The sequence below is a fragment of the Euphorbia lathyris genome, chromosome 2, assembly GCF_963576675.1.
Source record: "Euphorbia lathyris chromosome 2, ddEupLath1.1, whole genome shotgun sequence".
Classification (NCBI taxonomy): Eukaryota; Viridiplantae; Streptophyta; class Magnoliopsida; order Malpighiales; family Euphorbiaceae; genus Euphorbia; species Euphorbia lathyris.
Genome location: NC_088911.1, coordinates 139,339,792 through 139,410,848, shown reverse-complemented (window position 1 = coordinate 139,410,848; position 71,057 = coordinate 139,339,792). Strand labels below are relative to the sequence as shown.

Genomic DNA, 71,057 nt, shown 5'->3' with positions numbered 1-71,057 from the left:
TATAATCGTAACTTGGAATCGAGTATTATATTTGAATGTGTATATATCCTATTCATACTGTATCTAATCTGAAATCCAAAGATATATGGAGCATGGATGATTTGAGTTTAAATTTTGTCTGGAACATAAATTCTAGAACTTGATTGCGCAGTTTTGCAAGGTTTTGACTGATAAAGTGTCTGCAGAAATGCTTCAGAGGGAGAAAGGTAGTGGAAATTGAGCATCATAAAGTGCGGGATCAGTTCTACATAACCTACGGGAAGCATTGCCGAAATGTAGACAGGTAGCGACACATTGTCTTTATAACAATCTCACGAATTTGAATGAATAATATTATAGTTTTAATGTTTGAAGCATTTTTTTTTTAATATTTTAAATTGTCTTTGTATTCAGGTGTTCTTTTGGTCCAGATTCAGAGTTTCTACGCCTGCTATTCTTTTTTTTCAAGGCACAAAATTCTGGTGATTTTATGATGTTGGTGGAGACCTGCAGATTGCTTCTACGATTTGTTCGAGATGGTGGTATAATTTCGTCAGACCACTTAGAAGCTTATGAGTAGATAGATTTGCATTTTCATCTGGCTGTGCTTTACTTTGCTGCTGAGGATATTATTTGACATAAAATAGCTGTTATCGTGCAACAGGGGATATCGTTGGTCTGTTTGGTGGTGGGGATTATCTGAAAAATCGTGCTTTGGTGGACTATAGGGTGAAACAACTTGCACTCTGCTGTATTCAGGCTGTATATCATAATAGGTTAGTTTCAAGGAGGCTTTGTTCAAGTATCTCTCAAAATTGCTGAACATTCAGTTCACTGTCTTAAATCTGATTGCCAGTATGCTCAAGTTTAACTTATTATACGGTCAGCCCTTATTATATGCAAGGAACCTGATTAATTGATGCTTTTGCATGTAAAGTTGCTGGCGAGTAACCTTTTTTTCCTAATAATATAGCCATTTAGTTTTGGAATCCCAGTGATATGTACTTGCCGTTAGTATTCTTGATTAATGAGCATATGCTTGGAATGTTTTCTTGTGCTGCTAGCTTTTATTTTGGATAACAAGATGTTGCATGTGTGTAAATCATATTGTTTTTTTGGTGGGCTTAGTACATAATTTGAAATTTATAAATGACTTTTAGACACATACAGTTAATAATTTTCAACACCTTCAAGTACTATAAGGTTGTAACATGGAATATTATTTTAGGTGTTTGATTAGGCTTTAAGGGACAAGTTTGTGGGTTGGTGAGGAATATATGTATTTGTCCTATTCTATAGATTTGAACATTATGGTAGCTTATTCTGTAAACTGTGAACTTTCAAAAGGCGGATTAATGTTTTGATGGTGAAGGAGTTTCCTTGCGAAGTAAACAATTTGGCATTTTGATGCAGTTTACAATTATGCATGATCTTTGCTTTTCATTCGCAGCAGTTGTTTTCTGTTCAATTTTTATTTGCTAGAGTGCATTTGTTTTTTTTTTTTTCCCTGTCTTTAGCTTATGGTCCACACTTCTCTTGTTGCATGTGGTTCTAGGATTTTTTATGTTGATGTGCTCAGCTATTAAAAATCTTTCCAAGTCATGTATAATTCTTATTTTTTGCTTAAGTAGCCGTGTGATGCAAGTGTTGCTCATATGGTGTTTCATTTTGGAGCAGAGGACAATTGAAAGATCAGCTTTTGATGACACCACGGGAATCTAGTGAACCAGCTGTCGTTTTGCTGGAAGTTGTAGGCCTGTTGATAGATCAAAAACTTCCTTGGGCATGTAAGATTGTAGGCCATCTTTTGCAAAGAAATGTCTTTGCGCAGTTTAGGGAAATTGTTCTTACGGGAAAGGTATCCATCTTATTCGTATAAAGTTTTCTTGTTCTTAGTTCTTGATTTCATCCTGGTCATACTATGTATGATCTGAACGATGTATTCATGTTCCTTTTCTACAACATATCTTACAAAATTCAATTATTTAGTGTGAGATACAACCCTGGACTTCTGAGCTGTCCAGCGTAGCTGGAATAGATGCTATACCTACTTGGTCATTATTTTTTTTTCATGTGATTTGTAATACTGAAGAATTTTGACAAAGAAATGCCTTACTGATTTCCATATCATTCCTTGCTTCAAGGAGACCAACCTTTATGATAAAGGTGAAGAAAAATGATTTTGGCATATGCCCGTTTCTGAGGTCTCCTTGCTTCAAGGAGACCAACCTAGGTTATTTTTATGGTCATGCTTTCTCCAAATCATTCTTTGCTTCAAGAAGACCAGCCTTTATGATAAAGGTGGAAGTAATTGGGAGAAAAATTATTTTGGCATATGCCCATGGTTGTTTGCCTTTTGGATAGAGGACCACTTCATATTTCTCTTGTAGCACTTAGACTCTGAGGGAATTTCATTTCCAAATGTTCTTTAGTGAGGAAGATAATTAGTAATAACTAAAGGTTATGTTCCGTTATGTTATTGGGGTAATAATTGGAGAACAAAGGAGAAAAAGAAAATATTAATGGGAGTCAAATTCAGTAATGAAGCTAAAAAGAAATTGATGCACTAAAAAATTGTATAAAATTGGTGAACTATTATAAACAGACCATGTTATGTGATTTTCCATTTTTCTTTCTTTCTATAATCCCTGTTTGTGATGATCATACTGTTTTAAGGGTTTCAATATAACTTGTAAGATGATCAACTTTTGTAGCCATTGAAGTTGTTATGAGGTTTACCTCACTCTGCTTGTTCTATGTCAATCTGGTAACCTTCATTGCCCTTTTGAGGACAGATTGTTCCTTTCAATTATGTACAGGAAAATATGAAGGCAAGTGGTTCCATTGAAGAAGTATCTGCACTGGAGCGCATGCTCTCTCTTGTAATATTACACATTGGTCAGGACCCATGTATTTGCCCACATATTGATCCGCAATGGAGTTTCTCCTCTCAAATACTGACAATTCCTTTCTTGTGGCGGTTGTTTCCGAATTTAAAAGAGGTTTATAAATTTTTTTAATTTTTCTGCTGTGTTTTGCGTGGTTGTTTCTTTAATGTTCACTATTAATATTATATTCTTTTTTGTACTTCAAATTGCAGTGCATTATAATGACTTTATTTTTGCCCAGGTTTTTGCAAAACGGGAATTGAGCCAATATTACATTCATCAGATGGCACTTTGTGTGCAGGACAATGCTAGTGTTTTGCCCAATGATGTTTCAGCAGAGTGTCCTTCTCATGCTTGTCTCCTAGGAAATATGTTAGAAACTGCAGGAGAATATTTATCTCAGCGTGATTGTTTATTTGAGATGGTAAGATCTAATGAAAATCCAAGTATGTTCTTGTGCACAAGTGTATCACATGCATTTGTACTTCAGATTATATGTGTATCTCATATTGGAACTAGGAGCTTTATTTGATGACATAACCGTATCCATTTCGTCCTGTCATTTCTATGTTCTCCATGTCTTTTCTAGTTTGCTTGACATTGTTTGTTGTTTCATTCCTTTTCCAAGTTGCTTTGTTTGTAAGGGAAGAGCATATTTGGATTTTGTATCTAATTTTCCCTCTCTTAATTGTTTTCTCATAGGCCATAGACCTCGCATCTGTTACAACATTTCTGTTGGAGACACTTCCTCCTATAATATCAAGTCGGGAAACTAAAGACAGTATGAATTCTTAAAACAAGTTTTTTCTTTTAGACATTTTATTTGGTAACTAGGCTACCTTTTATTATTATCTTTTGATCTGCTTGATTGGTGCCGATAAATGCATGTTATTGTTGTTCTTCAGGTTCCACTGGCGAGGAGGATGTCACTTTACCTGATGAAATGGAAATAGTTTTGAATAGAGATTTAGAACAACAGATAACCAATGCCATAGATTCACGTTTTCTTTTACAATTGGTAACCTGAATTGATAGCCATCTACCAGTTACATGTTGGTTTAGTCCTAATAGTTAGGGCATATTACCGTTTCATGTCAAATTGCTAATCGTTAATTTGGATTTTTTATTTTTGAACAGACAAATGTTTTGTTTGGAGGCATTTCACACCTTACTGGTTCCCACTTTGAACAAGATGCGAAAGAGGCTACTGCTATTGGTGCTGCATGTGCTTTTCTGCATGTTGCTTTCAATACTTTACCTCTCGAGCTAATCATGACTGTACTTGCTTATAGAACTGATCTAGTACGAGTTCTTTGGAATTTTATGAAGCGGTGTCATGAAAAGCAGAAATGGTTATCATTACCTGAGCAGTTCTCACATCTACCTGCTGATGTGCCTGGTTGGTTGTTGCCTCTTGCTGTTTTTTGTCCCATATACAAGTAAGTGTCTTGTCTAGTTTTTTTTTTTTTTTTTGATTGCTACTTATATTGGTATTGAATTTTTATTCTGTCATGGAACCAATTGAACTAAAAGCTTAAGCTGATAGTGAAGACCCAATAATAGTTTTTATATTAATCTCTGATGCACCCCACATGCGAATGCCCCATGGGCTTGAAGCTTGTACAACAGAGGCCCATCTCACCATGTGTTTTTAGTCATGGAACCAATTGAACTAAAAGCTCAAGCTGATACTTAAGGCCCAACCGTAGTTTACTAGTTTTTGTGTTAATCTCTGACATCTTCCTTGTATCCTTTATCTATACATATCTTTATGGTACGGGCATGGGATTTCTATTTGTAGTCTTTTGTTATTCAACCTGGATTCTCTCTCTATACTTGGAGGAAGTGATACTGTTTTCCTCAATCTTTTCATTGTTCAATAGGCACATGCTTACAATAGTTGATAACGAGGAGTTCTATGAACAGGAGAAGCCACTATCGTTAAAAGATATGCGATGCTTAATTATCATTCTGAGACAGGTACGTTAAGTTGATGACTTGTACGTCAATTCCATTGGAAGGGGGAAGGTGGACTGTGGACTGTTTACTTTTAACAATTTTTTATTTTTGGAACTGTGTTTAATATTTCACTTTGCAACATCACAGATGTGATATATGCAATTTATATTAATTTCAATGACTGTTCTGTGCAGGCCTTATGGCAACTCTTATGGGTGAATCCTATGTCATCTAACAATGTGGTAAAACCTGTCATGCATGCCTCTGCATATAAGCGGAATCCAGTTGAATCGATCAAACACAGAGTTAATGTTGTGGCTTCTGAATTACTATCTCAGGTACTTCTTCTGAATTCCAAAATTCTGAAGAGCTAATCCTGATGGTTGGTTGTTGTACAAAGTTAGTTGTTAATATTTTTATTTTATTTCATTTATATGTAAATCTAATTAGGATGGGGTCCATGAATACTTATTGGTCCAGATGGGATATCTCATATCTGGTTGAAGTAGATTGTGTTAATTTTTCAGGAGATGATATGCTCTACGTTGTCTGACATCTTAAATAAATGTTGTTTTAGTTGCAAGATTGGAACAACAGACGGCAATTTGTACCACCCAGTGACTTCCATGCTGATGGTGTTGATGACTTCTTTATTTCTCAGGTAAGCATCCCTGATTTCCAGGAATCAAAGTGTTCTGTTACTGTTTCCTTACATTTTTCTGTCCAGGCTGTAATAGATGGCACCAAGGCAAATGACATAATGAAGCGAGCTCCTTTTTTAGTGCCTTTTACAAGCAGGGTTAAAATATTCAATGTGAGTGTTCACCGCCTTTTTCTTCTGTAATAGCAGAAATTATAAGAAATGCAGTTGAAGTGGTTATCATATCTTTCTTTCCATGCATCCTTTGATCTATTATTGTTATTATTATTAATCTACATTTTCCATGGTAACAACAAGTCATTCGGATGTCCATAATTTTTCTACCTATACGATCCATTTTCTGTCTGATATTGTGTCCGTTATATATATTTTTCTTTCCAGTCACAATTGTTGGCAGCCAGGCAAAGACAGGGACCCCAAGGTGTATTTACACGGAACAGGTTTAGAATACGTCGGGATCATATTTTGGAAGATGCATATAATCAGATGAGTGCATTGTCTGAAGAAGATCTTCGGGGATTGGTAATTTATTTGGTTATGTATTCATTTGAAAAGTTCATGATGTATGGTTCAATCATTGTTCTGCCTACTTGCAGATTCGTGTAACATTTGTCAACGAGTTTGGAGTTGAGGAGGCTGGCATTGATGGTGGTGGAATTTTTAAAGATTTCATGGAGAATATCACTCGAGCAGCATTTGATGTGCAATATGGGTTATTTAAGGTTGAAATACATGTTATGCTACATTAGTCAAATCCACCACAATTGAGTTAAAAGTCAGTTGTACTTAGTGAGTTAAGTCTATTGTTAATCAATCAAATAGAGATGACTGTTTGTCTTTTTTGAAAATAGGTAAACTAATCTTATTATGCATGGAAAATAACACTTGTCATGCACATACATGAGCATTTTGAGTGCTATAGTGCATTGGTTGCTTGACATTTTCTTGGCATTTTATTCATAATTTACAAACTTTTGGTGGCTGGTTTTATGTTGCAATCGTTACTATTTATTTTATTGACTTTTTACTTGCTGTATGCTTCCAGGAGACAGCAGATCACCTTCTCTACCCTAATCCTGGTTCGGGAATGATACATGAGCAACATCTTCAGTTTTTCCATTTTCTTGGAACCCTTCTCGCAAAGGTTTTAACTCTTCTTTTCTCGCCTTCATTCTGTTCACAAAGTCTGAGGGTGGTTGGTAGATTAACCTGGTTGTTAGATTCAATGCTTACTTAGGATACTTGTTGGTCATGAAAGCATTGATTCGAGGATTCCTCAGATCAATAATTGGATTCTCTTCTTTTTTGTAAGGTTCACATGCCCACAAGCTAGAAAATGGCTAACTGAGGGGAAAGAATTCTTCGTTGATTGTACTTTCTAGCTAGACAATGAGACTTGCATCTAGAGTTAAATGTCTGCGTGAAAGTGTCATTCTCAATTGTGGTGAGAAAGGGCTGTGGTTGGTAATGTTAGTGAATTAGGTGAAGTACAGAGCATAGTTATCAAAGGCGTGCCTTAGGCGCAAAAGGCGTTAGACTCCAGGGTTTCAAGTTAAAAAGTGGTTGGTTCAATCTCAATCCTTCCCTATCTAAATTATCTACAGTTGCGTTTTAACATACTAGAGTAGGAAAAAAGATCATGAAGACCTCTAGTGCAAGTGCTAGGCCTAGGCCAAAGGAGAAGGCTAAAGCACCACCTTCTAGTGTTCGAGAAAGAACTCCTACAGTTATTTGAGATGATGAGGAAGAAGAACCTAGCTTATAGACGAGTACCTTGAATATGAATTTGATGTTAGAGATGATGATAGTGGTGGTGATGACTTTGATGAGTGTTGAATATAGACTATGGCGACTTTAGTCACCATGAAAAGTAGTTATTAGACTATTATTTAATTAACTTAAGATTTTGCTGAACTTCAATGTTTTGATTTAGAATCTATTATTGTGAATTATGATTATTGGAGAGTTCATAGTTAATTTAGATGATGGATAATTGGATATGATTTATTATCTGACTGTGTTGCATTGTAAAAATGTTAATTGTTGTTATTCATGATTTTATGTATAATTTTTCTTCAGTGGGCCTTGTGTCTCTTAGGTATGTGCCTGAGCTTTGCGCCTTAGTGCGCCTTGTACCTTCAATAACTATGGTGCGGAGAGAGTCGAACCAAATCATCATACTCGTTCACTTTTCAAAAACGCTCCGTGGTTTTGCTTGCGCTAGTAAAATAACTGTCCTTTTGGTATCATACAGCTGTACTTTTGTGTTTGTGTAGACATTAAAATGGTATCAAATATCAATATATACTAACTTTGGAAGCTTATGCTATGTGCAAATAGTTTAGAGCATACTTGATGGACTTTGTCTCAAATATGACAAACAAAGAACTAGCAACAATAGTAAGAAACAGTAATAGAAGAGAGAGAGAGAGAGAGACACCGGTTAGTCCTGCTCAATGAAATACTCAACAAAACAGAAGAGAAAAATGACTAAAAGAGAAAGATATAAGCAAAAGATAAATCAGTATAGACACCTTACTGCTGGCACAACAGAAAACTCATACCCCCTCATTCTCTCTGTTGACAACGACAGTGCTATATAACCATTATTCTCTCATCCCTATTGAGTAACTAACATCTGCCGGCTTGTTCCTCCTTGTGTCCTTTTCCTTGTAGAGTAAACGTTCCATATTTAGGCCCTTAACTTGATGGGCCCAACAATTGATCAATGGTTTCATTTGTATCACTCTGTCACCCTGCCAACTCTTACGAAGGAATGACATTTTGCTTTAGAAGTCTGATTGTCGTGTAATATCATTTCTTTGGTTGCCACAAGTCAGAAGAGTTTTCTTTAGTTGTATGTATCAGGCTGGTGAAATTTTAAGGGTTTTGTATTATACTCCAGGATTCATGTGTTTGACACAATGAAGATATGATGGTTTCTCAAAGTCGATCTTGGCCAGCCTCCTAATTACCTTTCAGATTTTAAATTATCAAACCCCTTGGGAATCAGTGTCTTTTTGTCTCATTGTTTTTGTGGATCTGCTATTTTTTAATGTAATACGTAGTTGATGTAATTGGATTCTGAATTGATTCCCTCAGATCATGAACATTTGAAGTTCATCTGATTGTTTCATTCCCTGCATTCACTCTTATCTTAATGCCGCTGTCTTCCTTCTTTCAACAGGCTATGTTTGAAGGTATTCTTGTTGATATACCATTTGCAACATTCTTCTTGAGCAAATTGAAGCAAAAGTATGATCTCCAATTTCATTTATACTCCAGATTTGATCAAGTTCTTTGTATGCATTCTGTGGTAACATCCACCTGTGTACCTGTGCATGTCTGTCTTTTACATGGAGTAGATGTATTGCTTTAACTTCGTGAATTTTGTGTCATTAAACTCGATAATACTGTAATCACTTGGGTGCATAATGCTATTAACTTTGTAATGCATTACAAGCTATCATTGTTAAAAAAAAATCCATTTGGTGATATCAAGAGCTCTCTTACTACTCGTTGTTCACTTAATTGTGTTATACATAAAGGCATGAAATCCTAGATCAAATTTATGTTGATGCTGGTTCAGTTATATTTAGAATCTTCTATAATAAGAACCTGATTTCTTGTACACAATTCACTTGACCAAATCAGAGCAGGTTATGCTTCTCTAACTGATCATCTTTTTCCTGTAACCCTATTATCTAGAGGGCTTTTATCACATTCCACAAAAATGAGAGAGGAAAATTACATATAAGGGAGGACCTTTGATGGTGTAAATTACAGGATAAGAGAGCTTTGTGTCATTCACATTTGTGATATCAGATGGTTACATCTGATCTATGTGTTTTTGCATTGTTTATTAACTTGGTCCATCTCAAATACTATATGTGAAATGTCTATTTCTGATTTTTATTTGTACATCTCTGTTGGTATTTAAGAACTTCCTTTGCTCTCTATTCCCATTTAGTTCAGCTTTTAGCACGTTGCTCTCTTTGGCGAGTTGAAAATTAGTCAGCAGGATAATTCCAGTGACTTATGCTGATTATTGTTATACTTTGATCTTCATAGCATTATTACTAAGCGTTATTTGGGAATATTGCTGTATCATTTGTTTATGTTGTACATGGTGATGCTGGGGTGGATAAATCGGTTTATTTGGATTATCAGATTCTCTTACTATGGATATCAGTATGAGTACATGATAGCATAATTTTTGGTTTCTTTATTTTTGATGGTTTATCAGGCTTAACTAAGCATGTTTTTCATTTGTTTAATTTTATGGTTTATCAGGTTCAACTATCTTAATGACTTGCCTTCCTTGGATCCAGAACTATATCGCCATCTCATTTTCTTGAAGGTTCATTTAGCTTACAATGGATGCTTTTGCTTTCCGATTGGTTCTTTTTCAAAATGTTTTTTATATATATAATTTCTGTCTGTATTTTGTGATCTTCAGCATTACCAAGGTGATATCGGTGACTTGGAACTCTACTTTGTCATTGTAAATAATGAATATGGAGAGCAAACAGAAGAGGAACTGCTTCCAGGAGGAAGAAACTTGCGTGTTGGCAATAAAAATGTTATTACATTTATTCATCTTGTATCCAATCATCGTTTGAATTTCCAGGTATATGAACCACCTTTCAATTCGGTTCTTTCAGTTCTATGTTGGACTGTCTTCTGTAAATTGATGGTTATAATCTGAATTTTTTTTCCAGATACGCCAACAAAGTTCTCATTTCTTGAGAGGCTTTCAACAACTTATACAAAAAGATTGGATTGACATGTTCAATGAACATGAGCTTCAGGTATTCTGTTGCTTTACGAAGAGATTGTGAATCGCCATAGTGATGATTGTCAGATTTATTTATTTTCTAATTTCATTTCTTTCCATGTAAACCATATGAAATTGGTTTTTGTTTACAGCTCCTAATATCAGGTTCACTTGAAAGCTTGGATGTTGATGATCTTCGTCGTAATACCAATTATGCCGGAGGTTATCACAGTGTACGTTTTTTCATTCCTGGTCATTTGAATAAATTAAGTTTCGGTGGATGATTAAAAGATAGCTGTAATTTCTGTTAATTAACCACTCTATTTATTGTCTTCTAACAGGATCATTATGTCATTGAGATGTTCTGGGAAGTTGTTAAAGGCTTTACATTGGAAAATCAAAAGAAGTTTTTGAAGTGAGTTGTCTTTTTCTCGATCATTTATTTAAGGATTACTTGTGTTGTGCTATACGTTCAAGTATTCCAAATTGATCTAACCAGAAAGATGCTTTCTAGGTTTGTGACAGGTTGCTCGCGAGGACCGCTACTTGGATTTAAGTTCCTTGAGCCAACATTTTGCATACAGAGGTAAGATTTCTCTACTCTTTAGTCTTTATAGTCCCTATTCATGATCAATGGAGGGGAAGCTGCTAAGAGCATCTCCAAGAGACTCTTAGTCCACTCTCGAATAAATAATATAAACAATTGACTCTTGGTAATTTGAGGAGTCATTATCATCTCCATCAATACTCCTCATATTCACTCCTTATTTATTATTTTATCGTTAAAATTTGTAAGTATTGTTATATTTACCAATAGTACTCAATAATAAATTATTAATAAAAAATGAAATATAGGCACTAGGAGCTCCTCAATAAGAGAGAGGATGGAGAGGCTCTTAGTGATTTGAGGAGTCACTAAGTGACTATTGAAGTTGGTTTTTAACTCTCTCTTCTCAAATTTTAATTTAAAAGCCCAACTAATTGGCTGTTTGAGATGCTCTAAGTGTTTTGTGCCCTTTAGAATCGCAGCTCGACAGGAGGTGTGGATAATGAGGCCACCTTCACAACCTTTTTTTTTTTTTTTTTTGGATCTAACTTTATCTGAGCCCTTCAGCATAAAGACTTTCTATGGCTTGTGATTAGAAGCTTAAAACCCCCTAAAATTGCACCTGGGCACGCCCCCACTCTGTGTGACAAGGGTGTACGTGTGGCTGACATCGCCCGTCTCACACAGAGAGAGGCGCTGACCCCTGAGCCTTACCTCCGACGCGCCTTTAACAACACAGTCTCTACCAAATCTAGTTGAGAAGTGCAGATCTATGTTGCACGGAAACGGAAACTGGAAAATGTTACTTCAAAGAAAATTTAGCTAGGAAAAGAAACGGAAACGGAAATGGACACAGAAACACAGAAACGCCAATGGAGAAGAGTTTCCGTGCAACATAGGTGCAGATGATAAGGCAAATTGGCTTGTTACGAGAGCGTTGTTAATTATTTTCTCTGCATTTTTGCTTAGACTTATTTTTTTCTCTGTTTTTCTTTCTTAGAGCTGCAGGAAGTGCTTCAGAAGAGGCTCTTGACCGGTTACCAACATCAGCTACTTGTATGAATCTTCTAAAGCTTCCACCTTACAGAAGGTTCTTATCCTTTGGTTACTCAGGACTTTCAATTTAAATTTCTTGCCACTTTAGGGTAGTAATGAGGGTCTTAGCCAATGAGGGTTGGTCCGAGTGGTAAGGCGTTGAACCTCTGGTTGACTGGTTTGAGGTTCGATTCCCCACTCCGTTAAAATTTAGCCCTCATTGATAGGTAATCTGTAAATTCCATTGTAAATCCTCATCGAGGTCTGATTTGCCCTAACCTTGGGAGTGGGTAGACCTACCCTTACCTAAACTTTTTGTAACAAAAAAAATGAGGAAGGTCTAATGCACACACAACCACTCCAATTTGGCCAAAAAGCTGATTGCCCCTCCTGAACTTTGAAAACGACAACTTATGAAAATTTCCACTTACATCCCCATGTAGTAGAATTAGAGGCCTAATTATGTCACTTTAAGCAACTTCAAGGGGCCAATCAATGGTTTTCAAAATTGGAGGGGTTGTTAGACTTTTCTAGACAAGTTTAGGAGGCTAGGGATGTATTAGGCTAATAAATATGGATAGGCAGGGGAAAAGATCACGGTAGGGAATGTCTCTGTGTAGCACTGTTGGTTTTGTTCGAACACAATTTCACACTTCTTTTCGTGTTTGGATAAGGGCCAAATTTAACCCTAATGTTTTAGGAGAAGTGCAGATTTAGCTAACATATAAATGGTGCAAATTTAACCCTAACGTTTCAAAGAAATATCAATTTTAGCCTTACGTTACCGAAAATATAACCAACAAATTTTTTTGCTAAACTGCTTTAATTTATCGACAAACCTGTTTTGGAAAGTCTGAAGTGAGAGTTAAATAACATTCAAACCAGTCTTTTTGAATTCTTGGTAAAGTAGGGCTAAAATTGATCTTTCTTTGAAAAGTTAGGGCTTAATTTGCACCATTTTGTACGTTAGGGCTAAATTTGCATTTCCCCACGTTTTAGGGTTAAATTTGGCCCTTATCCCTTTGGAAAACCATTTTGGACAGTACTTTCATCTGGGCTTTTAGTGACAATTCTCTATTTTCAATTTTTCATGGGATAAGAGTTAAGTTTGCCCGTAAGGTTATTGGGGAAGATCAATTTTAATCTTACCGTACAAAATAGCGGAATTTTGTGTCAATGGTAGAAAGTTTAGTTTAGCTCAATTTCACCCGTGATTAAAAATCCAGTTCAATTTTATCCTTGTCGACGAAAAGTAAACGATATTTTATAGAAAAGGGTAAAATTGAGCTAGTATGTGTACTGCAGTGGTAAAATTGAGCCATTTTGCACGCAAACTTTAACTTCCCCGAAAACCTTAGTGACAATCCTATGCATTTTGTCTTCCATCATATCTGTATTACTCGATTTAGGCCTTTCTTGCTTCAATTTCGGTTGTGTATTTATTACGAGATATTATTGTACATTGACCAATTAGTCAATGTACAATAATATCCCGTAATAATCTACTTTCCTAAACATACAAGAATTCTATAAGGAAACAATATTAACAAATTGACCGTACAATAATATCTCGTAATAGTATCCCTCGAGCTTGATTTGCTGACACGGAGTAAAAACTTTTTGCACTATTGATGGTGATGCAGCAAACAGCAAATGGAAACAAAATTGCTATATGCTATAAACGCAGAAGCCGGTTTTGATCTAAGTTGATTGATTAAAACATCTCGTGGCAACATCAAGTAATCACAATCCTCACGTGCAGACCATGCAGAGCTACACTAGAGTTGCGGAGGTTGTGAGACTCCAACCCAAGTGTCGACTCGTAAGGGTACATTAGGATGGCATTTAGTTATGGTATCAAATGTACATATATATATCTGGGCAACATATATATATATGCAGTAGTATATAGATATAATATATGTAAATTATGTAGATGATGAAGTTTTTTTGTACTACTTTAAATTAAAGTGATTAATTGGTGAACTGTCTTCTTATTATATTAATATCTGTAAATGAGAAAGGTTAGTCTCTTCTTCAGTGTTTTGATTGAGTAAAAAGTTTACAGTATTTTGTATTTTTGTTGTTATGGTTTTATAATTTCCGATGAAGTGCAGATCTAGTTTTAACATACGGAATGGTTCAAATTTAATCAATTTTAGCTGAAAATACTTGTGAGATTCTTTCTGCTTGGGGAATAGGAATTTGTCTTATCTAGGGAAGATTTTTTGCTTTATTGGGAAAGATGAAAGTGCTACATTATCGAAAATATGAAAAGATTGGATTGATTGTTATTTAATTTTTACATCAAACATTTTGAACATTAATTATGTCTTAAGATTTCACATTTAAATCTGCCATGTTAATCACAATTAATTTTAGTAAAGTGTAAAATATTTGTGTTACTGATAATAACTAGCAAAAAGTACAAAATTGTTGAGTTTATGGATAACATTGTTTGGAAGGTTTGATGTGACTAATAAATAATAGTTTGATAACTTGCCGGATCTGATTTGATATTCCCTGCCGGAGTTACCTGCAAAACAGAACCGGAGACAAGATCTCCGGGAAAACTCTCCGACGATCAAGTCAGTTTTTGTAAGAGGGTTGGTAATTTGACAATAATATTGTAGGGCAAAAAATGTGAACGTACATTTTTCCCTTGTTCTTAAGGCCTTTTATAGGTGTTTTTTAGGTAACCGCCGAGGGCGGTTACTCCTTAATGGGCCACGTTCTGAGGGCGGTTCCCCCTTTTTAGGCCATGTCCCTTTCGTGGCTTTCATGGCAACGAACGTGGTTCTGAGTGGGAGTCTTAATGCTCCGTTTAGGAATTCGGGGCGGTTACTCGCTTCACCCGTTTCTGCTTATTCGGGTCCCATTCGGGGCGGTTACTCGCTGCGCCCGCTTCCTTTATTCGGGTCCCATCCGATCTTAGACCATGGGTCTAAGTATGGACTGAGCCTGCGAAATGAATATGACCCGGTTTAGCATCGCGGGTCATCACATGCCTCCCCTTTAGTTTGATACAAGAGCCCTTTAGGGTCTGTTCATAGGGGACGCTTCGTTTTTGCTTGTCTATTCAAAATTCAAAAACTTGTGAATTTTTCCTCTTTCGTTATTTCTTTTCCGGCGTCATCTTTTCCGGCGTTGACCTCTTATTTTCGTCACTTTTCTGTGTTGTCTTTCCCATGTAAGTTTTCCTCTTCATAACTTGTACCTTGTTCGGCTTTTTGCTTCTGTTTATTTCTTTTCCTCAACATGTCGAACCCCGACCTCGACTTCGCACCGTTCGATGAGAACTACGTCCGCGAGGTTTCTCATGAAGTTGATGAGATGGTTGATGAAGTTTCAACCAGTTCTCATGGGTCTGATTCCCACCCCGCTGACTTCCTCCATCTGGCGAATACAACCGACGAGGTCTAGATTTTGACCCTAAGAAGTTGATTCTGCCACCTGTCCCAACCCCTCGTTTGTTACCAAAGAGGGACAGGTCGGGAAGCCTAGTTTGTCGCGAGACCATTGAGGATTTGCGGGTGCAATATCCTTGGCTCCAAGGTCTCGAGACCATCATTCCCGGGGAGGATAGAGGACCGGGCGATTACCCAAAGGGGTATTTCATCATTTTCGTCGCCCAAATTATCTGCGGCTTCACTTATCCGCTGGCGGATGAGATTGCTTCCGTCCTCGGCGGTTACGGAATCGCACCCGGGCAGTTACATCCAAATGGATGGGCCGACTTGACCCTGGATAAATTTCTGGCGGATTGTTTGGAGGTTCCTTTCTCGCTCAAAATTTTCTCCAAGCTTCATCATTTCAAGAGTTCGGCGGGATATTTCACTTTCATCCGCCAGAGCGGATACTATGGTTTTGACGAGAAGCTGAACAAGATCCGCGAGTGGGATCGCTCTTACTTTTTTATCAAGTTTAATGAGGGAAATCTGAACTTCCTTCGCCGTTGGGGCCGGCCCAATGTGAAGAGTTTGAACTTCGGTTACCCCAGCAAGGAAGAATCCGCTGTCATCGAGTTCCTGAAGAGTACCCCTCCTTTTGTATGGACATATGATCAGGCCTTCCATATGCTAAGGAGCCGAGTAGCGATTGCCTACCGCGAGGGGGATCGCGTGGTCTATATCCCTTATCGCGTTTTTGTACAAGGTACTTTTTATTTCCAAGTTGATGATTTCTTTTAACCCTTTGCAGGGGTGATCCTTTATCTCAAATCGCTGCAGATCGGGAGGCTAAAGCCCTAGCGAGAAGGAAGAAGCGGATGGCGGGAACCGCTTCCGTTGTAGGGGCGGATTCTTCTGGAGGAACGATTCCTTCCATTGAGGCGGCTTCTCCTGTAAAGGCCTCCATTTCACAAGGTCCCGCTTCTGCCTCCGAGGATCTTCCTTTGATGAGGAAGCGGAAGATAAGTGCGGATACAGAGTCTTCTCGTCCCAAGAAGAAGAACACCTCCGTGTCCCTTACTGTTGGCGGTACACCCGTATCCGCCTCATCCAAAGGAAAGAGCAGTACCCCAATTCATGAGGTATCTTGATCTATTCCCTCTTTCTATATTGCTACTTTTTTCCTCATGAGCTATCTGCTATTCTCTTGATATTTTTCTTTACGCCTTTGCAGCCAATTCCCGACATCAGCGGATGGTGGACTAGGACCTTTGGCATGGCCGTGAGTTTTTCTTGCAAGGACATTGTCTCTTCCATATGCAATGTCCTCGGGCGGCTTCCCTCTGCTTCCCGTGTGCGCGAACAAGTACCGCTCCCTACCGCTGTGGAGGGGATCGAGAAGCGTTCTGTAGAGGTATATTGTTGCTTGTCATTCTCTTTCAAGGATCTTGCGTCCATTGTAACCGCCTATTTCTATTCGCCCTTTTTTATTCGTGAGCCGTCTTATATGCAGATTATCAATTTCGCTGAGGGCATTCTCCGAAGGGATGCCGAGCGAGCCAAGGAGTTGGAAGGTCTTAGTACTGAATTGGCGACTCAGAAGTCGCTTTATGATGATGTCCAAAGGAAGGTGAAGGTCCTAGAAGGCGCCCTTCAGAAGGCTGTGAGCGAGAAGGAGGAGGCTCTTAAATCTCTTCAGGCTAAGTCCGATGAGCTGCGAAAGGCCCTCGATGATCTAGCTGATTCCAAGGAGACACAAAAGAAGAGGGCTGAGGAAATTCTGGCTGAAGACGGTGCCCGCATCTACTGGTATGGGGAGCGGATTCATGCCGCTTATGAGCATGGACATCAGGGTCTCGTACTTAACCGCCCCAAGGTTCCCATCCCTGAAAAGGATTTAACTGAGAAGTGGGACAAGCTGGAAGCCGAGGATGCTGATATGGATGAGGTGCTCCTCTTAGATTGGAAGAGTTTTCAGGAATCTCCAATTATCGGCGAGATCCCTACCCGGAATGCGGAAGAAGGGGCACCGCAGGACATCTCTCAGCCTGAGCAAGAGGTACCGCCCTCTGAAGCAGTTATTGATTCGAGGGTTGAGGATTCGCTTGAAGTAGATCCGCCCACTGGAGGAGATGAGGGAGTCGCTGGAGGCGAGGAAAGCAATAGGGGTGAAGGAGAGGAAGCTGTAGCATAGTTTAATTTATATTTGGACTTTTTGTATGTAACAAACTGCCCGTATATATTAATTTTCTTTCACTTGCCGCTTTGCCTATACGTGCGATTATTGTCACTTTATTTTCATGTATGATCCTTGCCTTTTGCCGACTTCATACTTGTAATTCTTCATAGTAATTTTTGCTTTCGCTAGGGTGGCCAAACCCTTTTTGCAATTTTTGAGTACTCGTTTATTCGCTTAATTTTATGTCTTACTCTATTATTTTTCTTTCGAAAATAATATAATCATAAGGTTAATCATAAGGTTTTGCGAGTGATGCGTAATCATGCATCCGCCTTTCTTTAATAGGCAACACATTTATGTGTTTTTTGAGTTTAACCCTAAGGGTTTTGCGAGTGATGCGTAATCATGCATCCGCCTTTCTTTAATAGGCAACACATTTATGTGTTTTTTGAGTTTAACCCTAAGGGTTTTGCGAGTGATGCGTAATCATGCATCCGCCTTTCTTTAATAGGCAACACATTTATGTGTTTTTAAGAACAATCCGCATTCGGACGTAACATATTGAATAAATGTAATAATTGAATACCTTTATTGATAAAGAGAAAATGTTTATTACATAGGTACACCAACTGTGTGGGATCAAAGCCTCATTAAAACCTTTTATCAGAAAACCCAATGGGAAAAACTCATAAAAGGAAAAAGAGTACTCGTCATTTCCTCGAACTACTCGGCCTTTTTATATAGGCGTAGATTCTCTAGATTCCAGGTGCGCGGGAGCTTTTTTCCGCTCATTTCTTCTATTTCAAAAGTGGCTGGTCCCAGCTTCTTGGATACTTTGTATGGCCCGATCCAGTTGACGCCCAGCTTGCCTTTGCCATCTCTAGATTGTATTTTATCCGCTTTTTTCAAGACCAAGTCGTTCTCGTTGATTATTACTTTTCGCACTCTTCTGTCATGATATTTCTTGATTCTATTGCGGTACACTGCTATTCGCATGTAAGCTTTTTCTCTTCGTTCCTCCACAGAATCCAAAGCATCTCTAATGTTGATAGGATTTTGTGTGTCGTAATAATAAATTATCCGATCTGTGGGCGACTTGATTTCAACAGGTAGGACTGCTTCGGCTCCATAAACTAGCGAGAAAGGTGTTACGCCTGTTGCTGCCTTTACAGAGGTTCTGTATGCCCACAACATATGGGGTATCTCATCCGCCCAACCTGTTTTTTTGTCTCCTAGCCGCTTCTTGATGCCTTGAATCATGGCCCTGTTGGTAACCTCCGTCATACCATTCGATTGGGGATGGTTTACGGAAGAAACATGATTTTTGATCCCCATGCTTTCGCAGTATGCTTTGAACTTGGCACAGTTGAACTGGGTGCCATTGTCGGTTATGAGCTTTTGCGGGATTCCAAATCGCATGATAATGTTCTCTCGTAAGAACTCGATCATTCGCTCAGGTGTTTGTGCGGTTACTGCCTCCGCTTCTACCCATTTGCTGAAGTGGTCAACTGCGACTATCAAGTACTTCCTTTTCTTTGTCGTTTCTGGGAATGGGCCCACTATATCGATTCCCCATGTTGCGAATGGCCACGCCGTCATTATAGCGATTTGTTCGGCTCCGGGAATATGCTTTTCATTCGCATGTATTTGACAATTGTGACATTCCGCAACCATCTTCTGAGAATCTTCCACCACCTTGGGCCAGTAGTATCCCATCAGTTTGACCTTTCTTGCCAACGCCGCCGAAGCTTCGTGCGCGCCACAAATTCCTTCATGTAGTTCTCGCAGCACGTAGTCTCCTTCGTTGCGACTAATGCATTTCAACCATGGACATGTGTACGATTTCCGATACAAAGTTCCATCCCGAACTGAGTATCGAGCTGACTGCCCAATTAGCTTTCTGGCTAAGCTCTTATCAACCGGTAAATCTCCCTGCTCCAGATATTGGCGGATGGGCATCCGCCAATCTTCATCGTCTTCCAGTTCTTCGATGACCATAATCTGATCAACCTCGAATGCTGGTGCCGATTTTATTTCCAAATTGCATGCCTTTTGACTCCATGGTTCTCTACTTGCCGCTGCTTTTGCCAATTCGTTAGCCTTTGCATTTTGGCCTCGCGGAACATGCACCATCTCCCAAACGACTCCCTTGTGCGTTAACTCTTGTGTCAATCTGCCGACCACCTGATGGTATTTTACTAGCTCCTCCTGTTTCACCAGATAATTTTTTGTGATCTGGTTTATCAAGAGTTTGGAATCGCTGTAGATTACCACCCTTTCTGGGGTGAGTTCATTGAGCAATTTCAATCCGCATATCATTGCTTCGTACTCTGCGGCGTTATTTGTAGTTTTGAAAGTTAATTTTGCTGCATAGCATAGGCGAATAACCTCCGGGCCCTTGATGACGACTCCCAGCCCAACTCCATCTGTAGATAATGCCCCATCTGTGTACATGCTCCACTCTTCTTTTTGTGTTTTCGGCCATTCCTCATCATCCCAGGTGAATTCATTCACGAAATCGGCGAGTACTTGACTCTTTAGCGCCGGTCTTCCTTCATAGCGAATATCGAATTCACCCAGGCGAATTGACCATTCCATCAACCGGCCGGATGCGTCAGGTTTCTGTAGTACCTTTCGCATTGGGATGCCAGTTCTCACAATGATAGTATGCGCCTGAAAGTATGGTTTCAATCTAGCCGCCGTGGTTATCACTGCGAGGGCCATTTTGTCCAACTTCGAATACCGGAGTTCTGCATCCTTCAAGACTTTGCTCACGTAGTACACTGGATATTGTTGCCCTTCTTCTTCTCGCACCATCACAGTGCATATCGCCATATTGGTGACGGATACGTAGAGAAATAAATCTTCTCCCTCCTCCGGCCTGCTCATTAAGGGCGGATAACACAGTAATCGCTTTATCCCCTCGAATGCTTCTTGACAATCCGGCGTCCATTCAAAGGACTTGGATTTTTTGATGGGATTGTAGAAAGGTTGACATCTCCTAGCTGAGCATGATATGAATCGCCCTAATGCCACCAACCGCCCATTCAGTCTCTGTACTTCTCTTATGCTCCTCGGCGTTTTCATCTCCATTACTGCTTTAACCTTCTCGGGATTCGCCTCAACTCCCTTGCCGCTAACAATGAAACCCAGGAACTTTCCCGCCCTTGCTCTGAATGTGCATTTCTCTGGGTTCAATTTGAGGCCATATTTGATTAGCACTTCCAGGATTTCTTTGATATCCTGCGGGTGGTCTTGCATTTTCTTGCTTTTGATGATCATGTCATCAACGTAGATCGAGAAGTTCTCGCCGGATTTGTCTGAAAATATCTTGTTCATCATCCTCTGGTATGTTGCTCCCGCATTTTTCAATCCAAAGGGCATCACCTTGAAGCAATAAGTCGCCTGGTGAGTTATGAACGATGTTTTGATTTCATCCGCCTTCTCCATGGGTATCTGATGGTAACTGGATTTCACGTCGGTGATTGATAAAGCTTCATATCCAGCAGTCCCATCTACCAATATATCAATGTTAGGAAGCGGATACATATCCTTCGGACATGCCTTGTTCAGATCTTTGAAGTCGACGCACATTCTGTACGTTCCATTTGGCTTTTTGACTAGCACCACATTGGCTAGCCACTCCGGATAGGTGACTTCTCGAATCGCATCTGACTTTAGCAAATCCACCACAGCTTTTTCAATCGCCTTCTGCCGCTCTGGAGCGTGCCCTCTCTTTTTCTGTCGCACTAGGGTTGCACCTTTGTCCACATTCAAACGATGGGTTGCTATATCTGGACTTATTCCTTTCAGCACTTCATTCGGAGCGGCGAATGCCGACTCGCATTGGATCAATACCTCGGTAATGGCTTTCTTTGTTTCTTCTGAGAGTCCAGCCGCTATTCGCACGTTCTTGTTATTTGAGATGGCGAATAGTTCCGTTTCTCCCAATGCTTCCGCTGGCAGCTTCTCTTCGACTTTATCCTCTTCGTCTGGCTTTGGTTCGAGTGACAATGTATAGGCCTGTTGAGATACAAGTTGATCACCTTCAACTATGACTCGCCCTTGGTGTGTTGGCAAATGTAATGTTAAATGTTTCATTGAGATGAGCGACTCCGTTTCCGACAAGAATGGGCGTCCCAGAATTATGTTGTAGGCCAATGGGAGATCAACAATTGCGAATTCTAAATCACCTCGCCATTTTAGGTTTTTATCGCCCATTTCTGCCTCCAACACCACCTGTCCACTTGTTTGAGAGGATTGACCCCCAAAACCAGTTACATCCATGAAGGTGTGTTCCACTCGCTCGTCATTAATTCCCAACTTGTTGAATGCAGTCCGAGTAATAACATTACAAGAACTGCCAGTATCAATAAGGACCCGCTTGACGTCCCAGCCTTCCACAGCCATTGTGATCACCAAAGCATCCGCATGCGGCTCCGTGATTCGCGCAAATGAGTAGTTGAGGGCATCCCCCCTATGAGTGTTGCTTTTTCGCTGTTCACGGTGAGCTTTTCGGGCCTTGCCTCTGCTTCATGCGGTAACGTTGCTTTCTCATTATTAGCCTCTTTTCGTACAAATTGACTCAGGTTGCCCCTTTCGATCAGCCTTTCAATCTCCTTCTTTAATTCATAGCAATCATTCGTGTCATGACCGTTCAATCTGTGGAACCTGCAATATTTGTTAGGATGTCGCCCCAAACTGGTTCGACCTTTTACCTCGGGGAACCGCACATCCTTCTTTAGGGGGCTCTTTTCGATCCAAAGTAACACCTCCTGGCGAGTCGTGTTTAATGGTGTCTGATATCCTCCACTTTGAAAGGGGCGATCGCCTCTTCGAACAAAATTGCTTTTGGACTGGATCTGGCGCCGATTGTCCGAAGTGGATCTAGCGGCATCTCTTTCTCGCCGGGTTTGAGCCCTATGTTTCCTGTTGACATCATCCACTTCCATGAATTCCTTTGCTATCTTCATAAGTTCGGCTACGGTGCGTGGCTTGTTGCGGATGATTTCTTCCCGCATGCTCCAATCTGTAGTTCCATCCGCCATGATGTTGCGAATGCTCACGATATCCAGGTTCTGTAATCGCACCAAAATATTGTTAAATGTGACAACAAATTCCCTTAGGGAATTATAGTTTCTCTGTTTGATCTCCTTCAGCTGCCTATCCGTCACATCTGCCGCCTTACAGCCCACGAACTTCGCACAGAAATCCCGACTATATTGTTGCCAATTGTGAATAGATTCTGCAGGTAAAGATCGAAACCAATCAGATGCAGCCCCGCCCAAAGTCGTCGAGAATAACCGGCAAATGATGCTTTCACTTGCTCCTGCGACATCCATTAGTTCTCTATAGTTCCTGACATGTGCTTCAGGGTCGGAATTTGGATCCCCATAGTATTTAGGTATCGCGGGCGCTTTGATTCTGTGATCTGGAATGAATTCCCGCAACGAAGGGGCGAAAGGTGAATTGCTCTGGACCTCGGCCCTCGGCCTAGGCGAGTACCCCATTCGCTCCATCATGCTCCGTAATTGATCTTCTAAGTCAATATCGGGTACTCGTCGGACTTCTTCCATCCGCTGCTGGTGAATTCTGGGTGGCATCCACCCACCAATCGGTGTTGAGATCCGTTGGGGGACTAACCGCTGTCCCGTTATAGGATCAAAGTTCCAAGTGTGCTCTCGCCCAGACATAGTTGCGTCAGGCGTCATCAACTTCGAATGTCTGTGAACAAAAGGTTGCACTTGTTGTAGCGGAAGAGTTCCTGGCACTCCTGGCAACGGTTGGGATGGCTGCCCGGTCGGATGTATCGTCGTAATGAGATCTGGGTGCGAGTAGTTGCTTGGGTGGCTGTGTGGGTTTGTGCGACTACTCTGGCCCACTTGATTTGGCGTCTGAGATGGCTGCGGGAGGGCAGATATGACAGGGATAGTCAGTGATTGTGTTGAGATGACCACAGGTTCTTGAGGAGCAGCTGCTACGGCGGTATTGTGTTCGGCGAGAGCCGTTAATAAATTAATCATTCGATCTCCAGCCGCCTGGCTCATATTCGAAGCCAAGACTTGTCCCGCCATCTGCACGAAGTCACTATTGGACATCTCCATTTCAGTTTGCACATGAACTTCCAATAAGGGACTCAATTATCCCGAAGGGCCCGACGAGCTAGGCACCACAGGCCGTGTACTTGCAGGTTGCGAATTCACAATCCGTGGTCCCCTGGAGTTCATACTGGTTGATCTGGTTGTAACGCCGGCCGTTCGTGATGGTTCTGACATGTTCCTTGTGTACCTTTAACCAGACGTTGGTAAAAAAAGGTCCACGCTCACCGCACCAATGATAACTTGCCGGATCCGATTTGATATTCCCTGCCGGAGTTACCTGCAAAACAGAACCGGAGACAGGATCTCCGGGAAAACTCTCCGACGATCAAGTCAGTTTTTGTAAGAGGGTTGGTAATTTGACAATAATATTGTAGGGCAAAAAATGTGAACGTACCTTTTTCCCTTGTTCTTAAGGCCTTTTATAGGTGTTTTTTAGGTAACCGCCGAGGGCGGTTACTCCTTAGTGGGCCACGTTCTGAGGGCGGTTTCCCCTTTTTAGGCCATGTCCCTTTCGTGGCTTTCATGGCAACGAACGTGGTTCTGAGTGGGAGTCTTGATGCTCCGTTTAGGAATTCGGGGCGGTTACTCGCTTCACCCGTTTCCGCTTATTCGGGTCCCATTCGGGGCGGTTACTCGCTGCGCCCGCTTCCTCGCCCGCTTCCTTTATTCGGGTCCCATCCGATCTTAGACCATGGGTCTAAGTATGGGCTGGGCTTGCGAAATGAATATGACCCGGTTTAGCCTCGCGGGTCATCATAGTTAAATCAGTATTTTAAATTTTTGGTATTTTATGGTTAAAATTGATCATGTTGAAAAACGTTAGAGTTGAATTTACACTATTTTATACGTTAGGATTAAATCTACATTTCTTTAAAAATGTTAACATCAAATTTGATACTTATGTCATATTATTCACTATTTAATCAAAGTCATTTTTGTCAATGGCTTCATTGAGACATTTTCGGTTAAATACATCTCTATACTCAGGACGGTTTTGATTTTAAATAAAAAAAAAACAAAAACAAAAAACGGTTTCAGTTAAATTAACTGTTGGTATATAGGAGTAAGGTTCAAATTTGTTTCTATAATTTTTGAAGAAGTGCAAATTTTATCACCAATGTTTATAATTAAGATTGAATTACAAACAAAATTCATACACATATTCCAGGGATTACATCTCTATGCAACTTGATTAAAATGTAATGACTGATAAAGTTGGGTTAGATAACAATGTCGAGGATCCGATAGCAAATCAAACTGGCTATGACGTGATGGCCGTGTCAAGTCAATAAGGACATGATCTTACTTAGTTAGTACTAGTGCAAGTGGGACATTATTGGAGTACGCCTTATTACCGAGACATTATATCTGATAGAAATATTAACTATAAGGCAATAATATTTAAGTCAGCTTACTTATGCAAACTGATTACTAGAGTATCCAAGATTAGTGATTTGTACAAATTTGGCGGGTTGAGGACCTAGCCAAGTAAAACCGTAAGACAACAAGATACTAATATGAATATCCCTAGTTTATTACTACCATGGGAACAATAACTAATAAAGACTAGTATGTATCTTGATTGTAATGATGTTTAATTGGTTACGGACATTAGATGTCAAATAAAGGGCACTAGGGTTTATGAAACAGTGAACTCTAGATGATCCGTTCTGAGAATACCATATAGTTAGAATAGTCATGTGTGGTTCTCATGTAACAATAAATAACTAAATACAACCATTAGTAGTGTTCACATGAACTCTAACTAACTAAATGATTTGATATGTCAATTTTATATCTAGAATATTAGATTTAAACTTCAAGATGATTTTAATTTCTATTATAAGATTCTAATAAAGCCTAAGTCTAAAGCTGGTTGATTAGTCAGGGTACATATGAACGCTACTGATACTAGAATTGAGAGTGGATCTTGAAGATTCTTGAATCAGCCCGAATACCCAAATAAAAAATGCAGAATTGGATTAAACTATTGACTTTTTCTTTAAGACAGAACTACATCGTACCGTTGATTTAATTAGGTACAATTCTGGAGATTTTCAAATCCCTAATATTACTGAGTAAATATGTTGGAGATTCTGGAACCGGATCGAATATCCGAAAAACTAATGTAGAACCAGATTGAACCGTTGACATTTTCTTTAGAACTGAACCGAATTGTACCACTGGCTTTAGTAGATACAATTCTAAAGATTTTCGCATCTTCAAATTGTGTCGAAATGTACTCATCCCTAACTGATATAACCATAACGGTAACAATAACAACTATCAGTCAAAAGCTTACAACTTAATCAAGTAGACCGTAAATTGCATCAAATGAACGTGGGTATTTGTTTACTCCATTTTCTCATAGTGTTTGCCTTTTCATAGTAAAAAATGAGAGTTTTACGTGTTTTTTTTTGAAAAAAACAATTTTTTCAAACAGCAAACAATAAACAGGTAGAACAAATAAGTAGAGGTGGCAATTTCTGACACGAAAACACGATTACAGAGCCAACCCGACTGACACGACACGATTGACACGAAAATCATTTTTCTAGCATTTATAACATATAAAACCATATGGAACATAAATATGAGATAACACGATTTTGACACGAAACACGGTAATTGACAGGTCTACAAATAAGTCTGAAAGTATCAATTTGATCCTTAAATGAAGAGACGGTTCAATTTAGCCCAAATCATTTTTTTTTTTTTGGAAAGAGCCCAAATCAAAGTTAAATTAGCAAAATTGACACTTAATTCAATGAAATTGATAGGTTTGAGGCTTCAAGGCAATTGCTACCAAGTCGGAACAACATTTCCCGGCTAACAGAAGTAAACTCCAATTAGTGCAGAAAGCTTCCATATTTCTGAATTTCCAAGCAAATCAAGGGAAGACGACGAAGGAGAAGAAGAAAAGAAGAAGAAAAGATTGTTGTACAAAAAAAAGTAGAAACTATGGTGAAGGTACGGATGAACACGGCCGATGTCGCCGCAGAAGTTAAGTGTTTGCGGAGGTTAATCGGCATGCGTTGCTCCAATGTCTATGATCTCTCTCCCAAGGTCCCTTTCTTTTCCCTTCTCACTTCCTATTTTCTGTAATTCCATAACCTACTAGTTTTAATTCGATTCATTTTGATTGAATTTTCCGATTCATTTCGCAGACATATGTATTCAAGCTAATGAATAGCAGCGGCATGACAGAATCAGGAGAGAGTGAGAAGGTTTTGCTGTTGATGGAAAGTGGTGTCCGCTTGCATACCACTGCTTACATTAGGTAATTCTTCATTAATTGTGTAGTTTTAGTTCGGGAACCGTAGAAATTTGTTTGCTGAATCCTTTGCTTTGTGGTCTGTAGGGATAAAAGTAATACTCCTTCTGGTTTTACTCTAAAATTAAGGAAACATATACGTACAAGAAGACTTGAGGATGTGCGGCAGCTTGGATATGATAGGGTATAGTAACCTTGCTTGATTCTGTAGTGCCTTAAACTCTATTTTTTGTGTTGTTTTTGAGTGGTTAGGCTAATTTTGGGTCAATGTTTTGCCTATGTTTTCCCTCAGATCGTTGTGTTTCAATTTGGACTTGGTGCTAATGCACATTATGTCATATTGGAGTTGTATGCTCAAGGAAATATTCTGCTCACTGATTCTGAGTTTACAGTTCTAACTCTTCTTCGATCTCACAGGTTGGTTTTTCTTCTTCCATTTCAGACTTTCTGTGTCTTGTTTCATATCTTGTACATTTGCTCTGTTTAATTTAGTATCTTGATCATTAGTTGAAATCTCCACCTTATTGATGGCAGAGATGATGATAAAGGGTTTGCAATCATGTCGAGGCATCGGTATCCTACTGAAATTTGCCGTGCTTTCAATCGAACCGATGCTACCAAGTTGCAGGAAGCTCTTACATCCATCAAGGAACCTGAAGTTACTGAATCTATGAATGAAGTTGAAAATAATGTTTCTGAGAAACCTAAAAAAGAAAAGCAGGGTAAAAATAAGGGTGGTAAATCTTCCGAGCCAAGTAAAAGTTCTGTTGATGGAAATCGTACTAAACAAAGCACGTTGAAGGTCATTCTTGGAGAGGCATTGGGTTATGGTCCTGCACTCTCTGAGCATATGATATTGGATGCTGGTTTGGTCCCAAGTACAAAAGTTTCTAAGAGTAATAGATTGGATGATGCTGCGATGCAGGTTTTAGTCCATGCTGTTACGAAATTTGAAGACTGGATTCAAGATGTTATTTCAGGAGAAACAGTTCCTGAAGGATATATATTAATGCAGAAAAAAATTATGAATAAGGACAACACACCTAAATCAGGAATATCTAACCAGGTTGATTATAGCTTTATTTATTCGTATGTATTAAATGCAAAATACTTCTTCTCTCTCTCCCTTTCATGATTAATTTGTAGGTTGATAATGTTTTTAATTATGATACTGTGGTCATATGTTGCAGATGTATGATGAATTCTGCCCTATATTATTGAACCAATTCAGAACTAGGGATTATGTGAAGTTTGATACATTTGATGCGGCATTGGATGAGTTCTACAGCAAAATTGAGAGTCAGAGGGTGGAACTGCAACAAAAGTCTAAAGAGGACTCTGCTGTTCAGAAACTGAGTAAAATAAAACTTGATCAGGTTTTTATATTTCTTATTCTTATCCTTATAATTATTATGTTATATTATATACAATCAGAGAACTTATGGTGTTTGTACTGAGTACCATGCTCATTATATGTGCTTAGGTATCCTTTTATCAGTTCAGTGGTTCCTGGAACATCTCTGCGTCTTTCTGCCTGATTATATTATGTTGATTTTTATTTACTACTTGTGTCAATGCCAAGTCAATATTCATATTCATTTGATTAAAAGTCACCTATATGAGACTTGAATTGCTTCTTCAGTTGGAGTATATTTTTGGATGAATTGTGCAGGAAACCTTATGCTATTTTTAGTTGGGGGGACAGAAAGTAGAGAGTAGATGTACCTAGTCTATATTTGCTAGATATACTTCCTTCACACTTTTGATCTTCGAAACTAAATATCCTTAGAGTAAATAATCGATTTTTGTTTTATGAAATGGAAGACGATGGTCAACGAGCATATATTTCCTTGTCACTTATTGTAGTCAATAATTTTGTGAACGTTTTTATAAGAAGCAATAAGATACAGATTATTTTGTTGAACTGGCTTTCGCTAATGTCTGGAACTTGCACATGAGCAAGCAACTAGCCATCTTATGGTTGTTCTGGCTTTATTATTTTATCATTGTTTTGCACAAAGTTTTTTATATTTGGGCATGTATTTAATTTTAAATATGTTATAAATGCCTATTTTTCGATTTTATAGGAAAATCGTGTCTTAACATTGAGGAAAGAAGTGGACCATAGCATTACAATGGCGGAATTGATAGAATACAACCTGGAAGATGTAGATAATGCAATATTAGCTGTTCGTGTAGCTCTTGCAAAGGGAATGAGTTGGGAGGATCTTACTCGTATGGTGAAGGAAGAAAAGAAGTTAGGGAACCCTGTGGCAGGCCTAATTGACAAGCTCCACCTTGAAAAGAACAGCATGACTTTGCTGCTGAGCAACAATCTTGACGACATGGATGATGATGAAAAGACACTTCCAGCTGACAAGGTGTTACTTGGTTGCAAAATAGCTTTTCACACTGAGTGCTCATTCTAAGAGTAGTGATCCTTTCTTGCATTGTCTACTCTCCACTGTTATTTCAGTTCATAACTGTTGATTCACTTTCGTGGTTAATCTTCTTCATAACATTGGAGCCATATGCTTTTTCATTCTCCAGTGATTAATGTGCTTTTTTCATAAGAAGTATTTGACCTAAGAGCTTGTATAATGCATTCATCTATATGAAAATTTCCACATTACTGTCTGTTATTGGGATTTGTTCTTTGATCATGTTTTCTTTTATTGGTGCATTAAGATGTATACATGATTAGTTGAATGTCTACACTTTCAGGTTGAAGTTGATTTAGCACTTTCAGCCCATGCTAATGCTCGGAGGTGGTATGAGATGAAGAAAAAGCAAGAAAGTAAGCAGGAAAAAACTGTCACAGCACATGACAAGGCTTTCAAAGCAGCTGAGAGGAAGACACGTCTCCAGCTTTCACAGGTAGCTTTATATTTGAATTGTGTCGTCTTTTAAATATGGTTTCTTGCATCAAATATATTAAGCAGGTGTGTAGCTTAATATTTTTTACGGCACATATTTTGGTAATAGTATTGTAGTGTACTTGAGGGCGAGCCTTGGCGCAACGGTAAACGTTGTTGTCGTGTGACCTAGAGCTCATGGGTTCGAGTCTTAGGAGCGGCCTCTTGCCAAAAAAATTGGCAGGGGAAGGCTTGCCCCCAATACACCCTTGTGGTGGGACCCCTCTCCGGACCCTCGCTTAGTGGGGACGCATAGTGCACCGTGCCGCCCTTTAGTATTATAGTGTACTTGCACTATTGACATGCGATTAAAGGAATAATCACTTAATAACTGCAGCATAAAACAACTCATAGTCGTCAATATATATATATATATACATACATAATAAAAACGTGTCTTTGTGTGTACAGCCAATGTTTTCTAAACGTTCTTAACTTCTTAATAGTGCCTTTTTATGTAAAGGGTTGGTGTTTTACTTTTTTTTTTTTGGTCACCTGATGTATGTGCAGGAAAAAACTGTAGCCACTATATCACACATGAGAAAAGTTCACTGGTTTGAGAAATTTAACTGGTTTATCAGCAGTGAAAATTATTTGATTATTAGTGGACGTGATGCTCAACAAAATGAGATGATTGTCAAGCGTTATATGTCAAAAGGAGATCTGTAAGTCTCTTTACCATAATATTGATATTGTTATTAGCAGCCATAGAGACTTGCTTATAGATTTAGATAGTAATTCAACTTTTAACATGGGAGCTGAAATTCATGATTGAGGGATATCATTTAAAAACTGGTTCAGGTACATCCACGCGGACCTTCATGGAGCATCTAGTACTGTGATAAAGAATCACAAGCCAGAACAACCAGTGCCTCCTCTTACTTTAAACCAAGCTGGATGTTTTACAGTAAGTTATTCCTCCAGTTTGGACTTTTTACCTATTTGATCGGTTGCTACTGGGTAGATTGAACTAGAAGATTTGAATCATGATTCAGTCTCTAAATTTAGTTTTATGATGTAGGTTTGCCACAGCCAGGCATGGGATTCAAAGATTGTTACTAGTGCTTGGTGGGTATACCCTCACCAGGTCAGTAAAACTGCTCCCACAGGGGAGTACCTTACAGTGGGAAGTTTCATGATTCGTGGGAAGAAAAACTTTCTTCCTCCACACCCTCTTATAATGGGCTTTGGCTTGTTATTTCGCTTGGACGAAAGCTCTTTGGGATCACATTTAAATGAAAGGAGGGTAAGGGGTGAGGAGGAAGGGATGAATGATTTTGAAGATAGTGGACCTTTTCAAGAAATTTCTGATTCCGAATCAGAGAAGGAAGTAACAGGAAAAGAACTAACAAAAGAATCATCAAGTGTTCCTGATGCTGAAGTTGGTTCTCCTAAGTTTCCTGAGCAAGGTACTTCCATTAGTGAGGTCAGCAATAATGATATATCTGATGATGCTGGAACTGGTGGTGCTGCAACTGGTGTTGCTTCTGTTACCCCGCAATTGGAGGATCTAATTGATAGAGCTCTCGGACTAGGACCTGCGACTGTATCTCAAAATAGTTTTATTGTTGAAAAATCTCAGACTGAATCAGAGCAACACGATGATAAGGAAAGTACAGCAACAGGGAAAAATAAACCTCATGTTTCAAAAGCTGAAAGGCGAAAGCTCAAGAAAGGTCAGAAAAGTGGTTCTGAAAGCACAAATGTGGAGCCAGAAAAAGAACCGAAAGAAGCTGATGCTTTTGTCAGGCAAACTGAAAGTAGTGTTCAAAAAAATAATGTGGATGGTGGTAAAATCAGCCGTGGGCAAAGGAGTAAACTTAAGAAGATGAAGGAGAAATACGCAAACCAAGACGAGGAAGAAAGGGCTATTCGGATGGCTTTATTGGCTGTGAGTACATCATCTTTGCTTACAACCTTTTTCCATTATGTGCACAGTCAGATACTTTCTTTATGGTGTTGACGTGGTGTTCAAAAGTTCAATGTTTTTAACATACATAGTTTTGGTTTCTTCCAAAGCAAGACGTTTCTATTTAAATATCTTTTAGCTTCTATCAGAATAAAGTAACCTAGGCCATGTAGTATTTGAACATTTTTTCCTGCATGAAACTAGTGGATAAATTAAATTCATGGCCACTGATGTCAAACCCGATCCAAAATAGAATCGGATATGACAGTGAGACATTACCACAGACGAGAACGAGTCGGAAGTAACATCTCACAATCAAATGTTAAGAATTACAATACATTATGGATCCTAAACTTCACTTTTTGACATAAAAATCCTTGAACTTCACATTCTGTATCGTTAAATTCCAAATCAACAAAAGTCAGTTAAAAAATTAACAAAATGACAAAGGTAAAATAGATATTTGGCCATAATTTTTGGTACCATGAATAAAAAAAACTCAATGATCTAGTCAAATTGTCCAGGTCATCATTTCGTTCTTTTTTATGAATTTTGGACTTTAACGTTCTAGAATGTAAAGTTCAAGAATTTTTACTTCAAGAAATGAAGTTCAGGAACCATGAGTCAAAATTTTAGCCTCTTGCCATTTCATGAATCAAAATTTATATTGGCCTTATATTATTGCAAGGAATAGAAATAATGGATCAAGTGAATGATTTGTTGGTCTGTTTTTGTTTTCACACTGAAACTGACAATGAATGTGAAATTTAGTCTGCAGGGAATACACGCAAGAAAGATGCAGATACAGAGCATGCAAATCAAGTAACAGAGAAAGAGAAGATGCCTGTTACAAGTATGTGCTCCAAATTTTCAATTGTTTAAATCGTGGCCCCTGAACTATTGCACTACTAACATTATGGCTCCCAACTTTCAATTGTTTAATTCGTGGCCCCTGACCTATTGCACTACTAACATTATGGCCCCTGAACTATTGCGGCCTTTAAATGCTAAATCTGAATTTTTTGAACTTTTTCTGCTTCGTCACGAGCCTCACTTGTTTGAATGGAAATCAACATGTTTTTGTTGGAAAATTAGCAAGTTGTATATCACTATTTTTTCAATTCAGCAGGTCCAGTGGATGCTCCAAAAATATGTTACAAGTGTAAAAAGGCAGGTCATCTGGCTCGAGATTGCTCTGAACATCCTGATGATAGTTCGAACAGTCGTGCAAATGGTGCAACTCCCGACAACTCCTCCCGCATTGCTTCGGGTCATACAGCTGTGGAGGTAGACAAGGTGGCTATGGAGGAGGATGACATTCATGAGATTGGTGAAGAAGATAAAGAAAAGCTAAATGATTTGGATTACCTGACTGGGAATCCCTTGCCGACCGACATTCTCTTATATGCTGTGCCTGTCTGTGGTCCTTATGGGGCTGTGCAGTCATACAAGTACCGTGTCAAAATTGTTCCTGGCACTGCAAAGAAAGGAAAAGGTACTCTCTTTTTACAAAACAAGTAAATTAGGTTAGAAAACCTGACAATATGACACTAGTTCGACACGAATTTAGTGGGTTAGTGTTTAATTAAATAGGTAGTGGGTCATTTTCCGGTTGACGGATGCAAATTTAGTGGGTTAGTGTTTTATAATAGGTCAAAATGGCCTCATGGTTTTTCTGGAATTGTCAATTTAGCCACAAAGTATAAAATAGCATCATTTTAGCTTCAATGTTTGTGAAATGGTACTAATTTAGCCTTGAATAACAGAACTTGACACCTAAAGGTTTGTGAAATTGTACCAATTTAACTCCAAGTTCCATTAAACAGGGCTAAATTGGTACCATTTCACAAAAGTTGAGGCTAAAATGGTGTTATTTTGTATGTTGAGGAGGCTAAATTGACACTTTCTCAAAAACCTTGGAGCTTTGGTACCATATCCCTTTATTATATCATCTCATGTTTTTATGCCTTCTTAATTGAGGTAATAAAATTACAATTGTTACCAGCGAACATAACTCGAACATCTCATATTCTTACATGTCATCCTTAGTGGAGATAATTAGTGGAGATAATCAAATTACATGTGATCTGTAGACACATTAAAACGAACAAGTTAGAGAGACCTCTTAAATAAATTTTGAATCGAACTTTAGGAAGTGTCAAGTTGCTAATCCGAAAATGACATAAAAATTTAGAAATATTACTATATAGCCCTATATTTTAAAATGCCACCCATTAATAGAGGTAGTAAAATTACATACCACCCATGAAAACACTACACAAAAACAGACACGAACTCAATTGGGTTGATATGATTATGGCACGAAATTTGTTTGGTTTGTGTTAGGGTTAGACTCATTTACACTAACTCAACACTTGACAAGACACTTACATGATCACTCACTTATACGAACTCGATAGTTGATTGATCTGTTTGTAGTGACAAAAACTGCGATGAACTTGTTTAGCCACATGCTAGAAGCAAGTAGAAGAGAGAAGTATTTGAAGCAAGTAGAAGAGTGAAGTAATTGAAATAGTAAAATTATATGTGATTTGTAAACACGCTACAATAAGTAAGGGACCTCTTAAATAAATTTTGAACCAAACGTTTGGAAGTGTGAACTTGCGAATCCAAAAATGACATAAATATAATATTACTATATACTCCTATATTTTAGTAAAATTACATGCAACCCATGAACACGACACAAAAACGACGCAAACCCCAATGGGATACGGTTACGGCATCAATTTGTTTAGGTTATGTTAGGATTAGACACATTTACACTAACTCATCACATGACAAGACACTAATACAGTCACTTACACAACACGATCTCTTACACGAACTCAATAATTGATTGGTCTGTTTGTAGCAGCAAAAACTGCGATGAACTTGTTTAGCCACATGCAAAAGCAAGTAGCAGAGAAAAGGAATTGAGATAGTAAAAATTACATGTGATTTGTAAACACATTATTGATCCAAAAATGACATAAATATTTAGATATATTACTATATACTTATCTTAAAATATCATCCATTGTTAGAGGTAGTAAAATTACATACAACCCATGAACACGATACAAACGACATGAACCCAATTGGGTTGATACGATTATGTCACGAAATTTGTTTGGTTTGTATTAGGGTTAGACTCATTTACACTAACTCTGACACTTGACAAGACACGGAAATAATCACTTACACGAACTCGATAATTGATTGATCTGTTTGTAGCGGCAAAAACTGCGATGAACTTGTTTAGCCACATGCTAGAAGAAAGTAGCAAAGAGAAGGAATTGAGATAGTAAAATTACATGTGATTTAATCACATTACGCAAACAACTAACAAGTAAGAGACCTCTTAAATAAATTTTGAATCAAACTTTTGGAAGTGGTAACTTGCTAATCCAAAAATGGCATAAATATTTAGAAATATTACTATGTGATTCTGGAGCCTAGGCGCGGTAAGGCGCTAAGGGGTCCTGGAGCCTAGGCTCAAGGTGCAAGGCGAGGCGCGTTCCTTGGGAACACAAGGCGCATAAATAATAAAGAATATATATACTCTTTTACTAGTTAAGCATAAACCAAAAACACATACTTATGACCACACAAACAAAAACAATCACATAAAAACATAATACCAAATCATAAATGTCAAAAACACCAAGTTAAGTTTACATTAACATATACTTAGTGTCTTAACCTAAATACCTAACTATAACTAATGCTGCTAAACTAATAACCATTCATTGACAATAAAAAAGAACACACAATTCCAGGCTGCACGTTCTCTGTTCTTCACGGTGTCTGTCGCAGTTTATTTTTACATGGAGTGGAGGAGACTTTTCTTTCTTTACGTGTCTGCTCTTAATCCTGCTCAATTCTTTCTATATTTACTTATGGCTCTTAATATTCTTGTTTAGATCAAGGGTTAAGAATAATCTTGTTTAAATTAGATTAGTGGTTGAGATTAATCAAACATTTATTTTACAGAAAACAGTAAAAAATAAAAAAACCCTGTAAAAAATAAAAAAACCCTAGTAAAAACTTTCAGGCGCGCCTTGATCCGGGCTCCGAGGCGCAAACGAGGTGTACAAGGCAAGGGACTTTTGTACAACGCCTCACTTTCTTCATTCAAGGCTCAAGACCTTGAGCCTTGTGTGAGGCGTGCCTTTAACAACTATGCCTATATTCTAGTAAAATTACATACAACCCATGAACACGACACAAAAACGACATGGATCCAATTAGGTTGATATGATTATGGCACAAAGTTTGTTTGGTTTGTGTTAGGGTTAGACTCATTTACACTAACACTTGACAAGACACGAACACGATCAAGATCAAGATCACTTACACTAACGCGATCACTTACACGAACTCGATAATTGATTGATTGATCTGTTTGTAGCGGCAAAAACTGCGATGAACTTGTTTAGCCACATGGTAGAAGCAAGTATCAGAGAGAAGGAATTGATGAAAGCATGTACAGATCCAGAGCTAGTAGCTGCCATTATTGGGAATGTGAAGATCACTTCAGCAGGTCTTACCCAATTGAAGCAGAAGCAAAAGAAAGGTAAAAAGACTAAGAAAGTGCAAAGCTAGTCACTTTAGTTAAACTCAGATTCATGAGTTTTTGTAAAAACATCTCTTCAATTAGTTTTGACATTAATTTTTGCAATTCTAAAAAGGAATTTTGTTTTATTTCTTTTTGCTATAGTTGTTACAAATACAAATTTGTATAAAGAAAAGGCTATTTTGGGGAAATGACTTTTAGTGATGCACTATTAGAGATTATTGTCAGTTGATTAGCACATCGGAATTGGAGTTCAAAATTTATTTATAATTCCTTATTGGTTGATATTTGTCTGTTAACCGTTAATTGAATAAAATCGTTTTGATCCGTTTAAGGATATAAACATACTCATTCTGTCTCTTCTAGAGATGGCCGAAGAATTCACAAAGTAGTTGATCTTCAAAGTCAGGTGCACGAACAACTATTGTGCTAGAACTGGTGCTAGCCGAATAACGGAACAAGAACGAATTGAAACGGTGGAGAGACCGTTGTAAACGTTATTAAGTACCTGTTTAGTTCTCGTTTTTTTTTTTTTTTTATTTTTTATTCTAAGAGTGTGTTTGGTTCAGCTTTTAGCTAATGGTGGTTGTTGTTAGTTGTGGTTACTAGCTTTGGTAAAATTGTGATTAATATGGACATATTTGAAATTAATTAATAAATAAATTATAAAAGTAAAAATCGCAACTAATTAATAAAAATAATCTAAATAATCGAATGATAATTAAAAACAATAATTTATTTAAAGGAGTAAAATAGTGTTCTTTCGATAATAATATTATAGAAATAAAAAAACATTATAGATAATTGTGTTTTGTGGAAATAAGAAGTATAATTTTTGTAGTTTTTTTATTCTAAGAGTCTGTTTGGTTCAGCTTTTAGTTAATGGTGGTGGTTTTTAGTTGTTACTAGCTTTGGTAAAATTGTGATTAATATGGACATATTTGAAATTAATTAATAAATAAATTATAAAAGTAAAAATCGCAACTAATTAATAAAAATAATCTGAGAGAAGTTTTATCCTTCTTTCATTAGAGAAGTTTTCTCCTTCTCATGGGAGCTATGATTTTCTCCTTCTCGTGGGAGCTACGGCTTGTGGTTTGGTTATTTTGAGGTTTGTTTTCTCTCTCTCAGAACTGTCTTCTCTCTCTCAGATCTGTCTTCATTCTATCTCGGATCTATTCTCTCTCTCAGATCGATCTTCTCTCTCTCAGATCTGTCTTCTCTCTCTCAGATCTGTCTTCATTCGATCTCAGATCTATTTTCTCTCTCTCAGATCTGTCTTCTTTTTCTCAGATCTGTCTTCTCTCTCTCTCAGATTCGTCTTCTCTCTCCCAGATCTGTCTTCATTCGATCTCATATCTGTTTTCTCTTTCTCAGATCTATCTTATCTCTCCCAGATCTGTCTTCTCTCTCGCAGATCTGATGGCGAAAGACAGAGAGAGAGACCTAGGATTAGGCGGACCTTGGAGGGGGGCGGTGATGGCGGCAATTCCGATCTTGGTGAGGCGGATCGGGCGGCTGGGGTAGGGCGGGCGTCGGATCTGGTGCAGGATGGAGTGTCGGCTGGCGGCGTTGTGGCTTCGGCAGGGGATGCAAGGGAGAAGAGGGGGCATGGCGAGCGGGTGAGGGATCGCTCCCGGGAGCGGGGTCGGGGGGCTTGGCAAGGGTCCGATGGGTTAGATCCGGCAGGATGCGGCGCCGGTTTAGGGGATTGGGGGGCTGGAGGGGCCTGGGATCGTGGGGACAGGGGCGTGGTGCCTGGATCGGTTGCCTTGCTTGCGGATTCGGCTGGGACGCAGGCGGCGCCGCTGGAGGGGGATTCATCGGCAGGGAGGTTGGACGAGCGGTGCCCTGTGCCTGGGGCAGTGGTTGCAGGATGTTTGGGGGGTGGGCGCATGGGATCGGGTGACGCGGTTGCCCGCCCCTTGCTCCCCGCGATCCCGGATGGACGGGTGGGCAAGTTGCCGCCTGCGGACTGTGCGGCGCCTGTCCTCCCTGCCGATGGCACCGGGCACCGCAGGGGGCCTGCCGATGCTGGGGCTGGGCGTTGGCCTGGTTTTTCCGGCATTGTGCCTGGCATTGATTGTCCTATTCCAGTCAGTGCTGGGCAGGCTGAGGCTGCATTTGGGGGGCAGGTTGCCTCGAGTCAGAGCCCTTTTGAGGCTGGGCATGATATTCAGGGACAGGGGAACATGGCCTCCCCCAGGACTGCAGTTGGCAATAACGGGATAGGTAAAGGGTCTTGGAAAGACACGGTTATGGGAGTGGTTGAGGAGGAGCTCTGCTTTGAGGAAGTGGAGATGGTAGGGGATTCTGCGGATCTTTTCTCTGATTCGGACGAGGAGGATGGTGTCCAGGATGATCCTCTTTGTCCGGTTATTAGATTGTCTTCGGAAGAGAAGAGGGAACTCAGAGAGAAGTGGAAGGTGTCTTTGATAGTTAAGGTGTTGGGGAAGAGGATCAGCTTTAATTATTTTGCCCAAAGGATTCAAGCCCAGTGGGCTAGGAAAGGGAAAATCAGTATTACTGACCTTGAAAATGACTTCTATGTCATCAAGTTTACTAGAGTTGAGGATTATAATACTGTGATCAAGGGGGGCCCATATATTATTTCTAACCACGTTCTGGCTTTACGGCCTTGGGTTCCTAATTTTAATCCCCATGATTCTACTGTTAACAGGATTTTGACTTGGGTTAGATTTCCGGGCCTTCCCATTGAGTATTACAGTGAGAAATTCCTAAGCAAAATAGGAGGCATGGTTGGGAAGGTCCACCATGTGGATAAGACTACTATTGGTGCCATTAGGGGCAAGTTTGCTAGGGTTTGTGTGGATGTGGATCTTGCGAAACCCTTATTATCTAAGTTCTATGTTCAGAACAAGGTGTTCTTTATCGAATATGAAGGCTTACATAACATTTGTTATGATTATGGCATTTATGGTCATTCTCAGGAAGGTTGCTCCAAAAGGGAGAGTGTTTTGAAGGAGACTGTTATGGAGAGTGGGAGTATTTCTGTAGGTAACCAAGGGAATGAAGGAAACTTCGGTCCTTGGATGGTAGCTAAACGGACTACTCGTCGCAGAACTCAGCCTCCTATTATGCAGAATCTTCCTCCTGATATTATCAAGAAGGGGATTTCCGCTCCTTCTAAGCCTATGGCTGCCCCTAGTGTGAAGGAAAAGCCTATCCCCAAGGCTAGGGAGGAGGCTGGTACCAGCTTAGCTCTTAGGTCTGGCTCTAGGTTTGGTGCCCTATCTATTGAAGACGTTCATGAGACTGTCCAGGGAGATGAGCTTATGGAACACAGTTTGCCAGGTCTGGAGTCTGTTGTGTCTTCTGAGCTAGTGGTTGATTCTGTTAATCCCCTATTTGCTTCCAAGAATGAAGCTCAGGGGGGCCCCCTGGTTCAGGCGGCCCGAAAGATGAAGGAAACTAATAAGGGTAGTTCTTCTATTCTTACTGGTGGACCTGGAATTGGGAATCCAATGGGGGTTATTAAACCTGGCTTGAAAAAGCCAAAGGGCAAACAAAAAAGCATCCAGAATTCCTTGGCTCTTTCAGAGAAGAGGGGACCTGCGGGTACCTCGGTGAGGCTCTCAAGAGCCCCTAGTAAATACCTGGCTTAGTTAGGTTGGTGCGGTCAGTCTCCTCCTTTCTATGGACTTGTTGTGCTGGAATGTTAGGGGTGCGACTAGCAAGGCTACCCGTATCCATATTAATGACCTAATTAAACAGTTTAACCCCTCGTGTTTTGCTTTACTGGAAACTAAGATTAGTGGAGAGAAAGCAGATGAGGTGGTTAATAAGTTTAAGAACTGGAGGTGTGTTAGATCGGAGGCTACTGGCCGAGCTGGTGGGATCTGGCTTTTCTGGAGGCCAGACCGGATTCATTTTGATGTTATTAGTATCGATAAGCAGTTCATTCACTGTAAAGTGAGCATTTCTGGTATTACTCCCTTCTTGACTACCCTTGTGTATGCTGATCCGATCTTAGTTAATCGCAAACGGCTGTGGGAGATCCTCTTTTCGATGAGTGGCAACATCTCTGAGCCCTGGTTTATTGTGGGAGACTTTAATGATATCGGCCTTATGAGTGACCAGAGAGGAGGTTCCAATCATTATGTTAATCGCTGTCTTCACCACAAAAATAATATGGATTTATGTGGGCTTTCCGACTTGGAGGCTTCGGGTCATAGATTCACTTGGAAACGCAATAGTACCTTTGTTCGTGTGGACAAGGTCTATGCTAATGTGGCTGCCCTGACTTCTTTCCCTGAGTGTTCTGTTTTAAATCTTCCGTTCCGTCATTCGGACCATTGCCCTATTTTGTTTAGACTTTTGAGAGGCAACCGGCCTAGAGGGAAGAGACCGTTTCGGTACCAGCTGGCGTGGGAGTCCCATCCTAAGTTTAAGGAGTTCGTCCAAGATAATTGGAAACCTCATTCGAATGTCTTGCAAGCTTCTGAAGGGTTCAGGAAGAAGGTGCTTGGTTGGAATAAGAATGTCTTTGGGCACATTATTAGAAGAAAGAATAAGTTGTTAAAAAGGATGGAGGGCGTTCAGCGTAGGTTGGATGTGAGGTTTGATCACAATTTAGATGGCCTCCTTAGAACCCTTCAGAAGGAGCTGGAAGCTGTGCTTAGGCAGGAGGAGCTTCTCTGGTTCCAGAAGTCTAGGAAATCCTGGATTAGGGATGGGGATCGTAATACCAGGTACTTCCATCTGTCTACTATGATCAGGCGGCAGAGGAATAGAATTGAGGCTATCAAAGATTCTGATGGGGAGTGGGTGTATGAAGATGAGGTGATTCGGAATTTGGCTCTGGAGTTCTATAAGGAGCTTTTCAAAGAGGATCCTGTTCAGCTGGAGAGGGCTCACTCTATTGCTACCTTTCCTTTGATCAGTGAGGATATCAGTCAGAGTGCTTTTCTTCCTATTTCCCAAAAGAGATTGACCATGCCATCTTCAGCATTGGGGCGTCTAAAGCGCCTGGTATTGATGGTCTTCCAGCTGGCTTCTACCACAAGCACTGGGGTGTTGTGAAGGAGGGTATCTATGAGTTTATCATAGGTGTGTTCAATGGGTCTAAGGATATTGAGCTGGTTAATAGAACTCTCCTGGTCCTTATTCCTAAAATTGATAAGCCTTCTTCCTTTTTGCATATGAGACCCATCAGTCTTTGTAAGGTTCTTTACAAGACGATTACAAAAATTGTGGCTAATAGAATCCGTGGCATTCTTCCAGAGATCATTTGTCAGAATCAGGGTAGTTTTGTACCCGGTAGACAAATGATGGATAATGTGGTGATTGCCCAAGAAATGGTGCACACTATGAAGATTAGGAAAGGGAAGAAAGGCATTGTGGCTCTTAAGCTGGATTTGGAGAAGGCCTATGATCGCATCAACTGGAACTTCCTGATGGAGAGTCTGGAGAGAGCTAGGATCCCGGACAGTTGGAGAAATCTTATTAAGGTTTGTATTACTTCTCCTGTGTTTCAGGTTATGGTGAATGGGGATATGTCGGAGGAGTTCTCTCCGGGTCGGGGCATCCGTCAGGGTGATCCTATGAGTCCCTTCCTTTTCGTTATTGCTATGGAGAGGCTGTCCCACCTTATTCAAGATGCCATTGATATTGGGAGTTTCCACCCGGTGGCCATCAACAGTTTCTGTCCCCAGGTGACCCACTTATTCTTTGCGGACGATGTCCTTATCTTTCTTGAAGGTAATGAGGAGCAGTTGAGTGTCATTATGGATATTCTGGATTGTTTTTGTTCGGCCTCTGGTCAGAGACTTAATATCCAGAAATCTAGGATGATGTGCTCTAAGAATATGAATCCGAGAATTTGTAAAAGATTAAGTGATTTGTCTGGTATTCCTCTTACTAATTCTCTTGGGAAGTATCTGGGGATTCCTCTCCATAGTGAGAGAGTGTCTAAAGTTTCTTTTAAAGATACTTTGGACAAAGCCAATACGAGGTGTGCCACGTGGAAAGCCAAGACTCTTTCCCTCGCTGGCCGTCTGACTTTAATTCAATCTGTGAATTCCGCTGCTCCCAACCACATCATGCAGGCTTGTCAGCTTTCGAATCTTGTGCTTAATGATCTTGATAAGATTAACCGAAGGTTCCTGTGGGGGGAAGCTACGGAGGGAAGAAAGATCCACCTGGTGCCTTGGAGTGAGGTTTGTCAACCCAAAGATTTAGGGGGTTTGGGCATTAGGAGAGCTAAGGATAATAATAAAGTTTTATTAATGAAACTCCTTTGGCGTATGTGGCAATGCCCCTCCTCTCTATGGGTTCGCCTTTTTTGTGGTAAGTATTGAAAAGATAAGATCTTTGGGGGCCCGAAAGAGAGAGTTATCAATTGTTCCTTCCTCTGGAAAGGGCTTAGCGCCGTTTTTGCTGAGTTTTGCTCGGGGGTTGGTCTGGATGTGGGTAATGGTAAGTCCATAAGCTTCTAGTTTGATACCTGGATTGGGGATAAACCTTTAGTGGATGTGTGCACTTCCCCCCCCCCCCCCTAGTGATATCCAAAACTGGAGGTTAGCCGATGTAGTGGACTCTGAAGGGGACTGGGTTTGGCCTAAATTTGATTCTTTCTTTAGCCTTGAGACTCTCCTTAGAATTAGAGAAGTGAAGGTGAGTAATCAAGAGGAAGACATGGATAAGCATTGCTGGGCGCTGACTAACAATGGAGTCTATTCTTGCAAATCTGCCTTTGAAGCTTTTTCCCTTAACAGGACTGATAATCCCTCGGATATTTGGAAGACCATTTGGTCCCTTAAAATCCCCTACCGCATGAGGAGCTTCCTGTGGCTGGGCGTTAAAGACAGATTACTTACTAACTCGGATAGACACAGAAGGCATTTGGCGACCTCTGGAGCTTGCGGTAGATGTAGAGGCCATGTTGAATCGTTGTGCCACGCTCTTAGGGATTGCCCTAAGAGTGAAGAGGTTTGGAAGAAAATTCTCCCTCATCATACTTTCTCTTCCTTCATGTCCCATTCTGTGAACGACTGGTTCTCAGATGGTATTAGGGGAAAGTTATTGTCTTATATGGAGCATGGGGACATTTTCTTTGCCATTATCTGTCATCAAGTGTGGAAATGGAGGAACGAGGAGATTTTTGATAATAAAGTTGTGCTTTTGCCTAACTTAGTTGAGTTCTTCTTGAAGAAACTCTCCTCTATTATTGATAGTTTCAAAGGTGAGTCCCTTGCCAGATCTTCCCCGAGTAGTGATGTCCACCTCCTGAGCTGGAGCAGGCCGAGAGAGGGGGTTGTGAAGCTGAATACTGATGGTTCCTGCCTCAGTAATGGTAAGATTGCTGTCGGAGGTGTTCTTAGGGATGCGGGAGGCGCCTGGCTTTCTAGGTTTACCCAAAATTTGGGTTTGGGTTCTTCCTTCTCTGCGGAGCTCTGGGGCATTCTCTCTGGGATCCAGCTGGCGATTAGGCTGGGTGTTAAGAGGCTTTCTGTGGAGTCAGATAACTTGGAGGCCATCAATATGATTTTGGGTAGTCATGCCATGGGTCTTCATAGCCGCAACCTTATTAAAGCTATTAAGAGGCTTAGCCCCTCATTTGATATCCTTGAGTTCAGCCACATTTTCCGGGAGCAGAACCGTGTTGCAGATCACTTGGCGGCGACAGGCCATGAGGGGGTGTTAGGTGTTTCTACCTTTACCGTTCCCCCTATCGCTCTTTCTCCTCTTCTTTTAGAGGATAGGATTGGGGTTAGCTTTCCTAGGCTAATCCCGATGTAGTTGCTTGTTTTGCTTTGCTTTCCTTTCCTTTTCTACCAAAAAAAAAATCTAAATATTCGAATAATAATTAAAAACAATAATTTATTTAAAGGAGTAAAATAGTGTTCTTTCAATAATAATATTATAGAAATAAAAAGAACGGGTCAATTACATGAATATCATAATTAAGTACAAAATTACAACTAAATCATATCACCAAACTTAATTCTTATTATGTCATTATTTTCTATATATTATTATTTTACATTATAATTTAAAGATTCTAGACTCCAATTCATAAACTATAAACCGTAAAAAATATATTATAGACTTCTAATTTATAAATTCTAATCTTTAAATATATTAAAAGTACTGATTTTAACTAGTTTGACATGATCCAAAATTATGACTTGACATACTTGTAAATAGTTTTTAAAATATGAATTTCTGTGTAATTTTCCCTAAAAAGAACATTAAAGATAATTGTGTTTTATAGAAATAAGAAGTATAATTTTGTCAATATTACACATCAAATAAATATAAATAACGGTTATGAAAAGTTCCAAGGAGCAATTTTGGACAATTTTATCCTTTTATTAATTTTTTAATAAATTTTTTGAGCTCCAAGATTTGGAGATAAATTGTGGGAAATTGGAAAAATTAAGTAGCAAGTTGTTTCGATATTCATTATGACCAGGGTCGATTTTGAGATTTTGGAAGTTTAGAGGCGAGACAGAAAATAAGGAGCTCACAAAAAATAAAATAGAAAAATTACTTAAAAATGATAACTTTCTATTATACGGGATTTAATGAAAATATCTAATTCATATAAAAAATATTTTATTTTGCTTTTAAGTATCCAGTTGTTCATGTAAATTTTTTTATCTACCAGATACAAAATCACTAATAATAATGGCTATATCAATATGCACTAACATGTTTCTCTCCATATATAAAATAACTAAACCATTCAATCTGTCTAATGATGTTGATGGTCTCAAAGAGCTTTTTAATAATTTTAACTTCCACTTTTTTTTTTTTTCCAGAAGATACAACGGTCACTAACATAGTTAGAAGGATTAGAAAATCAATTGAAATATTTGGATAACCATATATTGCTTTCACAAGCTTAAAAATTTCAAATGCTGATATTAATACATTGGACAAAGTATTATTATAGACTTAATACCTTGCTAGCCCCCCAAGTTATCCCAATAGTGCAATTGACCCCTTCAACTTAGACTTGTGACAACTAACCCCTTCAACTTGATTATTTGGAACAAATAGCCCATCAAATAGGTTAATATTTGTGATTTCGGGAGTTTTGTTTTCTCTTTAGTTAATGTAACAGTAGATTAGTTATATGTAGCAACCGATATTTTGAAAATCTTTGATTTCTGATAATATTATGTTGAATGTTTTTTGGGGCTTAGGGGTAATTTGTTCCAAATAAGCAACTTGAGTAGTTATTTGTTCCAATTGAGCAACTTGAGGAGTTATTTGTTCCAAATAAGCAAGTTGAGGGGTTTAGTTGTCACAAGTCTAAGTTCGGGGGATCAGTTGCAGTATTGAAATAACTTGAGGGGGCTGGGAATGTATTAAACCTTAATTATACTTCAATGTTTTTATAAAAATCTTTAGATGGTTTAAATTTTCTTCATGATTTTCCCTAATTCATTTCATATGTTCTTTTAATTAATTATAATAGGTTTAATACATCATTTGTCTCCTGACCTTGTCCAAAAAGCTTGGTTGTCCCCCTGAACTTTTAAAGTATTCTAATAGCCCCTTGAACTTGCATAAAATATTCAGTTAGCCCCCTGAACTTGCGTAAAATGTAATCAATTAATCAATCGGTTGTAAAAAAGTAAGTTAAATGCGGAAGATATATTGCACTCATCTTAAAAAAGTAAAACGACCAAGGTTAGGGTATGCGATTCTAATATGAGAGAAGAAAAAGTTTTATAGTTGAAGAAGTAAGAACTTCTTTTTTTAATATGTTTCAATCTATTTTATTAATTATGTAACATGACACATGTTGTAACATTTCAATTTGGTGCATTTCATTTCATATAGACATATGAATTACATGACCTTATTAGGAACATTAGAAAATAATATTTGTATTTTACATGTCATTAATGTCATTGAATATATGATAATTTATATAGATAATAATATTAGGATAAGTGAAAGTATATGAAATAGAAGTTTAAGTGTGTCTTAAAAGTATAAGGACTAAATTGAATGATTTTAAAAGTATAGGGACTCAAATGTAATTTATTAAAATTTTAATCTAAATAATATATTATACAATTTCAGATCAAAATTAATAATAAAAATATATAAGAATCGGAATAAGGATAAGAATAATAATGATGATGATTAAGATAGTGGTACAAAATATAGTAATAACCATACATATTCATGGGTAAATAAGAGAATTTACCCAAACCCATTAGACAACTCTTTAGAAGGATTAGATGATCCGTTCTAATATGGAAATCTTCAGAAATTTAGAGAGAGAAACACCTTCAAGAGAGAGAAAGTGAAGAAAAAAGGAAGAAGAAGTAGTAGTAGAAAAGAGAAAGGTGCTCGTAATATTGAAGATATTCTGGAGGAGGGTACAAGCCGTCATCGAGAAAATTAGCGGCATAGAAGTGAGTATAAACATGATATGAAGTTAATTTTTTAATTGTGTTTGTGATTTGAGAATTGTGGTGTTTGATGTGAATACATGTTGATGTGAATTGTTGTAATTGACTTGAATAGATATGAATTAATACTTGTTGAATATTATTTGTGATAGTTGAATTTAAATGAGGAGTATGTATATATGTTAAATGTGATTTAATTGATATAGAATATATGTACATGATTGTATGAAATGTAAATGGATGACGTTGTGACATACCAGTTCAGTAACTTTTATGACTACTTGAATTTATTTGGACCACTTGGACCTATGCGGTCAATATTTGGACTACTTGGACCTAAATGGTTAATACGTAGACTACTTGATTACATGGACCGAAACAAGATTATATTATACATGTTACCTGTTATTTGATCCCGGGTAGTGACTGACTGGTGGTATCACAACATTAATAAAATGGTTCATTCATTTGCATTTGTATGACTTGGGTGTGAGACTTGTTTGCATGATTGTGTGTGATTGGTATTCATTGATTGTTTATATTCACTGAGTTGCGACTCATATAAATCGTTAAATTTTCCAACTAGTTGAAGTGAACGTTAGACTGGGACTCTAGAAGCTTAAAGAACTGTAGATTCCATGGATGAAAGGTCGGTCTGTTGGGTTTCATCTCACACTCTCTCCTCTTATCATAAGCATGTAGAATAAGTAAAATTTTGGGACTAAATAAGTTGTAAAATTTATGTATATATAAGTATATATTAATGTGTATGTGTTTAATATTGCTACGAGTATAAGTATTAATAAATGCTTTGTCTAAGGAATAGTCTAGTTTTTAAAAAAAATCTACCTATAAGGTGTTATACGTGTAACATATTTTCTGAATTTGACTTAATTTTTTACAACCAAGTGATTCATTGATTATATTTTATGCAAGTTCAGATGGCTAATTGAACATTTTATGGAAGTTCAGAGAGCTATCAGGACACTTTAAAAGTTTAAGAGGCCAATCAAACTATTTAGACAAATTCAGAGAAAAATGATGTATTAATTTAATATTTTGGTAATATTTAAATCCATTTTAAATAAATATAAAATTATTAATGTTTAATTAAAACTTTGTATTTTGCATAAGGTGGTCATCAATTATATTTATTTCTTTTATTTTTCAAAACAATTATATATATATATATATATATATAACAGATAAATTACACCCATGACCACTGAACTTTATCCATTGTCACATTATGGTCACTCAACTTCATTTCTTCCCGGTATGACCACTGAACTTTACACTTTTTAACACCGGTGGCCACTCAATTTTAACTAACTTCTCAAAATGATCGTTAACGATCTCAAAATGAAAATATTCAAGAATTAAAGTTGTTCAGAACGACATTTACTATGAAACCACATTTTTTATTTTCAAAAATCATATTTTTGGAGCATTCTCTCTCTAATAAGTCACTTTCTCTCTCATAACTAAACAACACCTAAATGATCTCAAAACGAAAATTTTCAAGAATTAAAGTTCTTTAGAATATCATTAACGCTTTGGATTTTTTAATTTTAGCCGTCAATGGTCGTTTTGAGACGTTAAATGACCACCGGTGTTAAAAAGTGTAAAGTTCAGTGGCCATACCAGGAAGAAATGAAGTTGAGTAGCCATAATGTGAAAATGGGTAAAGTTCAGTGGCCATGGGTGTAATTTACCCTCTAACTAATTAAGTGTATAGATATATAAAGTTATATGGAAAAGAAAAGCAAAATCATAACTAATTAATATATTCGGAAACAATAAAATTTAGATACAATGTCGGAAATGATAAATATTACATTTAAAAATATAGAATCAAAATTGCAAAAAACAGGCTCACATTGAAAATTATATTAATTAAGGTCAAAAATCGGGTGCATGCGGATATTAACATCCCTTAGGACTTAAGGTTCCCGTAATTGTTGGCTTAATATTACTACAGTTAGCTATTGCAACGCCTTTACCACCGACTTGTTTGAGATCAATGTTAGCAAGTTCTATTTTATTGCAACTTCCAGGCATACAATTGAGTTTAATGGCTTCGGGAGTGGGTGTTGTACCTTTTATGCCTTTAAAGGAAATATCAGTAATCTTGACCTTTGATGGACCCTAAAATTATAATTAAACACGGTTAGTGATATGAGAAAAACAATATGCCATGGAAATAAAACAATCCCTTATGGTATGGAAATGGAATTACGTACCTTAGTATTGCATTTACTGTATGGACAATACATCATATCTACAATGACAGGATTTGCAACATTTGTCATGGTAATATCTGAAAAGTGTATACCAGATACGTCACAACCGTATTTGTCTGGCCATGATTTAATTCTCACACCATTATCAGTGTTTGTAAGGGTACATCCTGAAACTGTGATTCCAGTTACAGGTTCCTCTTTTGGATAAAGTCCTAAACTTCCTACACTAATTCCATGTCCAGGTCCACATTTCACATTTGTTACTTTTAAGTCCGTCGTTCCATCACCAACAGAGACACAATCATCACCAGTACCAATATCAGTGTCAATAATGGTAACTCCTTTTGATCTTGCAACATGAATTCCGTCTGTATTAGGGCTTTCAGCAGGTGCAATTATTTTAACCTTTCGGACTATGAAATCATTGCAAGACATGATATTGATATGGAAATTCTTGCTGTTGAGGGATGTTATACCTTCGAGTACACCAGTATTTACGAAATCAAGCCTTAGATTCTACAATCAATCAATCAATCAATTATGAAATGTAATTAGCTACTTAGAATCATAAGTAGATATATACAAATACGAATGATCTAGTTAGCTAGTGATCTTACAATTGCTTTAGACTTGCATGCCGTTACTTTCTTAAAACACAAAGGTTGGGTCTTCCACATTTGTTCGCCTTGACCGTCTAGAGTTCCACTCCCAGTTATAGTGAGTTTATCAACATGTTTAAAACTAAGCCAACCAGGGGTTTCAATTTTATCTGGTGCCTGTAATGTTCCTTGAAGGTTAAAAGTCATCTCTCCTTTGCAAGGACCTACAAAATTGACTGTATTTGCTTTAAATACTCCTTTCGGAACTAGCACCCCAGTCGCACCTGGTGCTGCACATGCGTCTTTCCAAGCACTCATCAGAGCCTAACAAACAAACAATATTTTAATTAATTAAATCACATCACATACATCTAACCTTACATTATATATACCTACTTACCTGAGTACTGTCTGCATTAGGTTTTGCTCCAAATTTTGTTATATCCAGTAGTGCACCCTGTACTTTAACATTAGATAACAAAACCAGAAGTGTAAAAAGAAGTGATAATATTAAAGAGGATTTCATATCTATCTTATGAATATCTTTCTAAGATTTGTTTACGTATTTTGTTGTGTAATTAAATGTTGCTTTTATATCTCTTAATTAACTAATTGTAGGAATTACTTGTTCAAATTTTTTTTCATTATTGACTTTTCTATTTTGGGTTAATTTCTATTTGGAGAAACTATATTTGTGTTCCTGAAAAGCATGAGGGCCACCAATCCTATTTATGTTTCACTTATTTAGCTTATAAACTAATAATTTAATATCTATTTTATGTATAGATATTCATTATTAATGAGCATATTCTATTTAACTTGTACAATGCGAACTTTATACAAATAAACACTTAATATTTTCAATACCTTCAAGTACTATAAAGTTGTAATATATAATGTTATTTTAGGTGTTTGATTGGTCATCAGATTCCTTTTCTAAATTCATTAAGATAAATATTGTCATAGCACCAATGTGTAATGGGGATGCTCATGAAGATACCTATTTATTTCGTTATTTTTCTAAACTAATACTTAATAATTCAATTTGTTAAATATAATAATTACGTAGCAATTATAATAGAAATTCAAACTAAAAGTAAAAAAATTAGGTAGCAATTGTAATTGAAGCAAATCTTCTAGTAAACCAGAAGTTTACAAATTTAGATACTTATAAGATATAGCATGATAGACCGGGTCATCCTAATTTTGTAATGATGAGAAAAATTATAGAAATGCATATGTCCATCAATTGAAGAGCCATGAGATTCTTCAAAGCAGTGGTTTTCTTGTGCTACATGTTCGCAAGGAAAATTAATTATAAGACCCTCGAAGGGTAATATTCGAATTGAATCACTGTCATTTAAAATGCCTTCAATGCGATATATGTTGAGCGTTCATCTACCGCGTTGACCATTTATGTATTTTATGGTTTTAGTTGATGCTTCTTCTAGATGGTCACATGTATGTTTATTATCATCACACGATATGATTTTTATGAGATTACTTGAAAAGCTTCATCAATTTCTCAGATGGATCCTAAAACAAAGGATTATGAATAGGAATTTCAAAAAATAATTCATCTTCAAAATTTAGCAAATTAGTTGCCAGATGCATTTGCTGATCCAAAATGAGTAAAAAAATCACAAATACCAGCAGTTAATGCACCAATTCGTATTCAAATTCCTAAAGTAAAACACGATGATCATTCTTAAACACGTCTAAATTGTGGAAGACCTAGTGGTTCAAAGGATAAAAATCCTAGAAAAATAAAATTGTTCAATGATAAGAATGATTCTATTAAGAATATATATAGTGCAAACACCCGAAGTTGTTAAAAATGAAGAGATTTTAATAAATTATGTTAGTTTTAAAAAAAGATGTAATCAAAAGGAAATAGTTGTGGACCATATTTTTGCATATAATATGGCAATGAACATTATAGATGAAAATATGGATCATGAACCAAAATCCGTTCAACAATGTCAACATAGAGATGATTGGCAAAAATTTAGAGATGCAATCCAAGAAGAATTGAATTCTCTAAACAAACGTGAGGTTTTTGGACTAGTAGTCTGAATACTAGAAGGTGTTAAACCCATAGGATACAAAAAGGGGCATTTGTTAGAAAGAGAATTGAGCATGTGCCTAATGGATGTAGTAAAAGAAAGATTGAACATGCGCCTAATGGAGGTAGTTACATCTTATCTATATGGCTAACTTGATAATGGTATTTATATGAGAATCCTAGAAGGATTTGAACTGCGAGAAAAATGTGAAAAATGAAAACTTTGTTCGATAAAGTTACAAAGGTATTTGTATGGACTGAAACAATGTAGGCGTATGTGGTGTAATCACTTTAGTCAATATTTGTTGAAAGATGGTTATAAGAACGATCAAATTTGTTCATGTGTTTTCATAAAGAGATCCAAAAATGAATTTTCCATTATTTCTATTTATATGGATGATTTGAATATTATTGGAACTTCTAGAGAGATTCCAAAAGTAATGGATTATTTAAAAAAGGAATTTGAGATGAAAGATCTTGGAAAGACAAAATTTTATCTTGGCTTACAAACTGATCACCTAAAAAAGGGAATTTTTATTCACCAATTGACTTACACAGAAAATATACTTAAAAGATTTACATGGAAAAAGCACATGCATCGAATAACCCAATGGTAGTTCGATCACTTGATGTAAATAAAGATCATTTTTGACCTCGAGAAGACATGGAAGAGATTCTTGGTCCTAAAGTTCCATATCTTAGTGCAATAGGTGCATTAATGTATCTTGCTAACAATATGATGAACGATATAGCATTTTCTGTCAATTTATATCCAGATACATCTCTGCACCTACATGGAGACATTATAATGGAATTAAGAATATATTCCTCTATGTTTAAGGAACTATTGACTTGAGTTTATGTCACGCACGACCCTGAACGGCATCGGGTACGATGGAGAGACAAGATAACGAGCGCTTATGAATCGAAAATGCAAATATTTTTTCTACAAATTGACTGACTTAGATCATAAGAAACGCTTACTCAGTCTATCTAAAATTTATTTATTTATTTGGCTTGAACTTGATAATTTTTATCAAGCTTCCTACGCATTCTGAATATCTTTTAATCTTTAAAATCGAGAATCAAAGACACGTAGTTCTACCTATTTTAGGTATTTATCTTAACTTATTGACACGTTGATTGACACGCTAACAATTTAATTATATATTTTACTTTATTACTATACAATTTTATTTTTCATTATTGTGCATAAACCGATGTTTAGTATCCCAATTTTTTTTTAATAATCTACTTAAAATATATTATATATATATATATAAATTATTTTATCAAAACGAATCAAATCAAATAAACGTTTTATCAAACTAGCTCATGAACAAATAAACATTTTATCAAACCAGTTCGTAACCAAATAAACTTTTTTTATTAAATCTGTAACAAAATATTATAAGCTTGGTATGAAATATGCTTTTCAAATCATCACACATTGCCAAAATGTAATACAAAACTCGTGTGTCCATTCTCGAATTCCACACGTGTAGTTTATCATAACAGTAACAATATCAATAATCGAGATATCTTGATCTTTGCCTAACGTTAGGATTACCAACCGTGCACTCTGGCCATACCACCCTGAGGTATGGTCTTTCAAACTACTAAGCTGGACAATCCTAGATGGACAAAACCATTTATCTATCTTTCAAAATATCACAACTCATAAAAATCACATTTGGACTTCAATGCAAATCACATAAATAATAATAACAACAACCGCAACAGTTTTCTCAAACCAAAAACAATTCGCATAAGATTGTCAAATTTATTTTCTCGATCCAATTTTCAAATAAATACCACAAGCATAAAATTATACTTCAAATTAATCATTTTACAATTAAAATCAAAAGTAAATAATTTAAATAATATATTTCCATAAAAAAATCATAAGTTGACAATTCTAAGAATTAAAGTCACCAAGATAGTAATTTTGAACCGGTGTAGTTAATTTGGACCAATTATACCTTTAAACTCGTGACGGTGCTAAAAGCCCATTAATACCGAATTTAACTTTAATACATGTGAAGGACAACTAGTTTAAAATTTATATTTTTATTAGAAACCTATAAACTTGATAAATTACTAATCATAATCCTATTAAAATTTAACGAGTACCAGAACAGAACTTGCTCAAAATCATACCTAAAAAATTTTAAAAAAAATTTCGGTCTAAAATACAGTTACCGAAATATCGTCGTTGGTCATTGACTGTCGTCATCGGTCATCCAAAAATTCGTCGGTGAAATATCATCGGAATATCGCACTGATATGATCCCTTTCAAACTTTAGTACACTGAAATTTACTAACACCGATCATATCGATCGAAAAGAAATGGCAATATCAAGTATGGAATGAGAAGTATACCATAAATAATGGAAAATGTAAATTTTCCATTTTTATTTGTAATAACTCCATACCTCCCCTTCACCTTTTCTTTCTCTCCTTATCATATCCTCCTCCCTCTTTTTATATGACATTTTATATGGAGGTTAAATTAGTAGTTGACACATGTATTGTTACAAGTTTGACATATGCATGACACATGTATCAAATGTATAATATAATATAATATCAAGATAAGAAGATTAAATTTTTTGGACACGGACATTACAGTTTATTTTATGCATATTAATCTGAACCTAAATTAGTTGGCTATGCGGATGTCGTTAACTTATATAATCCACATAAAAGCTCGATCACAAGTAGACTATTTATTCACATATGGAAGTACATCTATATCTTGTCGCTCTATGAAGCGAACTATTAAAACTACTTCTTCAAATCATACCGAGTTAATAGTTATTCATGAAGCAAGGCGAGAATGTGTTTGGCTAAGATCATTAACTAAGCATATACAAGAATCATATGGTTTATCATTAGGTAAAGGAACCCCGACTATAATATATGAAGATAATGCATCTTCAATTGCCCAATTGAAGGAAGGCTGCATTAACAGGAGACAAAAGAAAGCACATTTCACCATTTTTTATTTAGGCAGGTCTCTAAAATAACAGTGAAATAAATATTCAGCAATGACGTATGTTATCTTAAAAAAAGTCCTACGTGTCACACCCGACTCTAAACGACCTCAATCGGCATCGGGCGTGAAATAGAAAGATCATAATCGATACTTAAGAGTCTCCAAATTATCCAACGCCATTATATTACAATTGAACTACCAAAGTTCTAACCATAATTCTCACAATAAGCAGCCAACTTCCAAACCCCGCCTAAACGGTCGGTAACCTTCTCTATATCATGTACTTTCTCACCTAAAAACATTAAAACATTTAAAAAAAAGTGAGACAAAAATCTCAGTAAGAAACTATAAGCCATAAAAAAACTAACTTTACTTAACATAGCTACATATATACGTTTATAAAGGGATTTAATCAAAACCTTATAAAATATACTCAAAACTTAAGTTGATATAACTTTATATATATATAATTCATCTTATCAAAACAAATAAACGTTTTATCAAACCAAATCATAATCAAATAAATGTTTTATAAAACCAACTTGTAATCAAATAAGTGTTTTATCAAACCAACTCGTATTCAATCAAACGTAAAACCTTATATCAAAATCAATCATAACCGAAAACATAATCCAAATGAACTTAAAACATTGTATCCATCCTCAAGTTTCTCCCCTTAAGTATCAATCCATAACCACATATATAGTCGAGACGTCTCTTAACATTGCTTATCCCATATGGTCTTACCCGACACTTCTTTGCCATACTCAATAGGTCTTTCAGACTGTGTACACAGGCCATGTCCCTCACTGAACATGGTCTTTAAATATAAAACCACCGATCCGGATAACTCTCGATGGATATAAAATCATAAAATCATAACATGCTCAAATTTCCTTTCACAATCAAATTCCAAACTATTTTATAACCGTAAATCATTTGGCTTCAATTAGCTTTTTTTGTAAAAATAACCACAACAGATTTCTCAATCCAAAAACAATTCGTAAGAAATCATCAAATTCATTTTGTTCAATATAGATATATATTGAAACAAAAAACATATATGTATATATGTAAATCAACCAAATTAAGCCTTAAAAATACATATGTAAATCAACCAAATGAAGCCTTAAATCAACATTATCAAGTAAAATCTGAAATTCACATAGAAGTATAGTCAATGACTTCATTTGAACTCTAATTTCACAATAAAGCAAGATCATGGAAATCCCAATTTTACAAAATACCTGTATAAACCCTAAAATATCAATTTCTGAATTTTTTTTTGATTATATATATATCTATATACATAAAACTCAAAATATAGTTGATAGTTACTTACCTTGGTCACTAATTGAACAAAATACACCCGATCGATTCGCCGCTAAATTCTGTCTAAGACGTTTCCCTCCAAACACTTTCGAAACTCAAAAACTCTTCGGTTAGGACTTAGAACTATGTATAAGGATGCTATGGTTTCAATTTCGAATGATTCGGACGGTCGAATCTCCGTAAATCAAAGAAACGGTGAAGAAACGGTTCAGAGAAAATCGATGAATTTGAAAGGAAAAAGAAAAAGAAAAAGAAAAAGAAAAGAAAACAAGAAGATGATGATGATGATCCGCAACTCTGGAACAATTTAGAAGATATATATTGGCAAATATCACGTTTGGTCCTCCATCTTTTTATAATCTTTTAAAAATTATCCTAAACTTTTAATTTACACCTAAAACCATCAAATTAACTCCAAAATTTTCCCATAGCACCAAATTAATATCACACACCTAATAATTATAATATATATTACTATCACGGTATAAATTTTAGAAATTTAGACACGGACGTGACACTACGGATTCCCACCGAACCCACCTAGAGACGAAAGATCACCATCAGTGGCCAAATTTATCACCAAACCAGGGGTGGTTGAGCAAAATGGGATTTTTTTTCCAGTTTGGGCATTGATCTCTAGTGTTTTTTTTGTAGAAGAAGCTGGGAGATCAGTCTCGACAAAAGGATTTCTTTCTTACGAAGGCACAACTTCGATCGAAGATGGGGCATCAATTGAAGGAGTGGCTTCGGTGAAGGGCTACTTCGAAGGAGCATTTTCAGTGTCAATATGGATGGTATAGCTTTGCCATGCCTTCGTAGCTGAACGATCTTGCTTTAGTTTCTTGAGTTGAGCTATCATTTTTTCATGAATGGCAAACATGATCAGAAATGCATGCAACAAGAAAAAAAGAAGTATAAATGCAAGAACGGGGAAAATATACCTGACACACCTGCAAAATGTTTCGTATTAGGATAAAAAATCCCATACTTCTTGCTGAAGAATCCCATATATCCTCCGCTTTCAGATGATTTTGCATCATCATTGGAAACTTCCATTGAATTTCATATGAGCTTATTCGGTGAGCCTAGGTTTCTTCTTCGAGAGTTAACAACCTGGCCGGTTTCCATGTTTGGGATTCATTCGGTTTGTCTTTCTAGGTGTTGACGAAGGGAAATCCTCTTGCGTAGGTATTATTGGGATCCATGCCATTCGGTTCTATCCAGAACCATTTCGGCTTAAAATCCTTAACACTTTGGACTTTATTTCTTAGAAAGGGACATCTTCTCTTGGATTGGGTCCAGTAGATAAAATCCTCTTCAGGTTTTCTCATGGGGCACCAGGAGTATCGAAATAAGGCCTTAGTAAGCTAAATGTTAAGGTCGGAACAAATTTTATCGAAACTAAGCAACTCTAACTAGGAGCTGGGAGTTATTTGGCACGGAGAAAGGTTGAATTTGGTTACAACATCTTCTACACCTCGTGAAATGGGAAATTTCCTTTCCCACTCTAAGAATTAGGTGAACATACCTAATTTGGTGGAGGTAGGGGGGAGATGTGCCATTTCATCTTCTTTGGGCAATGTAAGGGTCATTTGCCGAAGTCAGGGATAAACCTCTAGAAGAGCATTCATACGGTACTCAGAAATGGTGGAAGGTTGTCAAAAACCTTAGGGTTAACTTTCCTAGGTTTGGCCACATCTTCATGAGCGACATTTTCATATGGGCTTTCTAAAGCCTCAAATGTTTCAACATCAATGTTTATATCGGGACTTATTGGGGATTCAGTAATCTCGTTAGAGATTTTTGGATTTTTGGGGAAGATTTCAGGATTACACTGAAGAGATCTTCGAACCTTTTTGGTTCCATGCTTGGAGTAAGAAGCCATTTCGAAGAAAAGTAGTAAAGAAGAAAAAGTTCAAGAGAAAAGACCAGAAACTTACAATTTGTTGAGAACGCGGAGATGGGAAGAATTGAAAAAGACAAACTTTGAAATCCAGAAAGTAATTTATAGTCTCAAGATTAGGACAAGCCAAACGTTTATCTTTGGAAAATATAAACGCATTTGTCATCATTATAAACTTTATGAAGAAGGCGACTGTGTAATAATGACGATGATGTCATTGGGTGTCAGTTATGGAACCCCGCATTTTGATCAATGAAAACCTAGAAGCATTTCATAATTGCACTAGAGGGACATCTGATACGGTACTAAGTCATGTGGGCTTTTGCTAACAAGCCCCGTTATGATCCAAAGACCTCAAATGGGCACAGGTCCACCAAGGCCTGCTACGTTATTAATCTTGGATGAAGCCTAGCCGAAGTCAGGACTTCAGACACTTTGATCAGTCGAAGTATGTCTTCAGAGATGTATTTGGAAACATGTGGACCAATAAGCACGTTGGATTCCAAATACACGCTCCATATTTTCAGAAGTACAGTGGCACAGAAAGATAGGGTCTAAAGACCTTTCAGATGTTGCCACGTATCCAGGTACACTTTATTTTATCTATAAATAGCAGAGACATTCCACAATCTCATGTATCTTACTTCAGCTAATCATTACTTGATTTCTTTATCACACGTTATCTTGATATTATCTCTGATATCATCTGACTTTAACATTAGAGAGGGTTCGTTAGAACTATGGCCCTTTTTCTGATGTATTCTGTGATCTCAGGTGATCGTGAAGATGACGAATGAGTATTTAGCAAGAATTGCGATATCAATTTCCAAGTAAGATCAATTTTAACACTATGTTATCAAAATTTGAAAAAAAATGGTTTATGTGTTATTTAACTGTCACATCAGACCTCTCAGATAAGTTTATCAATAAACTGAAACATTTTAGATACATTGACAAAAAATTGGAATTAACTTATACGTGGCAGACTTAGTTTGTTACCATTTTAACCGGTTTTTTTATAACTACGTTAGTAACACATTAAATATCTTAGACACAATTGATGTTTGGAAGGTTTGACGTGACAGTTAAACAATCCAACAAACTTTTTCAAAATTTCAATAACGTAGAGCTAAAATTTATTTTACTTGGAAAACCTTAGGACTAAATTTAAACAATTTTGTACGTTAGAGATAAATTTGACACTTATCCCTAATTTCACGGTATGACCATTGATCTTCAAAATGTAACAACTTTCCACTTTCTAATATCAGGCTACTAAACTTCAACTAATGCCTTAAAATGATGGTTGGAAAGTTGTTTACAACCGTTTTACATGAAACCAATTTTTTTTTTTATATTTCAAAACTATAATTTTTGGCGCTTTCTCTCTAAAAAATTCACTTTATTTCTTCTAACAAACATCGCCTAGATGATTCCAAGAAGAAATTTTTAAGAATTAAAGTTTCTTAAAATATCAAAATTTCTTGAAATTTTCTAAATTGAGGTTATCAACGGTCATTTTGTGACGTTAATTGAAGGTTAATGACCATAATGTTAAAACGTGTAAAGTTGAATTATGTCACATTTTGAAATTTAATAAACTTGCAGAAATTGAACTAAAAATGACTTAGAAATGGAGCACATTGACTTAGATATCGATTTTTTATAGCTAATATACTAATTAATTATAATTCAGTGTTTTAAAAAAAATCTTTAACTTAGAACTATTTTTTCTGGTTTAATCTTCATGATTTTCCCAAATCTAGGTTGGTATTTTTATAATTATCATAATTCATTTCATGGCTTTTTAATTAATTATAATAACCTTAATACATCATTTGCCTTCTAAACTTATTCAAAAAGTTTGATTAGTCCCTGAACTTTTAAAATGTTCAGTTAAGCCCTATGAACTTGCGTAAAATAAAATCAATTAATCATTCGGTTGTAAAAAAGTAAGTTAAATGTAGAAGATATATTGCACGCATCTTAAAAAAGTAAAATGATCAAGGTCATGATATGCGATTCTAATATTAGAGAAGAAAATGTTTTATAGTTGAAGAAGTAAGAACTTTTTTTAACATGTTTTAATCTATTTTATGAATTATGTAATAACATTCTAAGGCACGTGCAACATATCTTCTGAATTTGACTTACTTTTTTACAACCGAGTGATTAATTGATTATATTTTACGCAAGTTAAAGGGCTAACTGAACATTTTATATAAGTTCAGAGGACTATCAGGACACTTTAAAAGTTCGAAGGCTAATCAAACTTTTTAAACTACTTCAGGGGCAAATGATGTATTAATTTAATAATTTGGTAATATTTGAATCTATTTTAAATAAATATAAAATTATTCAATGTTTAATTAAAGCTTTGTATAAGGTCCTCATCAATTATATTTATATACTTTAGTGAATTTGTGTTCTTTTATTTTTCAAAACAATTATATATATATATATATATATATATATATATATATATATAATTAAGTGTATGGATATATAAAGTTATATGGAAAAAAAACAAAATCATAACTAATTAATATATTCGGAAACAATAAAATTGAGATACAATGCCGGAAATGATAAATATTACATTTAAAAATATACAATCAAAATTGCAAAAAACAGGCTCACATTGAAAATTATATAAATTAAGGTTAAAAATCGGGTGCATGCAGATATTAACATCCTTTAGGACTTAAGGTTCCCGTAATTGTTGGCTTAATATTACTACAGTTAGCTATTGCAACGCCTTTACCACCGACTTGTTTGAGATCAATGTTAGCAAGTTCTATTTTATTGCAACTTCCAGGCATACAATTGAGTTTAATGGCTTCAGGAGTGGGTGTTGTACCTTTTATGCCTTTAAAGGAAATATCAGTAATCTTGACCTTTGATGGACCCTAAAATTATAATTAAACACGGTTAGTGATACGAGAAAAATAATATGCCATGGAAATAAAACAATCCCTTATGGTGTGGAAATGGAATTACGTACCTTGGTATTGCATTTACTGTATGGACAATACATCATATCTACAATGACAGGATTTGCAACATTTGTCATGGTAATATCTGAAAAGTGTATACCAGATACGTCACAACCGTATTTGTCTGGCCATGATTTAATTCTCACACCATTATCAGTGTTTGTAAGGGTACATCCTGAAACTGTGATTCCAGTTACAGGTTCCTCTTTTGGATAAAGTCCTAAACTTCCTACACTAATTCCATGTCCAGGTCCACATTTCACATTTGTTACTTTTAAGTCCGCCGTTCCATCACCAACAGAGACACAATCATCACCAGTACCAATGTCAGTGTCAATAATGGTAACTCCTTTTGATCTTGCAACATGAATTCCGTCTGTATTAGGGCTTTCAGCAGGTGCAATTATTTTAACCTTTCGGACTATGAAATCATTGCAAGACATGATATTGATATGGAAATTCTTGCTGTTGAGGGATGTTATACCTTCGAGTACACCAGTATTTACGAAATCAAGCCTTAGATTCTACAATCAATCAATCAATCATGAAATGTAATTAGCTACTTAGAATCATAAGTAAATATATACGAATACGAATGATCTAGTTAGCTAGTGATCTTACAATTGCTTTAGACTTGCATGCCGTTACTTTCTTGAAACACAAAGGTTGGGTCTTCCACATTTGTTCGCCTTGACCGTCTAGAGTTCCACTCCCAGTTATAGTGAGTTTATCAACATGTTTAAAACTAAGCCAACCAGGGGTTTCAATTTTATCTGGTGCCTGTAATGTTCCTTGAAGGTTAAAAGTCATCTCTCCTTTGCAAGGACCTACAAAATTGACTGTATTTGCTTTAAATACTCCTTTCGGAACTAGCACCCCAGTCGCACCTGGTGCTGCACATGCGTCTTTCCAAGCACTCATCAGAGCCTAACAAACAAACAATATTTTAATTAATTAAATCACATCACATACATCTAACCTTACATTATATATACCTACTTACCTGAGTACTGTCTGCATTAGGTTTTGCTCCAAATTTTGTTATATCCAATAGTGCACCCTGTACTTTAACATTAGATAACAAAACCAGAACTGTAAAAAGAAGTGATAATATTAAAGAGGATTTCATATCTATCTTATGAATATCTTTCTAAGATTTGTTTACGTATTTTGTTGTGTAATTAAATGTTGCTTTTATGCCTCTTAATTAACTAATTATAGGAATTACTTGTTCAATTTTTTTTTCATTATTAAATTTTCTATTTTAGGTTAATTTCTATTTGGAGAAACTATATTTGTGTTCCTGAAAAGCATGAGGGCCACCAATCGTATTTATGTTTCACTTATTTAGCTTATAAACTAATAATTTAATATCTATTTTATGTATAGATATTCATGATTAATAAGCATATTCTATTTAAGTTGTACAATGCGAACTTTATAAATGACTTTTAGACAATTAAACACTTCATATTTTCAATACCTTCAAGACTATAAACTTGTAGGTAGATGTTATGCTTACTTTGTTTTTGACAAAGTAAGCGTTACTTTATTTTTTCCACCATTGGATGATGATGAAATTTGACAAAGAGGCTATGCTTACTTTATTTTTGACAAAGTAAGCATTACGTTGTTTTTTTTGTAAAAAACAAAGTAAGCATAGAATGCGCCTAAAGTTCTAACATAGAATGTTGCTATAGGTGTTTGATTGGTCATCAGATTCATTTTCTAAAGACATTAAGATAAATATTTGTTTGGGTTTAGTGTCCTATAGACAATTGTTCCAGGATATAAACCTAATGTAAATGAATTGTTCTTTATATCATTTGTTTTAATAAGATATAGTTTCATAACTGTATAAAGGCAACCTCCTTTAAAGAACTAAATAAGTCTAATAAAAGGAAATCTCCGAGTTTATTTAAAGTGATTATAAAGTGTTCATACAAGGATGAAGTGAGACAAAACATTAAAATAAACTAATAAACTTAAAGCAACCCCAAGTCAAGTGATATGTTTTAAATAGGGATTGACATAACACTATTGAGACTTGCATGTAACAATGTTTTCTGTCGAGACAGAGAGCTGATCTCACAAGCTTCAGATATGCAGATATCTGGACAGTTACATGGATCCAATGAATGGAGTTCATTAGGATTGGGGACCCGACTTGAGATAACAGGATGGGTAGATTTATCCTTGTCGCCTGTTCATCTCATTGGTATTAATAGATATAAGTAATCCTAAGACTCAAAGGAATGTTAATTAGTGATTCTGGATTATGGAATGTGATACTTTGATCCTGTTGTAACACGATCCATAACAGGGATGACTCTGGGGTGTGTACAGCAGACGTTGGATATCACAGGAAGTAATTACAGAATAGTTATACATTGGATTGAGCATTTGTCGCTCCTGATAAATGGAAGATAGTCCAATGATCGCTTATGGAAGACTTGACTCTAAATCCTTGCAAAGTGATAACTTAAGACTTGAAATGCAGATTTCACTTAACCTATCTAATTGGAGTTAACTCGGCATGTACAAGTAAAATGAACGTCTCGCTATATGTGACTTGACATTGCCCATGGTCATAAGATTCAGTTCAAGGATGTAGTTGACAAAGGATCGAATTATACTGTAACTGATACGGAAAGGTCAATGACAGAATCAACCTGTCTTCTTATAGCTCTGGGGGAATGTTTCGGATCTGCCAATCACAGTTCACGTACTCATTCCGTTATGCAAAGATTAAATATAATTCTGAGAAAATTAATTTAATAGTTGCATACGGCTAGAAGCAATAAGAACCTAATGGGCCACACATAAGACTTGGAACCCAAAAGAGAAACAGATGTTAATTAATTGACGGAAGCCCAACTGAGTCCACTAAGGCCCAGTAGTATAGGGGGCGAATTGTGTATTAAAATACACAAAGAAATTAATTCAATTTAACAATTATAATTAGATTATGATTATGAATTAAATTAATTATGGGATAAATAAGTTAAGGTTTAATGAGATTAAATTGCTCCTATTATTATCCTATTAATAGGTTATTATTATCTTTGTAATTGAATATAATTATAGATAATAACAATAAGAATTTTATTCCGATTTAAATTCTTATTCAGTAACCTAATTCTATCTGACTAGGGTTTATATGGAAGAGAATATATATATACCCCCCCTCATGAGAATTTCGGCCAAGCATAGCAATCTCGGGAGAGAGAAAATTCGGCCCCCTACCGTAGAGGATCGATTCTTCACCGATTGCTTCCGTTCAATTGATTTTTTATCTCTTTCTCTTAATCCTTGATCTTGTGTTGATTTATTAGAGGCAATCTGCTTTGGTTGCTTTTATACGGTTGAGTTCTAATCATCTTTTGAATTGTGTTTTTGTTTTGTGCTCGGGAACTCGGAGTAAGAGTTGTGGGCACTACGATTGCAACAATAGATAGAACTTCGAAAGGTATTTCCTTCTATCCCTCTTTATATGAAATAACGGTTAACGGATCTTGTTTAAAGGAAATAGGTTAAAATTTTTATATTTCCGCTGTCAAACGTTTGCCTATTTTCCTTCAATATTGTCATAGCATCAATGGGTAATGGGGATGCTCATGAATATACCGACCTATTTCATTATTTTTATAAACTTATACTTAATAATTCAATTAGTTAAATATGATAATTAGGTAGCAATTATAATAGAAATTCAAAATAAAAGTAGAAGAATATTATTATGAAATATTTTTTTTAAAAAAAAATTGTGCGCAATGCACTTACATTAAACAAAAAAAAACCCCTAACCCACCCCACCTCATCCCCGATGTGATTCGAACCCATAACCTCAACGATCATAGGTAAGCTCTCAACCAACAGGCTAAGAGCTTCACCAAAATTATTATGAAATAATTATGTAAATAATTATTTAATGGATGTCCACCAACAATTAAACATGTATTAATTATGTACATGTAAAGATTAAGACATTTTATGCTCTTATTATTTTCTCTCAGTGTGAGTTCTTCATTATATTATATTAATATCCATATATATCTACACATATATATTGATCTACATATAAGTGTGGTTCTAATCACATTATAATTGGTAATCTACAACATGTTACCAGCAATTTGCTCGTTCGATTAATTTCGGCATGAATTTGTTCATCCAATTAATCTCAAGTAAGTCCTAAATTAATCTTTAATTCTTACATATTATAATTTTCACTATGGAATTTTCCCTTTCACATGACACAAGATACATGACAGACATTTGTTTTCGTGTCGTCTGAATATGTTTCGTGATAGTATTTTAATTCTATGTCATCGGAAGGCGAAATAAAAAATATGCTCGCGTCTCAGATGACGTTACGGTTACAGTATGTTGTCATCCCAAAAGAACGCGATTTTGATGGAAAAGTCACTTAAGCATCAGACAACATTTCGAATAAATGACTGTTATTGTTGTACGAAAATAAAAAGCGGCAACCAGAACTTAGAAAAGCGGGGGAGCAAAAAGAGCAAAATATTTAACGCACGCTCAAAACTCAAAACCTAAAATCGATTCCCCCTCTTCTCATTTCTAATTTCATATCCTATTTTTCTATCTCCACATCTTTCTTCCTCAAACTAAAGATCTCCAAATAGTTTCTCTCTCTTTCCTCCTCTCAACAAAGCATTGATGGCAACTGATGAGTATCCGGTAGAGTGGTAAAGTGTAATGATAAATGTGTGCTAGGGCTAGGGATGTGGTCTTTCTAAATGCTTTGACTCTACTAGATGCTACTATGTAGGGGCAAGTGTACCCCGTCGTATCAAGTAATAATCCGGTTAAGACCGGGTATCGAATCCACGGGATTTATAACTACAAGTATTAAACTACTCGATTTTACACATTATTTAAGCGGTGAATACTTTAGTGGTTGGGTAACAACTAAAAGCTACTCCTAAACTACGGGTGAGACAATTTTCATGTGTTTCGAGCCCTCTTAGGGTGATACGGATGATGATAAGTTATAACCTATGATAAACGACATGAAATATAAACGATTAATGGTTTTACTCTTGCAAAGACGACTATTAATAGACCGAACAACTCCGTGAGGTTCTTAGAGTCGTGATTTCCCCTTAAGGCGACTCTAATTATTAAGATCAGAAACTAGGGCCCGTAAGTTCCGTGGCTTGTCAATTCCTACGGTTTCCGGTTTGTCAACTCCAGTGAGGCAACACCTATGTGATTCCTAATAGATTTTGGAGCTCGTAAACGACCTACACAATAATCAATTATAAGTATCAAAGCAAGCAATAAACATTAACACGTATAGTGAAAACGGAATCGTAAAGCATGTATTATAAATATGGAATATGAGAATACGGGATACAACCAATCCTAGTACATAGATAGAGTACAAACTAATTAACAAGTAAAAAGGGAAGAAGAATCGGTCCTTAAGACAAGCTAACCGGACTCAAAGTCGTCTCTTAGGCCTTGGAGGAGGAACTCTCGAGCTTGGTGAATGCGGATGGAGTGGAACTTCGGCGGAATAACGAGAAGATTATACAAGCTCTCAAGGTGTGAGGAACTCTAATACATGGAAAACTGAATGTATCAAATGAGTGCTAATCACAACTACTTATACACAAAACTCGGGGGTAAAATTGTAAATACACAAGTTGCATAATTTCTGCATTTCCCCGCGTGAGTGCCCGCTCCGTTGACAATTTCTGGCAAACGGATCAGGTTCAGTCTTGTAATTCAGACCACGCCCCGCGTGGGTGCCCATTCCGTTGATAATTGACTGTGTGTGGATCATATTCAGGACTGATGTCATGAACACGCCCCGCGTGGTTGCCTATTCCGTTGATAATTGTCTGCGCGTGGATCAGATTCAGAATGTTTTGTCATAGTCACGCCTCGCGTAGGTTGGGGCACGCCCCGCGTAATTGAGCTCCTGAAGTTTAGTTGCTCGAATCATGCCTTTGGCACCTCGCGTGGTTTGGGACACGCCTCGCGCAACTGAGCTTCTGAAACTGATAACATGGAGATATTATCCTGAGGACCAAAAGAGATATTCACCTAGAGAACGCCACGTATTAATTCCCAAAGGAGATCTGGCTGGCGGATCTCCACGATCCCGCTCAAAAGGATCCGCTGGCGAACCTATAAAGCGAGTCTCCTCGTTCACTTGATTCGCCACTGTAACGGCTGAACGCCGACTCGGCCATAAGGACCATTAAAGAGCTATTAATAAGTTAACCGCCAGATTAAAGGTAACTTGTAACTGCCATTTATGGAACATTAATGGAGACTTTCTGGTTGCCAAAGGTTACGACTTCCTAGCTATATATAGCCTACATCCTTAGGCTATCAAGGTACACATTCTCACACCCTTTGTCAATTCAGTTTGCTTCCTTGATCTACCTTACTGACTTTGGCATCGGAGCTTCCCCCCGTCGAACCCAACGATGCCCCCACAGGGATGAAAGTTGATCAGAAATTCTCCACAAGTCATCAATTGGTGCGGTGAGCGTGGAGTCCTTAAACAAATAAAGGATTTTCACTCACGATTAAAAGAAATATGACAAATGGAGATCATAACCCCTCCTTAGGGGTTGAGACACCACTAATAACTAGTGCTGGCCGCACTGATTCCAATGCTCCCCCAGCGCATGCTGAAAGTAGTATGCCTCCGGACGCATTCATCAACATGTGTGCAGAAGCTATAGGAGAAAAGTTTGGCCCTGAAACAGGTGATCGACTACGGTCATTCATGACCATTCCCCCATTTTGGAGTTTGCCGCCTTCATCTACAATATCTTCTTGGCCCCAGATGACTCTAGGACCAAACGCCCACAATTCTTCATTTCTCCAAGCTCATAATACGGAATCCATGGTAACCACCACGACGACGTTGGGAGAACAACCAATCAATCGAGAGTTATTTCCTGCTGGCACAGGAGGGAGTCAAAGAACCCCTCAAACTCTGGTGGGCGGATCCACTAGCCAGAGGATTGATTTGGGCGGATCGGATATCCCAAGGCGACCGTGGACAAACCTCTCCTTGGGTGGATCAGAAGGGCGAAAGCATAAGAAGCGTAGAAAGGAGAAAAGCAGGCGGTCTGAATCACCTTCGCCTCGAGAACCGAGATCTTCCCGTAGAGGCAGGTCACCCCCATCTGCTGGACGTAGACAGAGTAAAAGGCCAGCGGGCACACCACATCCAAGTGGGCTGCCACCACCACCACCACACCAGGGGAATGATGGGCATATTCCTTCAGGAGGCGCTGGAGGAGATAACGGTCAGGCTCCCCCAGGCGGAGGAGGTGGAGGTGGAGGCGGGCATGGAGGCGGAGGCGGATGTGGCGGATGATCACCTTCGGATCCGTCTTCAGGATCTAGTTCGTCATCTTCTCCAAGCAGATCTCCACGGAGGGGTCGCCCAAGGGCTGATCCAGAGAATTTTGACGACAGAGTTCGAGCAGCGGTGCTCCGTATGAATGAGGAGAATGCCAGGCATAACCCATTCGCAAATGGGGTTTCACCCTTCACGGCTTGGATTGAGGCAGAGGAGACGGATAGGCATTTTAAAATACCTAATCTCGCTATTTACACAGGTGCTGACAACTCGGAGGCACATGTCAGAAAATACCGAATATTGCTTCGCCTCAATCGTGCAACCGAGCCAGTGCTGTGCAAAATGTTTGTCACCATGTTAGGAGGTCCCGCTTATGGCTGGTTCCAATCACTGCCTCCTGGCTCGATCGATAGTTGGGACCAACTAAGCAGAGAGTTTTGTGCTAAATTTGCTGGCTGTATCCCTCCAGTGGTCAAATCCAGGAAGCTCTTTGAATTAAAGGAGAAGGCGAATGAATCCCTTCGAGATTATATAAACTCCTTCAATAAATTGTGTATACAAATTGTGGATGTAGATATCTCCATGACAGTGGAATCTCTGGTAAAGAATACCATTTGTAAAAGTTTACAGTAGGATCTAATTCGCAAGAAACCTACCAGCATGGCAGAACTAATAGAGCACTGTAAGGACTTTATGGAGGTGGATGACATTCGCCGCGAATCTCTATCTCCACCTCGAAGGGACAAAGGCGATTCTCGCAATCGAGATAGAGAAAAAGATAAGCACCGGGATTCCTCCTCTAGAGGTCGGCGAAAAGGTTCTCCACAAGTCATCAGAAACTTATTTGAAGAATTTTCTCTTGTACGCCCCGCGTATCGATAGAGACGCCCCGCGTGGTTGGTGGATTTTACTCCTTCACTTGTACCTGCGAAATACAATTCTCGACGGCCGAGTTAGCTTGACGTTTATTTCTCCGAATTTAACTGAAAACAAAGAAAACTAATCAAAAGCATACAATTTATTTTTTATTTTTTTGTTTTATCAAAAACACATTATTTTTGTAATTAAACCCACTTATTTAGCCCACAATTAGGTCGTAATTCACGCTAAAAGATAGGGACAAAATGCCCCTATCAACCTCCTCGGACTTTAAAGTTTTACTTGTCCTCAAGTAAAAGAAATCGAAAGACAAGGGATTGAGATAATTAAGAAACATACCTTCGGTTGGTTTTACCAAGTGCGTGATTCCGAAGCTAAAGTTTCACGCAAAGTTTTCGGCAAGTACCTACGCAAACGAATGAGTGACCAAACTTGTTTGAAACCTCCATGATCAAACTTAATAGGCAATATCAACGGGGATCGATTATCTTTTGAGAACCCGATTGTACCTTACCAAGGGATTTCACTCTTACGCTCAAATTTTGGTGGTCGGTGTTTTTGTACTCTCCTTTGCACTTACTCGAAGTCACTTTGAGTTTGCATTTTCATCCGGGTTTTTCTTCCTATGTTATGGTTTAGGCAATATTAAAAATGAACCTGAAGGGGGGTTGTAATGTGGATGGCTTTTTAGTGGTTAATTTTTTAAAAACTCGAGTTCAAACATCATTTTGATGATCGCACCGTTTTTTCATTTTGGCCTTAGCGAGTTCGTAAAATATAACTTGAAATTGCTCGGATGGAGCTTGAGAATGCCTTTTTGCTCTTTATTGTGTTTTTCTTTTTCTTTTTGTTTTGAGAGCGGCACAAAAACGATTTTGAGAACTTATTGTGCTTACTTGTTAAGGCCTCGGCTAGTTTCGGGTAATTCTGATGCGGTTGATTTTATTGATATTTGAACAAGAGGAAAAAGGGTTAAATGTTAAAAAGGTATTAGCAAAGAAGTCGGTTAATAGGCTCGAGGGGCTTCCTAAAGGTTAATGAAAACGAGAAAAATAATTTAAGAAAGGAATTGGCCTAAGTGGGTTCGCTTTATCATCTATTGCTCTTTTTACCAAAATAAGTGTACTTAACCCGGTATTAGATGCAAACTCTATGAGTCGAGTGAAGTCAAAGCTCTCGAAAAAATTGTGAAAGAAATGGAGTTCTCGTACGAACTCTTTTAGGATCAAACATACCTCACAAAAATTTCGGGTTAAATTGTGTACTTTCGTGTTTTCATCAAATTTTCAACCATCCCGTTTTTATTGCCTTTTTAAATTTCATTATAGAGATAACCTGTGGGTTAGGGCTCAACGCTTTTGTTTAGTACGAACCTAGGCTTTGCATAAATTCTATAACTTCAAAATCAAGACTAAAATTTCTTAATAAAACCGATCCTTTATCACTACAAGAAATCGTGCATTTTGTGGAGAAATATTTTGCCACTAAATGCTATTTTTTCGCCACAAAATCCCTTAGTGGCGAAATCATACTTCGTCCTCAGTTCGCCACCCTATAGGCGCCACAGTAGATGTTTATGGCGAATTTTCGTTTCGCCACAATTGGGTATCATATTGTGGCGAAATATATATTCTCACTTATTTCATTTATTTCCCCACTTATAAATATTTTAGTCTGTTTAATATTTAGTTTTGTGGGGAATAAATTCGCCACAAAACAATTATAGTTTATGGGGAACACATTATACCGCCACTGATAAGTGACATTGTGTGACGAAAAATTTGCCACAATTGATATATATGTTATGGAGAATATATATTTCGCCATTGATGAGTGACATTGTGTGCCAAAACATTCATCACAATTAATATAGATGTTATGGGGAATTTGTTTTTCGACACTGATGAGTGACATTATATGGCGAAAAGTTCGTCACTATATGGTATGCGGAATGTGTATTTCGCCATTGATTTGTTACATTGTGTGACAAAAAAAAATTGCCATAATTCATATATATATATTATGAGAAATATTTATATCATCATTGATTATATACATTTTATGACCAAAATAACCCCACAAATAAAATGCA

The 71,057-nt window shown here is 37.3% G+C and overlaps 4 protein-coding genes across 8 annotated transcripts in view; 2 read left to right on the top strand and 2 right to left on the bottom strand.

The window, feature by feature from the left end:
- Positions 1-13,880, top strand: part of LOC136220108 (E3 ubiquitin-protein ligase UPL6) — a 15,195-nt gene extending 1,315 nt beyond the window's left edge. The window contains exons 2-26 of one of the 3 annotated variants that reach the window (XM_066007807.1): positions 186-283; positions 394-521; positions 644-755; positions 1,657-1,837; positions 2,799-2,981; positions 3,109-3,291; positions 3,570-3,648; positions 3,773-3,885; positions 4,005-4,306; positions 4,751-4,847; positions 5,021-5,164; positions 5,404-5,487; positions 5,554-5,640; positions 5,869-6,009; positions 6,084-6,209; positions 6,533-6,631; positions 8,675-8,742; positions 9,781-9,847; positions 9,947-10,117; positions 10,209-10,298; positions 10,417-10,497; positions 10,606-10,679; positions 10,779-10,850; positions 11,812-11,867; positions 13,490-13,880. In XM_066007807.1, the coding sequence (XP_065863879.1) occupies positions 186-283; positions 394-521; positions 644-755; positions 1,657-1,837; positions 2,799-2,981; positions 3,109-3,291; positions 3,570-3,648; positions 3,773-3,885; positions 4,005-4,306; positions 4,751-4,847; positions 5,021-5,164; positions 5,404-5,487; positions 5,554-5,640; positions 5,869-6,009; positions 6,084-6,209; positions 6,533-6,631; positions 8,675-8,742; positions 9,781-9,847; positions 9,947-10,117; positions 10,209-10,298; positions 10,417-10,497; positions 10,606-10,679; positions 10,779-10,850; positions 11,812-11,867; positions 13,490-13,527 (2,874 nt within the window). In that variant the 3' untranslated portion in view covers positions 13,528-13,880. Of the gene's footprint in view, positions 1-185; positions 284-393; positions 522-643; positions 756-1,656; positions 1,838-2,798; positions 2,982-3,108; positions 3,292-3,569; positions 3,649-3,772; positions 3,886-4,004; positions 4,307-4,750; positions 4,848-5,020; positions 5,165-5,403; positions 5,488-5,553; positions 5,641-5,868; positions 6,010-6,083; positions 6,210-6,532; positions 6,632-8,674; positions 8,743-9,780; positions 9,848-9,946; positions 10,118-10,208; positions 10,299-10,416; positions 10,498-10,605; positions 10,680-10,778; positions 10,851-11,811; positions 11,902-13,489 lie in introns of all 3 variants that reach the window. The other 2 variants (XM_066007809.1, XM_066007806.1) reach the window with 2 other exon arrangements.
- A 12,421-nt stretch (positions 13,881-26,301) lies between these two features.
- Positions 26,302-36,433, top strand: LOC136220107 (uncharacterized). 3 transcript variants are annotated; one of them, XM_066007804.1, is made up of 14 exons: positions 26,302-26,581; positions 26,683-26,795; positions 26,877-26,973; positions 27,082-27,206; positions 27,324-27,855; positions 27,980-28,165; positions 28,877-29,170; positions 29,514-29,666; positions 30,215-30,369; positions 30,506-30,611; positions 30,726-31,595; positions 32,385-32,466; positions 32,743-33,108; positions 36,028-36,433. In XM_066007804.1, the coding sequence occupies exons 1-14, from the start codon at positions 26,477-26,479 to the stop codon at positions 36,219-36,221; spliced, it is 3,378 nt and encodes a 1,125-aa protein (XP_065863876.1). In that variant the 5' UTR covers positions 26,302-26,476; the 3' UTR covers positions 36,222-36,433. The 3 variants fall into 3 exon arrangements, with proteins under 3 accessions (XP_065863876.1, XP_065863875.1, XP_065863877.1); XM_066007803.1 differs by having other exon boundaries at positions 32,740-33,108; XM_066007805.1 differs by lacking the exon at positions 36,028-36,433 and adding an exon at positions 34,851-35,040 and having other exon boundaries at positions 32,740-33,108.
- Positions 36,434-48,459: 12,026 nt separating this feature from the next.
- Positions 48,460-57,712, bottom strand: LOC136217535 (exopolygalacturonase-like). Its single transcript, XM_066004118.1, has 5 exons — positions 57,494-57,712; positions 49,832-49,888; positions 49,450-49,755; positions 48,833-49,348; positions 48,460-48,737 (listed from the first exon to the last, which is right to left on the bottom strand). The coding sequence occupies exons 1-5, from the start codon at positions 57,710-57,712 to the stop codon at positions 48,516-48,518; spliced, it is 1,320 nt and encodes a 439-aa protein (XP_065860190.1). The 3' UTR covers positions 48,460-48,515.
- A 2,592-nt stretch (positions 57,713-60,304) lies between these two features.
- On the bottom strand, positions 60,305-61,870 carry LOC136217076 (exopolygalacturonase-like). The gene is made up of 4 exons (XM_066003654.1): positions 61,730-61,870; positions 61,348-61,653; positions 60,735-61,250; positions 60,305-60,639 (listed from the first exon to the last, which is right to left on the bottom strand). Exons 1-4 carry the CDS (start codon positions 61,853-61,855, stop codon positions 60,418-60,420), a joined length of 1,170 nt encoding a protein of 389 aa, XP_065859726.1. The 5' UTR covers positions 61,856-61,870; the 3' UTR covers positions 60,305-60,417.
- Positions 61,871-71,057: the final 9,187 nt, after the last annotated feature.

What these genes read in the sequence shown, in the direction of transcription:
- LOC136217535 (XM_066004118.1), bottom strand. Translation starts at nt 57,712, where the DNA reads ATGGCTTCTTACTCCAAGCATGGAACCAAAAAGGTTCGAAGATCTCTT. An exon ending in CTAATGCAGACAGTACTCAG is followed by an intron (nt 49,756 to 49,831) that starts GTAAGTAGGTAT and finishes TTTGTTTGTTAG; the next exon opens with GCTCTGATGAGTGCTTGGAA. An exon ending in CATGCAAGTCTAAAGCAATT is followed by an intron (nt 49,349 to 49,449) that starts GTAAGATCACTA and finishes GATTGATTGTAG; the next exon opens with AATCTAAGGCTTGATTTCGT.
- LOC136217076 (XM_066003654.1), bottom strand. Translation starts at nt 61,855, where the DNA reads ATGAAATCCTCTTTAATATTATCACTTCTTTTTACAGTTCTGGTTTTG. An exon ending in CTAATGCAGACAGTACTCAG is followed by an intron (nt 61,654 to 61,729) that starts GTAAGTAGGTAT and finishes TTTGTTTGTTAG; the next exon opens with GCTCTGATGAGTGCTTGGAA. An exon ending in ACAGTAAATGCAATACCAAG is followed by an intron (nt 60,640 to 60,734) that starts GTACGTAATTCC and finishes TTATAATTTTAG; the next exon opens with GGTCCATCAAAGGTCAAGAT.
- LOC136220107 (XM_066007803.1), top strand. Translation starts at nt 26,477, where the DNA reads ATGGTGAAGGTACGGATGAACACGGCCGATGTCGCCGCAGAAGTTAAG. An exon ending in AATCAGGAATATCTAACCAG is followed by an intron (nt 27,856 to 27,979) that starts GTTGATTATAGC and finishes CATATGTTGCAG; the next exon opens with ATGTATGATGAATTCTGCCC. An exon ending in GTAAAATAAAACTTGATCAG is followed by an intron (nt 28,166 to 28,876) that starts GTTTTTATATTT and finishes TCGATTTTATAG; the next exon opens with GAAAATCGTGTCTTAACATT.